Below are 62,207 nucleotides of genomic sequence, written 5' to 3' on the forward strand. Positions count from 1 at the left end.
TTGGCTGATCACAAATGACTGAGAGTACTGTATTATCATCAATATACACCATGCACCTATGGCCCCAAAGGAACTCCCTAAATTTCTTGGTCATAGCCCACTTACCCACTACCTTAATTTAATTAAGTCTGAACTAAAACTCATTCAAAGAATGAAAAAAATCCAAAAATCCTTTGAGTTTTGAAAGTGGACTTTTTCACTACATGTTCTATACACCGATCAGCCATAACATTATACCACCTCCTTTCTACACACACTGTCCATTTTATCAGCTTCACTTACCATAAAGAAGCACTTTGTAGTTCTACAATTAATGACTGTAGTCCATTTATTTCTCTACATACTTTTTTAGCCTGCTTTCACGCTGTTCTTCAATGGTCAGAACCGCCACAGGACCACTACAGAGCAGGTATTATTTAGGTGGTGGATGATTCTCAGCACTGCAGTGACACTGACATGGTGGTGGTGTGTTAGTGTGTGTTGTGCTGGTATGAGTGGATTAGACACAGCAGTGCTGATGGAGTTTTTAAACACCTCACTGTCACTGCTGGACTGAGAATAATCCACCAACCAAAAATATCCAGTAAACAGTGCCCCATGGGCAGCGTCCTGTGACCACTGATGAAGGTCTAGAAGATGACCAACTCAAACAGCAGCAATAGATGAGCGATCGTTTCTGACATCTACAAGGTGGACCAACTAGGTAGGAGTCTCTAATAGAGTGGACAGTGAGTGGACACGATATTTAATAACTCCAGCACCATGTTGGTGTCACTGCAGAGCTGAGATTAATCCACCACCTAAATAATACCTGCTCAGTGGGGGTCCTGACCATTGAAGAACAGGGTGAAAGCAGGCTTAAAAAAGTATGTACAGAAACATATGGACTACAGTCAGTAATTGTAGAACTACAAAGTGCTCCTATATGGTAAGTGGAGCTGATAAAATAAACAGTGAGTGTAGAAACAAGGAGTTGGCTGATCAGTGTATGTGTGTTTTTAATAATAATTCAGCTTTTCTTCTTTATCTTGTTTATGAGCGTTATTATTATTGTTAGCATTATTATTATTAGCTGCTGAAAGGAAACATTCGGCTAAAGGTGGGCGGGGTTGTTGCAGTATAGGAAGAGTGGGTCGGTAAATACTGCGCTGAAGAAAGTTGCAGTGGAGACTCTCTGACAGGGCTACACGCACGCGCACACACACACACACACGTGCACGCGCGCTTGGAGCGGAGACTTGCGGGTCGTACAGGACCTTGTACAGTGTGTGATAGTATGATGATTCTCTTCACGCAACTGCTTAGCAGAGTACTTGCAGAGTAATGTCGGCACCATGTAATCTACCACCAGATGTTCTATTCGAAACAGTGTTTGAGTTCGCCTTCAAAAATGCATTTGTTTCGGAGTTACAATTATCAAGTCTTTCCTGACCGCTATTCCGTGGAGAAATCGGCAATACGGGGTATCAGCTGGGTAAGTTCATGCGTTGTAATACAGTATGTTAGTAGTTCAAGTAAAAGAGTCATATATTTATTCCTGCCTGCAAAAAAACAACAACAACATGTTAGTGTTTAACTAATGTTTTAGTTAAATTTGGACTGACTTTAAGAAACTCTGGACTAAGTTTTAAAGATAAGACACAGGTGTTCTACTAGGGTTGCCAACCGTCCCGTAAAATACGGAATCGTTCCTTATTGGAAACTAAACGTCGCGTTCAGTATTGAACTGATACTTTGTTCTGTATTTTTATTAATGGGAGAGAAATGCTGCAGATTAGACTGAGACAGGCCAATATGTATGAAACAGAAGGAAACTGCTGCTACTGTGGGAATTAGAAAGCGTTTGGTTACGGTATTAAGTAGGGATGCACCGATCCAACTTTTTCAGTTCCGATACCGATCCGATACATTTGTTGAATTAATAAACCGTATACTTTATCATGTGGGAAAGACTTAAGGCATCAGGATTGACTTAAACATTACTAAGTTTGCAAAACAAAATATAATTAACACAGATATAAATGTACTGAACTGCTATTTATTTGTCAATAAAATAATAAACAATTGTGCAGGACCTTGGCACAGCATTCAAATTCAAAATAAAAAAAGTTAAAATATTTTCTTAAATATTTCTTCTTAAAATATTTTAAAATAAATTACATTTATCAGCTGAATCTGAAGTACAGTAATCCCTCCTCGATCGCGGGGGTTGCGCCCCCCGAAAGGTGAAAATCCGCGAAGTAAAAACCATGTGTTTATATGGTTATTTTTATATGTTTTAAGCCCTTATAAACCCTCCCACACTGTTATAAACATTTCCCATACAGTTATAAAGCATAAAGCGGAATCTAATGCTTCTCGAACAATTTAATTCAGTCTTCATCAGATAGCATTTTATTTTAGGTGCAGCAGATCCAGAATAAAGATTGGCATCGGGGTTGATGTGCAATGAATAAAGAAGTACAATTAAACAATTGGGGAGATACAACAAGTGCAATCACAATTCACAATTTAAAAATGACATTACCTACTTGTAATTTACTTGTAACTTATATGATTTCCCCCCCTTTGTACTGTAGATACTTGCTTGATGTTTAAATTTGGTCTGGGTGGCCCTAATTCTTTAGTTGTTAATTTATCCTGATTACACGATGGAGTTGCTCCGAACTGAGGTAATGGTAGTCATGGTGACGAGATCGCGACACCAGGTTATGTGTGACGCAAGCACGTAAGTGTGAGCCCTCCCGGAACCCATTCAGATTGTATTGCAGCGCCTGCAGTTCAAAAAAAAAAAGCCTTAATATGAGAGTCTATGAGAGCAATCCGAGGCGATTTTCAATCAGACTGAAATCGCCCCAAAGGGGCGGTACTGTGCAGAACACAACTCGACGCTGATTGGACTACGATATTCAGAGGCAAGACAGACTGTCCAGAACAGTCACAGCTGTGATAGAAACATTTCTTCCCTTTCGCCCTTTGGTGGTGCATCGCCCGATCGCCCTAAGGAACGAGCCGTCCCTGTCCAAATATCACTTGTCTCTCTCTTGGCATCTCACACTTCTCTTGTCAGTGACAAGTTGGCACTTTTTTCTAAGTGGAATCTTGATCATGCGGGAGATGGGGGTGGACTCACCTACCAATCAGATGGGTATATTAATTGGTCAAGGGTTTAAAATGACCATGGGGCTATGATACTCCTTAAGTGGAACAGTACTAAAGTAGCCTGTAAGCATTTGCATTTTAATAATAATAGAACTATATTTTGTTGTTGTTTTGCTTACAAGAAAATATGCTGCATTACTAATCTATACCTTGACTACTGATAATAATAATAATAATAGCATGTGCATAAAATCAGCCACATAACAAACACCAGTGTGTTTAACCCTTCGTTTATTGGAATATTTAACTTATTACTTAGATTCACGGACTGGAGTAAAGTCGGTTCAGCCAAATCATCCTGAGTCCAGTCAGCCAGTCAGCCAGTCAGAGGACTCATAAGATCCGGGTTAATTGAGATATCGGACTCGTGATTTCTGATTCAGTACAAAGATTCGAATCATTAACCCGGGTGATTCAGGAATGGCCCAGCTCTAGAAAGCGTAGTGTTTTTCATTGTCCTTGCAGGGTGTGTGTACTCTGGCCAAGAAGACGCGCCTATTAATAGCTTATTGTGTATTGTCTTCCTCGAGGTTTTGTCCCAGGCAATTTGGAAAGGAATGCACTAAAGGTTTTGCAAAGGAAGACAACACACTGTTAGTATTTCTGAAGGTTTGCATCTGTTTTAAAGCTTAACAATTCTCAAGGCACACTGACAGTTTGCAAACATTATTTAATCCAAACTAATATAAAGTATGTAAACATTTGTTTTATTATTATTGTTATTATAAAGCTCTGAAATTTATTGACACAATACACCGACCAGCCATAACATTAAAACCACCTCCTTGTTTCTACACTCACTGTCCATTTTGTCAGCTCCACTTACCTTTGTAACTTTGTACAACTTTGTAGTTCTACAATTACTGACTGTTGTCCATCTGTTTCTCTGCATGCTTTGTTAGCCCCCTTTCATGCTGTTCTTCAATGGTCAGGACTAGGGATGCATCAATACCATTTTTTCCCAACCGAGTACAAGTACAAGTACATGTATTTTTGTACTTGCTGATACCGATACCGATAACAATACCTATTGGATCAGATATCTGACATGCTAGAAAACTCGATCCGGTCGCCGAGCGCTCGGCGAGCCGGTCAGATCGAGTTGTTGGATAGTTCACACTTAGCGATCGAGAGCCGAGTTTTGATCGCCGAGCGAACGCCGAGTTGCTCCCTAGCCGGCAAATCTAGCACCGACCAGTCGCAGAGCGAAAATCAGGGCAAAAATCATGTAGTGTGAACTAGGCATAACGCAGCAACGTGCACTAGGCACACGGTATCGGATGTTTAGTATCGGAGCCTCGTTTGCGAGTACGTACAAGTTAATGAGCGCGGTATTGGGCAAATACCCGATACCAGTATCGGTACTCATGCATCTCTACTCAGGACTCTCCCAGGACCACTATAGAGTAGGTTTTATTCAGGTGGTGGATCATTCTCAGCACTGCAGTGACAACGACATGATGGTGATGCGTTGTGTGTGTTGTGCTGGTATTAGTGGATCAGACAGAGCACTGTCACTGTCACTGCTGGACTGAGAATAGTCCACCAACCAAAAATATCCAGCCAACAGCTCCCTGTGGGCAGCATCCTATGACCACTGATGAAGGTCTAGAAGATGACCAACTCAAACAGCAGCAATAGATGAGCGATCGTCTCTGACTTTACATCTACAAGGTGGACCAACTAGGTAGGAGTGTCTAATAGAGTGGACGGTGAATGGACCTGACCATTGAAGAACAGCATGAAAGGGGGCTAACAAAGCATGCAGAGTAACAGATGGACTACAGTCAGTAATTGTAGAACTACAAAGTGCTTCTATATGGTAAGTGGAGCTGATAACATGGACAGTGTGTGTAGAAACAGGAGGTGGTTTTAATGTTATGGCTGATCGGTGTATATATGAATAATACTGTATATATTAACATCATAATAAAATAACTTTGCCTATTTCGTCTAGAGTAATGATATATAGAGTCCAGACCTTACTGAAGTGGGCACGCAACATACAGGGTGAAGGCCCTCTCATACAGCCATGAACTGGAACTTAAAGTGTGCATCGTCAGGTTTTCACTGTGGAAGGACGTAACACAGAAACTGAGCAAAAATGAAATTGATGCAGTGTTTGAGCATGATGCCTAAACGGAGAACACCAGTGATGCCAACGTGTGATTGTAATCATGATTTGGAACTAAAGCAGTGTTGACAAAAGGCTGAGTCTTTGAGGAGGAAAGATAGGCAGAGGATAACATGTTTATCGACCAATGTGTGAGGACATTATTGAAATGTTTAAAAACATATTCCTCAAACAAAGATTGAAAGGGTTCTCATATTTCTCCCTCTTCAGTGCATAATATAAATAAACGATTCAAGGAGCACCTGTGATCCCTCAGACGCCAGAGCATCAAGAACTATTATTTATCAACAGCTGATAAAACTACAGGCAAGGGATTACTTTGGCAAACTACTATCAAGCACCACGATACACAGAACTGGAAAATTCTGATTACTTACAATGGAGGAATCTGTGTATGCATATTGAAAGCCAACAGGGGTAAAATGAATGCTTACTGTATCATGACTAATGCCAAGTTCACACTACACGACTTTCCAAGTCGTCAGGTCACTGTACAGTTCACACTACACGACTGGATCTCTTGTAATCGGGAGTCTTTCAAGTCGGTGTGGCTTTTACACTACACGACTGATCGGTGATAGGGGGCTTCACACTACACGATCTATCACCAACTGGAATCACAGGCGAGCTTCTCTGGTCTCCCAAACTCAAACTACGTTTTTGTCACGAAAACAAATGTGAGAAGTGACGAAGGTTTAATGATACCACGTTCAAAAATGCACGTCAACAAGTAGCGAGCGATCAAAGTTGTTTGTGCGCTGATGTGCAGCGTAAAATCAAAGAGAAAAATAAATGAATCTGAGTGGATTTGGCAACGCGAACAGCAGGGGTTGTTTTGTTCTGTAGCGAGTTGGAGGTTAATAATTTTGGTATTATGGTTTGGCATGGACAATAAGTTCACAAATATTGTAAAGCTTGTGTGTGTGCTGATGTATTCTGATAGAAACTATATTATCCCCCTCACCGCACTCATTGCCAGTCGCAACCGACTGATCCAGATATTCAACATGCTAGATATCTCTCCTCAGACCTGCTTGGATCGAGTTGTTGAGTAGTTCACACATAGCGATTGAGAGCCGAGTTTAGATCGTCGAACGAACGCCGAGTTACTCCCGAGCTGCCACATCTAGCGGTGACCAGTCGGCAAGTGAAAATCAGGGCAAAAATCATGTAGTGTGAACTGGGCATTAGATTTCTACCAGTCACTCTGATACTTATAACAGTCATCTGCAAACCTGTATATCAGAGTGCTGGTTTCTTCTATCTATGTATGAAGCTGTTGGCTCAGACTGTGGACCTAAGGACGTGAGGTTTGAATTGTGCCTGTGGCTCTGTACACAGAACTGTACCACTGCTTACCTCTATTCAGTCCAGCGTCAACTGAGACACCAGTTGTGTTAGGGCTAATTACAGTCATAGTAGACATGGTACAGTTTTTTAGAAACTGAGTAGGTGTTGTTATCATTTCTGCTTGAAGACTCAAGTTCTTAATCAGGTGTTTCAGGTATCTTCCGCCAAAAAGAGGTGAACCAAAAATCTTCTGTTGTGAAATAAATGTACAATTAACTTACCACTATTTACCTTGACAGGAGTGATATCTGATCAGTAGGGTAGACTAGCATGACAGCAAACAGGTTGGTGTGGTCCATATCAAGTACAATCACCAGATAATGTAGTAAAGACCTGAAAAATAAAAGTAGGTAAACAAGACAGCAATACATACACCGATCAGCCTTTTTAAACCACTCACTGTCCATTTTATCAGCTCCATTTACCATATAGAAGCACTTTGTAGTTCTACAATTACTGACTGTAGTCCATCTATTTCTCTGCATGCTTTGTTAGCCCCCATTCATGCTGGTCAGGACTCTCCCAGGACCACCACAGAGCAGGTATTATTTAGGTGGTGGATCATTCTCAGCACTGCAGTAACAACGACATGATGGTGGTGCGTAGTGTGTGTTGTGCTGGTATGAGTGGATCAGACACAGCAGTGCTGCTGGAGTTTTTAAACACCTCACTGTCACTGCTGGACTGAGAATAGTCCACCAACCAAAAATATCCAGTCAACAGTGCCCCATGGGCAGCGTATTGTGACCACTGATGAAGGTCTAGAAGATGACCAACTCAAACAGCAGCGATAGATGAGCGATGGTCTCTGACTTTACATCTTCAAGGTGGACCAACTAGGTAGGAGTGTCTAATAGAGTGGACAGTGAGTGGACACGGTATTTAAAAACTCCAGCAGCGCTGCTGTGTCTGATCCACTCATACCAGCACAACACACACTAACACACCACCACCATGTCATTGTCACTACAGTGCTGAGAATGATCCACCACCTAAATAATACCTGCTCTGTGGTGGTCCTGTAAGGGTCTTGACCATTGAAGAACAGGGTAAAAGCAGGCTAAAAAAGTATGTAGATAAACAGATGGACTACAGAACTACAAAGTGCTTCTACATGGTAAGTGGAGCTGATAAAATGGAGAGTGAGTGTAGAAACAAGGAGGTGGTTTTAATGTTATGGCTGATCGGTGTATATCCTCATAGGTGAATGATAGAAAATTTATGAAATAAATAAAAGTCATTGTTATCTTCAAATTATTTTACCTTACTGGAAGAAGTTGTTTCCTAGTCCATATTGTTTATCATGACGCATTAGACATTTGATCAAATATACATTTTCACAGTACAATTATGCATTTTCTACAAATGACTTTTCTGTTACTTAAGTATTTAGTACCTTATACAAGGTATGTATAATGGTGATAGACTTGGCTTTCAAGTTGTTTTACTGCTGCTTTTTTGACAAATTTTTAACATACTTTTTAACAAAGACTTTTAAAGTGCAGGTTAAAAAATCTGAATAATGCAAACCTCTGTGCTGACTTCTTTAAATGTCACGTTTTCACTTAAGTCCCCTCTTTGTTTGAACCATTCCCAGAACAAAGTTTGAGTATATGATAATAGCAACCAAGCATTTCTGAAGACATTGGTGATCATCTTTAAAGAATTTTAGGACTGTTTCTAATCTACATAGCATTGGGCATCCTGCAAATATCACACCAAGTTCAAAGCTTGGCTATAACACCTGCTCGGGATAGCAAAAAATCTCACAGAAAGTAGGTAGCATTTGCCATAGCAGGCCAACAATCTTCATTAAGGCATTTGTATGAACGTTTTGTGAATAGATGAGATAAAAGTAGAACATTGAAATCCCAACACTGTTAAAAAGCACTAAACTAACATCAAAACCTGTTCCCTGTTCCCAGTTCCCAGTTCCCAGTAGGCAGTTGTAGCCTAGTGGTTAAGGTACTGGACCAGTAATCAGAAAGGAAATGTTGTTGCTGCTAAAAATAATCTACAGGTTTAAAAAAACAAAGATGGTTTGTTTATTTTGAGCTAAAACAGTATATGTTTGTATATTATTATTAGGTGGATTAAGATTAGACCACATTTTATGAGCAGCTAATGCAGACAGTACTTTTTATCAGCATTTTCAACTGTATATAAATGCCAATTCTGTAGTGTATTACAATAACAATCATTGATACTGATCTCAGAAATATTACACACAGACTCACTATTAAAATCTCTATATAAAGTACAATACATACATTAAGTACAGTATATCTCCTCAATTTTATTTATTTTGGTCACTCCTGCACTTTAATTGTAATATACACCGATCAGTCGTAACATTAAAACCACCTCCTTGTTTCTACACTCACTGTCCATTTTATCAGCTCCACTTACCATATAGAAGCACTTTGTAGTTCTACAATTACTGACTGTACTCCATCTGGACCTGCACTGAGGGCCTACTCACAAGAGCACCTTTCAGTGGCTAGGCTGTTCAGCCACTCCCCTTCAGACATAGCAGTCATGTCAAACTCAGTTACCCGAATAGTGGTTTCAGCTGCTTTTCACTTCGACATCTTGGACATTTAAACTAACTGATTGCTAACTTAATTGCCGTAGGATTGCTAGGACTGCCTCATAGTGCAAAATCAGTAAACGTGAGACACTTGAATGCTATGTGAATTTTGAATTTCACATCAAACTGCATGTTACTAGGGATGCACCGATCCGATATTAAGATCGGATATCGGTCCCGATATTACCAAAATGAGATGGATCGGATATCGGATAATTAAACCGATCCATGGGGCCGATATACGTTCACTTTAATTCGTTTGCGACGCATGCTAAGCCCATACAGGACGTGCTGCTGACGTATGGCGTATAACACAGACAAAAACAGCAACATGGAGTGAGCCAAAGAGTCAGCTGCATGGAGGTATTTCACTTGCTTGCTATGCTAACAAGTTCGATGGCAACATGTTTATTACTCAGGTTTAGCTGCTATATTTTATTTTGAATTACTGTTTGCACTAAATATTTACGGATAAGTTTATTTGAAAAAGTTATTTAAGCTACTACTGTTTTTCTCATTGTCAGCAGCTACATTATGGGTGTGTTCGAAAACCTAAGGAGCTGCCTTGCTGTCTTACTGTCTACATAAGCGGCCGCCTCAGTAGAGAGGATTCTAATAAGTCAACTCATAAATCAGGTTATTCGAACGCGTTACATAGCGATTCCATCGGGTTTAGGATTTAGCATCTTGCCATTAAAAACAATGAACTGAGGTAGCACAGCGCTAACGCTAACGTCAATATAACATTTCGCTTCATGTACCGATAACGGTTACATTTCCTGACAAGCTCGAACTTGCAAATAAAAACACTCGGTACAAGTTTATACAAGTTAAAAATCTGTAATATTTTATTTACGTTTGATAATAACTCCATTCGTTTCTCTGCCCCGTCAAGCTATGTTTATTTTTCTGTAAGAAAAGCGCATCCGACCCGCAATGAATGCTGGGATTGCTTTGGTCACCAAGGCAGCGTCGGATGCTTACTCGTTGAGTGAAAATAACACTGAAATATTAAGATGCCTGTTTATTATTTTATTGACAAATAAATAGCAGTTCAGTACATTTATATCTGTGTTAATTATATTTTGTTTTGCAAACTTAGTAATGTTTAAGTCGATCCTGATGCCTTTCCCACATAATAAAGTATACGGTTTATTAATTCAACAATGGTATCGGATCGGTATCGGGTATCGGCCGATATGCAAAGTATATGTATCGGATCGGTATCGGAACTGAAAAAGTTGGATCGGTGCATCCCTACATGTTACACAGGAAAAGGCTCATTTCATGGGCCGTGAATTAGATAGGGTCTTATTTATAATATTTTGTGAAGAGCAATATTACACAAATAAGAAATTCTTTTACAGATTAGATGGTGCTTTAGAAAAACTCATAAAATTACAACTATATTAGTGCAAATTTAAACAAAGGATAGAGTAATGTACACAATAAGCATGGTATTACTGTATTATTAATCAATAATTAACAGGCAACTTTCCTACAGCAGTAGCAATAAATGACAAACAAAGAACTCGAGCACTATAACAGTTTGCTAATGTTACTAATTACTGGTATTCAGCACATACACTGATCAGCCATAACATTAAAACCACCTTCTTGTTTCTACACTCACTGTCCATTTTATCAGCTCCACTTACCATATAGGAGCACTTTGTAGTTCTACAATGACTGACTGTAATCCATCTATTTCTCCACATACTTTGTTAGCCCCCTTTCATGCTGTTCTTGCCATTGTCACTGCAGTGCTGAGAATGACCCACCACCTATATAATAACTACTCTGTGGTGGTCCTGGGAGAGTCCTGACCATTGAAGAACAGCATGAAAAGGGGCTAACAAAGCATGCAGAGAAACAGATGGACTACCGTGAGTAATTGTGGAACTACAAAGTGCTTCTATATGGTCAGTGGAGCTAATGAAGTGGACAGTGAGTGTAGAAACAAAGAGGTGGTTTTAATGTTATGGCTGTTCAGTGTATATACACACTTATAATAATGAATTAAACACATTTTACACAAAGGACATTTATCATACAAAGCTTGGTAGTTTACTTCATAATTATGGCCATAGTTACAGATACAGCGGAATAGTTGATGCAGAAACACACTGATGTGGGATTAAGTCAGACACTGTGACAACATGTAACACCTTATCTAATTCCTCATAAAATATCAGATATAAACACATCCTGCCAACAAAAGCGGAAGTGTGAATTGCCGGTACTTAAGTAATTAGACAAGGTTTAGGTCAAGTGTAAGGACATTTTTGTCTATTTGCCTTATCTCTTGTGTGGCCTTGAGTAAGTTTAGCAAAGCCTTGCCACTTTTGGGCTGTTAGGACATTTCAGCCCTTATTGAAAAGCACAAAGAACCTAAAGTGCTGTCAGTCTTTTGCACTGGAAAGGCTCTACTGCATGGCCAGAAGTATGTGTACACCTGGTTTAGCAGGTGGGTTCACTATTTCAGCAACACTCATTGCTAACAGGTTGACAAAACTAACAGCCATGCATTCTCAGTAGACATATTTTTGCCTTATTAGAGCTGCCTCAATCAAGTGCTATTATTGTGAGGTGGAAACGTTACTGAAGCAATATACACAGACCAGGCATAACATTATGACCACTGACAGGTGAAGTGAATAACACTGATTATCTCTTCATCACGGCACCTGTTAGTGGGTGGGATATATTACGCGGCAAGTGAACATTTTATCCTCAAAGTTGATGTTTTAGAAGCAGGAAAAATGGGCAAGCGTAAAGATTTGAGCGAGTTTGACAAGAGCCAAATTGTGATGACTAGACGACTGGGTCAGAGCATCTCCAAAACTGCAGCTCTTGTGGGGTGTTCCCGGTCTACAGTGGTCAGTATGTATCAAAAGTGGTCCAAGGAAGGAACAGTGGTAAACCGACGACAAGGCTCATTGATGCACGTGGGGAGTGAAGGCTGGCCCGTGTGGTCCGATCCAACAGACGAGCTACTGTAGCTCAAATTGCTGAAGAAGTTAATGCTGGTTCTGATAGAAAGGTGTCACAATACACAGTGCATCACAGTTTGTTGCGTATGGTTCTGCATAGCCACAGACCAGTCAGGGTGTCCATGCTGACCCCTGTCCACCGCCAAAAGTGCCAACAATGGGCACGTGAGCATCGGAACTGGACCACGGAGCAATAGAAGAAGGTGGCCTGGTCTGGTAAATCACATTTTCTTTTACATCACGTGTATGTGCGTCGCTCACCTGGGGAACACATGGCACCAGGATGCACTATGGATGCTTTGGGCAATGTTCTGCTGGGAAACCTTGGGTCCTGCCATCCATGTGGATGTTACTTTGACACGTACCACCTACCTAAGCATTGTTGTAGACCATGTACTCCCTTTCATGGAAACGGTATTCCCTGATGGCTGTGGCCTCTTTCAGCAGGATAATGCGCCCTGCCACACAGCACTTTGAGGTGTTGACTTGGCCTCCAAATTCCCCAGATCTCAATCCAATCGAGCATCTGTAAGATGTGCTGGACAAACAAGTCCGATCCATGGAGGCCCCACCTCACAACTTACAGGAGTTAAATTATCTGCTGCTAACATCTTGGTACCAGATACCACAGCACACTTTCAGGGGTCTAGTGAAGTCCATGCCTCAACGGGTCAGGGCTGACCAACACAATATTAGGAAGGTGGTCATAATGTTATGCCTAATTGGTGTACCACACAAGCAAACACTGGATGTTGCTGGTAAAGGTTTACTTCCATTAGTAGAGTAGCCACAGGACCACTACAGAGTTGGTATTATTTGGGTGGTGGATCATTCTCAGCACTGCAGTGACACTGACATTGTGGTGGTGTGTTAGTGTGTGTTGTGCTGGTATGAGTGGATCAGACACAGCAGCACTGATGGAGTTTTCAAACACCTCTCTGTCCTGTCACTGCTGGACTGAGAATAGTCCACCAACTAAAAATATCCAGCCAACAGTTTTTAAAATGCTAAAAGTTTAAGTAGATCAGTGTGTTTTAATTTCTAAATGGCCGTATTTACATTAAGTGTTATTTACATTAAGTGTTATTTACATTAAGCAACAGTATCAGGATTACACATTTTTTTTCTACCAATATCCGATCCAGTGATTTCGGCCAATATCGGACCTATACCGATACAGAGTATCGCATCGGTCCCAGCACTAGTACAGATTGAAAATGTTAGGACAGATGTACAGTTGTTTAAACGCTTGATAATCGTATTTATTGATTTATCGAATTACATGTGTTTAGTGCTGACATTTTTTCTTTTTTTCTTATTCGCCCTCGCCATACTGCATTAAACCGGGAGCATTCATTTGACCTAAAATTAGTCTGATTGCATGAAAATTTCAAATAAAGACAAGTACAATTTGTATTCACCAGAAGCTTAAAGTACTGCTTGAGTGCAGATCACTTCATAAGTGCATGTGTTCTGAGGCTTAGTACATTTTCAAGTGTGTAAGAATTTATAGCCACTCCAAATACTCAGTGCTTTTGACTTTGAAATATGATTTTTGGGACTGGAATAGGTTTGCATTTACAACCCCAAATCAGAAAAAGTTGGGACAGCATGAAAAATGCAAATAAAAAAAAAATGCAGTGTTCCTTACATTGACTTTGACTTTTATTTGATTGCAGAGAGAATGAACCTGAAATATTTCATGTTTTATCTGCTCAACTTCATTTCATTTATTAATAAACATCCATTCATGCATTCATGCAAAGTTGGGACGGGGGCAATTTAGGGCTAGTAATGAGGTGAAAAAACTAAATGATGTGATTCCAAACAGGTGATGTCAACAGAACAAAACAATGTACCTCAAAGAAAGATTGAAAGGGATTTGCATATTTCTCCCTCTACAGTGCATAATATCATTAAACGATTCAAGGAATCGGGAGGAATTTCAGTGCGTAAGGGCCAAGGGTACAAGCTTAAGCTAAACGCCCGTGATCTTCGATCCCTCAGACGGCACTGCATCAAGAACCACCACTCAACAATAGCTGATATAACCACATGGGTGAGGGATTACTTTGGCAAACCTTTGTTAAGCACTACAATACAGAGTTACATGCACAAATGCCACTTAAAACTTTACTGTGCAAAAAAGAAGCCTTATGTTAACCATGTCCAGAAGCGGCGTCGACTCCTCTGGGCTCTGAGGCATCTAGGATGGACCATCACACAGTTGAAACGTGTATTGTGGTCAGATGAATCAACATTTCAGGTCTTTTTTGAAAAGAATGGACGCCGTGTGCTCCGGACCAAAGACGAAAAGGACCATCCAGACTGTTATCAGCAACAAGTTCAAAAGCCAGGGTCTGTCATGGTGTGGGGCTGTGTCAGTGCCCTTGGCGAAGGTCATTTACACTTCTGTGATGGCAGCATTAATGCAGAAAAGTACATTGAGATCTTAGAGCAACATGTGCTGCCTTCAAGACATCATCTTTTCTAGGGACGTCCATGTATTTTTCAACAAGACAATGCAAAACCACATTACAAAGGCATGGCTGCAGATAAAACATGAAATGTCTCATCGTGGTGCATCCTGTCTGCAGGGAAATAAAAGTCATGATTTGGGGTTGTACATGTGTTTCAGATTTCTTTTTACATGTGTGTACAGATGAATCATTAGTAAATGTTGGACGTGCTGTAAATTTATCAGGACACCCTGATTTGAAAACACTAACTGGTCATCTGTAATCCTGAAGCAGCTCATAGATAAGTTGTTATCTAATGATTTGCATGTCACACATTTGTAACAACTTGTTGGACCTGTTCTATTGGTATTTGACTAGACAAAAGCAAACATTCTCTGGTCTGTCTTTCTTTCTCTTTTCGATGCAAGCTGATAAGACACTTGCAATAGCCGAAATTCCTTTTAGATTGCTGTATGAAGCATGTGGCATGTGGCAGGAGTAATGAACCACACCTGCACAACAGGTTGACACTACTTCACTGACTGTTAATTTATCTCAAGCTTACTTGAAATGTAGAGCCAATACCATTCTTGTAGTGAACATTGGCTTTCATGTGCTGTCTGAGCAATGTCTCGATTGCACCACAGGTGAAACCAAAGTAACAGTTAAAATTCAGAGTATGTTACTTTGTCATTTAAAAATGAATAATTAATTATTTACATTTACATTTTCAGCATTTAGCAGACGTCTTTATCCAAAGCGACTTACAGTACAGTTACAGTATACAATCTGAGCAATTGAGGGTTAAGGGCCTTGTTCAAGGGCCCAACAGCAGCATCCTGGCAGTGGTGGGGATTAAACCAGCGATCTTCTGATTACTAGTCTAGTACCCTAACCACTAGGCTATGGCTTGAATTATTAAGAAAATATAGGACATTTTTCAGTGAATTACTTACCTGAAGCCTTTAGAAAGGCACACACCTGTTTATATAAGGTCCCATAATAGACAGTGCATGTCAGAGCACAAACCAAGCCATGAAGTCCAAGGAATTGTCTGTAGACTTCAGAGACAGGATTGTATCGAGGCACAGATCTGGGGAAGGGTACAAAAACATTTCTGCAGAATTGAAGGTCTCAATGAGCACAGTGGCCTCCATCATCTGTAAATGGAAGAAGTTTGGAACCACTTGGCCGCCTGAGCGGTCGGGGAAGACGGGCCTTGGCCAGGGAGGTGAGCAGGAACCCGAGGGTCACTCTGACAGAGCTCCAGCGTATCCTTGTGGAGATGGGAGAACCTATCAGAAGATCGACCATCCAGGCAGCACTCCACAAATCACGCCTTAGTAAAAGGCACATGACAGCCCACTTGGAGTTTGCCGAAAAGGCACCTAGAGGACTCTCAAACCGGGAGAAACAAGATTCTCTGGTCTGATGAAACCAAACTTAAACTTACTGGCCTGAATACCAAGCCTCACGTCTGGAGGAAACCAGGCACCGCTCATCACCTGGCTAATTCCATCACTACAGTGAAGCATGGCAGTGGTAGCATCATGATGTGGGGATGTTTTTCAGCAGCGGAACCGGGGCGACTAGTCCTGATAGAGGGAAAGATGAATACAGCTAAGTACACCGAGATCCTTGAAGAAAACCTGATCCAGAGCGCTCTGGACCTCAGACTGGGGCGAAGGTTTACCTTCCAACATGACAACGACCCGAAGCACACAGCCAAGAGAACAAAGGAGTGGCTTCGGGACAACTCTGTGAATGTCCTTGAGTGACCCAGCCAGAGCCCAGACTTGAATCCAATCCAACAGCTGAAAATGGCTGTGTACCGACGCGCCCCATCCAACCTGATAGTGCTTGCAAGGATATGCCAAGAGGAACGGGCAAAAATGTGTAGAAACAAGTGTGCCAAGCTCGTAGCTTCTTTCCCAAGACGCCTTGAAGCTGTAATTGCTGCCAAAGGTGCATCAACCAAGTGTTAGGCTAAGGGTGTGTACAGATATGTAACCCCTAAATAAACCATTTTTTACAGTAAAATAAAACTGTATATTTTCTAAACCCTGTTTTCACTTCGTAATTATTGGTGATTGTGTGTAAATGTTTGAGGCAAAAAAGAACTCAGTCTATTATAGAATGAGTCTGTAACGTAATAAAACATGGAGTCAAGGGGTGTGCAGACTTTCTGGCTTGACTGTTTTTCAGTGAATTACTTACCTGTAGCCAGTCCTGTAAAAAATATTTTACAATTATGCTATTTTATGTTGGTCTAGTATTCTGCCTGTTTAGTACACGGTGGTCCTGATTTGCCATGGACCGTCTTGTGCAAAAACACATGCAAATAACAACAAAAGCAGTCCCCTTAGCTCAGAACTGCACTCGTCACATGGTCGAAATAACTTTGCATGTTTGTGTGATTGCCTTAATAAATATGCAGAGCTACAAATCAGGCCGTATGCACTCCAGGATGGAACTGGCTGGGATTATTTTAGAATCAGCATTGTCGTTCATTAGGCATAAAAAGATCATACAGGCCTACATTAATACCAGTGTAAGCACAATATTGCAATATTGCCTTGCCTTGCCTAGTGTTTTACCCCGAGGTTAAAGACTGCACGTCGAGACTGCTGTGCAAACAATGCTGCTCCTGCTAGATGTGACAGACACCTGGCTTGTTTGCACCAAAAATGTCAAGAACTCACTACGGACTTTATCACAGACTCCAATATTTTTTTACTAGTTATAACTTTTAGTTCAATTTAATTTAGTGTATGTATGATTTGTGTAATTCCTATTTATTTAAATTATCCTCCAGCCCACCCAAGGAGGATGGGGTCCCTGCTGAGTCTGGTTCCTCTCAAGGTTTCTTCCTATTTTTTTAAGGGAGTTTTTCCTTGCCACTGTCGCCCTCGGCTTGCTTAACAGGGGTTTTTGGTCTGTTGGTCCTGCATTCTGTAAAGTTACTTTGAGACAATGTTCATTATGAAAAGCGCTATACAAATAAAGTTGACTTGACTTGACTCTAATGGCATGCACACTGTTTTATTTTACATTTTATTGCATTTTAAAGTAACCAATAATGTTAAAGTTTATGTGGTAAAAGTTTATGTAGTAGGCTAACAACATACTGTACAGTATAATCAAAAATACAGTTTTGTTTGATGTATCTAGAAAGTCTCTCTTTTTTTTTTTTTTTTTTTTTTCCCCACTTTTTTCCCCCCAATTTTCTCCCCTAATCTAGTCGTGTCCAATTACCTTGATTGCGTCCTCTATACTGATTCGATCCTTCACCGCTGACTGAGGCGCCTCTCAACTGACATACGCCCCTTCCGGCACGTACAGTCAGTACAGACTGCATTTTTCACCTGCACGAGTCGAGTTCATACACTGACGGGCACTGTGTACGGAGGGCCACACCCCATCAGCATTATTCCTCAGCCCTGTGCAGGCGCCAGCAGGGGCCGCAGTTGCACCAGTTATGAGGACCTATGGTCCGACTTTTTACCCCTGTGAACAACAGCCAATCGTTGTTCATGTAGCCACCCAGTCGGGAAGGCAGAGCTGAGATTCGATACGATGTATTCGAAACCCCAAATCTGGTGTGCTAGCATACTTCTTTACCGCTGCGTCACCTGAGCAGCAGAAAGTCTCATTTTTAAATTAAAATATATGAATTTTGCTTTGAATAAAGAATCATTATAATTACAATTACCAATACAAAATATGTTGAAAATTATTTGTTTAAGTATATGGGTATTCAAATTAACTATACAATTGTGATTGCTTGTATGTTCTTTACTCTATATCATTTTTTACTTTTTTTGCTTACAGACTCCACTGCCTGATGCCTTGGACACACATGACACAATGAAGCAGGTATGTATATATGTATAAAAGATTTTTATACATATATACAGGTCCTTCTCAAAAAATTAGCATATTGTGATAAAGTTCATTATTTTCCATAATGTAATGATAAAAATTAAACTTTCATATATTTTAGATTCATTGCACACCAACTGAAATATTTCAGGTCTTTTATTGTTTTAATACTGATGATTTTGGCATACAGCTCATGAAAACCCAAAATTCCTCAAAAAATTAGCATATCATGAAAAGGTTCTCTAAACGAGCTATTAACCTAATCATCTGAATCAACGAATTAACTCTAAACACCTGCAAAAGATTCCTGAGGCTTTTAAAAACTCCCAGCCTGGTTCATTACTCAAAACTGCAATCATGGGTAAGACTGCCGACCTGACTGCTGTCCAGAAGGCCATCATTGACACCCTCAAGCAAAAGGGTAAGACACATAAATAAATTTCTGAACGAATAGGCTGTTCCCAGAGTGCTGTATCAAGGCACCTCAGTGGGAAGTCTGTGGGAAGGAAAAAGTGTGGCAGAAAACGCTGCACAACGAGAAGAGGTGACCGGACCCTGAGGAAGATTGTGGAGAAGGGCCGATTCCAGACCTTGGGGGACCTGCGGAAGCAGTGGACTGAGTCTGGAGTAGAAACATCCAGAGCCACCGTGCACAGGCGTGTGCAGGAAATGGGCTACAGGTGCCGCATTCCCCAGGTCAAGCCACTTTTGAACCAGAAACAGCGGCAGAAGCACCTGACCTGGGCTACAGAGAAGCAGCACTGGACTGTTGCTCAGTGGTCCAAAGTACTGTTTTCGGATGAAAGCAAATTTTGCATGTCATTCGGAAATCAAGGTGCCAGAGTCTGGAGGAAGACTGGGGAGAAGGAAATGCCAAAATGCCTGAAGTCCAGTGTCAAGTACCCACAGTCAGTGATGGTCTGGGGTGCCATGTCAGCTGCTGGTGTTGGTCCACTGTGTTTTATCAAGGGCAGGGTCAATGCAGCTAGCTATCAGGAGATTTTGGAGCACTTCATGCTTCCATCTGCTGAAAAGCTTTATGGAGATGAAGATTTCATTTTTCAGCACGACCTGGCACCTGCTCACAGTGCCAAAACCACTGGTGAATGGTTTACTGACCATGGTATTACTGTGCTCAATTGGCCTGCCAACTCTTCTGACCTGAACCCCATAGAGAATCTGTGGGATATTGTGAAGAGAAAGTTGAGAGACACAAGACCCAACACTCTGGATGAGCTTAAGGCAGCTATCGAAGCATCCTGGGCCTCCATAACACCTCAGCAGTGCCACAGGCTGATTGCCTCCATGCCACGCCGCATTGAAGCAGTCATTTCTGCAAAAGGATTCCCGACCAAGTATTGAGTGCATAACTGAACATAATTATTTGAAGGTTGACTTTTTTTGTATTAAAAACACTTTTCTTTTATTGGTCGGATGAAATATGCTAATTTTTTGAGATAGGAATTTTGGGTTTTCATGAGCTGTATGCCAAAAGCATCAGTATTAAAACAATAAAAGACCTGAAATATTTCAGTTGGTGTGCAATGAATCTAAAATATATGAAAGTTTAATTTTTATCATTACATTATGGAAAATAATGAACTTTATCACAATATGCTAATTTTTTGAGAAGGACCTGTATTTTTTTGGAATATTGTGAAATCATGCTGGGATGACATGGATCATCAGTTTACTAAATGCTAAGACATTCTGACATGTACATTGACTAATGTACATTTCTCATAAAAACTTTTTAATTAACTTATATTGAATATACAGTATAATTTGTAGTGTAAACATTGTATTAAATGTATATGGGTGACAGAATAATGGCTAATAATGTTAATTTAAATCACATAATCTATGCTTCATTTTCTTTCATTTGCTCCACTGTGGTTGTGACTGTATACACTGATCAGGCATAACATTAAAACCACCTCCTTGTTTCTATACTCAATGTCCATTTTATCAGCTCCACTTACCATATAGAAGCACTTTGTAGTTTTACAATTACTGACCATCTGTTTCTCTACATACTTTTTTAGCCTGCTTTCACCCAGGTCTTCAATGGTCAGGACCCCCACAGGACCACGACAGAGCAGGTATTATTTAGGTGGTGGATGATTCTCAGTACTGCAGTGATGGTGGTGGTGTGTTAGTGTGTGTTGTGCTGGTATGAGTGGATAAGACACAGCACCGCTGCTGGAGTTTTTTAATACCGTGTCCATTCACTGTCCACTCTATTAGACACTCCTACCTAGTTAGTCCACATTGTAGATGTCATTGTAGAAGTCAGAGACGATCGCTCAGCTGTTGCTGCTGTTTGAGTTGGTCATCTTCTAGACCTTCATCAGTGGTCACAGGATGCTGCCCACGGGGTGCTGTTGGCTGGATATATTTTTGGTTGGTGGACTATTTTCAGTGACAGTGAGGTGTTTAAAAACTTCATCAGCGCTGCTGTGTCTGATCCACTCATACCAGCACAATACACACTAACACACCACCACCATGTCAGTGTCACTGCAGTGCTGAGAATGATCCACCACCCAAATAATTCCTACTCTGTAGTGCTCCTGTGGGGGTCCTGACCATTAAAGAACAGCATGAAAGGGGGCTAACAAAGCATGCAGATAAACAGATGGACTGCAGTCAGTAATTGTAGAACTACAAAGTGCTTCTATATGGTAGGTGGAGCTGATAAAATGGACAGTTTTAATGTTATGACTGATTGGTGTATATTGGTCTGTCTTCTAAATATGTTAGTTCTTTATTTTGAATAATGGTTACTGCAAATGCTGTGTATATGTATACAGTTTTTATTATCAGTAGTAGTAGTAGCAGCAGTAGCAATAGTAACAGTTGTTGTCGTATTACTAATAGTTGTAGTAGTAGTTGTAATAGTCACAGTACCTAGTATGACTCTATCAGGATTATTGTACAAAATAGTCTTTGCAGTATTTATGAGTGCATGTCAGAACAGTAACTATAAATCCTGGTTAATTTTTAACTGCTGTGTGTCCCCTGAGAATCTTAACCACTAACGTTATATCATCTCCTATGGAACCACACCTCCTCACCTGTGAAAAACATATGCAGTGCAGGGAGTGGGAGTCACTCTTAAAATGTTGCTCCACTTGCTCTGAAACAAGTTGTTAATCAACATGTTTTTTTCATTGCTATATCACCTTTATGATACCTTTTAGAAATTTGTTATAAATCTAATTGTCAATCATGTTATTAGTTTAATACAAGAAATTTGAAAAATAAATTTTACTATTCAATCAGTGAAAATCCTCTAAATCTCTTCCAAATTACCTTTTAAACAGATTTAGTTCTAAATTTCAAATGATATTTGTTCTGTTTAAATAGGCATTATATACACCGATCAGCCATAACATTAAAACCACCTCCTTGTTTCTACACTCACTGTCCATTTTATCAGCTCCACTTACCATATAGAAGTACTTTGTAGTTCTGCAGTTACTGACTGTAGTCCATCTGTTTCTTTACATACCTTTGTAGCCTGCTTTCATCCTGTTCTTCAATGGTCAGGACCCCCACAGAACCACCACAGAGCAGGTATTATTTAGGTGGTGGGTCATTCTCAGCACTGCAGTGACACTGACATGGTGGTGTTGTGTTAGTGTGTGTTGTGCTGGTATGAGTGGATCAGACACATCAGCGCTGCTGGAGTTTTTAAATACCGTGTCCACTCACTGTCCACTCTATTAGACACTCCTACCTAGTTGGTCCACCTTGTAGATGTAAAGTCAGAGACGATCGCTCATCTGTTGCTGCTGTTTGAGGTGTTCATCTTCTAGACCTTCATCAGTGGTCACAGGACGCTGCCCACTGGGCGCTGTTGGCTGGATATTTTTGGTTGGTGGACTATTCTCAGTCCAGCAGTGACAGTGAGGTGTTAAAAAACTCCATTAGCGCTGCCGTGTCTAATACCAGCACAACACACACTAACACACCACCTGAGAATGACCACCACCCAAATAATACCTACTCTGTAGTGGTCCTGGGAGTGTCCCTGCATGAAAGGGGGCTATCAAAGCATGCAGAGAAACAGATGGACTACAGTCAGTAATTGTAGAACCACAAAGTGCTTCTATATGGTAAGTGAAGCCGATAAAAAGGACAATGTGTGCAGAAACAAGGAGGTGGTTTTAATGTTATGTCTGATCGGTGTATGTGTTTTCTTCGTAATCATCTATGTTAGAGTTGTTGTAGATTTGTGAGTGTGCGTAGGGTGTGGGATGATAGCACATCCCTGAGAGAGGTAAAACACAACACAGCTGAGGCAGTAAGGGTGTTACCAGTGAAGTACATAAGATCAGAAGAATTTTAAGAACTCTTAGAGTTTTGTTTTCTTGAGCTAATCTCCATGGAGTGCTTTTCTTGTGTAGAATGTGGGCAGAGCCAATGTGCTCTAATGAAAGAATAACAGAGGTTGGTAGAGGGTTGTTTTCCTGTTCCTGTGAAAAGAAATCCCAGTGGGTCACTGCTTTTCTGTTCACACCCTAGGCCACTTTATTACATATTATAGTTCAAGGTTCCTGTTTACGAACCACAATCGATCCTGGTCGGGTTTCGTTCTGAGGTTCAGCGCTGTAGATGTAGTGAGCTCCAAGTCTCTCATTAGTATCTGGTCACTACTGCATTTTTTACTGTATTATATGTAAATAATCTCTATCTTGCTCTTCTGGTTCGATGCTACTGCATTTCATTGGCTCTGTACTTGTACTCTGCACAATGACAATAAAGTTGAATCTAATCTAACTCCTCCACAAAAGCTATCATTGATGTGGAGCTTTTTTCTGCTCCTTTTACTCCGTGTATTCTGACATTGTCGCGTCGTGAACGTCCCTCCAAATCAGTCCGTTTAGCCTCCATTTGCCCCTGCAGCTTCACCAACTCCGACAACACATCCTCCGATAACTGGATTCGATTCTCGGCAGTATTAATTGTGTTCAAGTTGGCTTCACGTGTTGGCTCCATGTCAGTGTCTGACTGTTCGTCCTGCATGTTGCTATTAGTTTGTAGCAGCTGGCGTTCCTCTTCTCCGTCGTGTTTTTTACTTTGTACAACACTTTTCTTCCTAATTTTGGGCATTATTGTTCACCCGCTGTTTCTATAAGTGCATTATCAGCTCTCAAGCAATATTCGAGTTATATTGGGCGATATTTTAACTATTATTGCCGGGAGCCTACCGTTCTATGCTATTCTATGCCAATACCTCACCAGTTAGACCAGGAGTCCTAAGGTTCCTGTTTAATACTTGGCCAACAGTATGTACATTTTTTGCAAATCTGGCAAATCAAGAACACAACCATAAAAACTGGCAGCAAAATGGGTCATACTGACTATGTGTGTTTAATAAAATAATATAAGAATACTTCATTTTTTCCATCTGAAGAACATCTGATTATAATCTAATTAGAAACACCTTTTCTCGAACAAATTCCTTGTACGGTATAGATGTTTCATATCTATACCGTATACAGTTAATTAAGCCTTGGTGTTGTCCTGGATAACCAGCTGACCTTCTCTTCTCATGTAGCCAACATGACAAGATCGTGCCGGTTCCTCCTCTACAACGTCAAGAAGATTCGGCCAGTTCTGTTCATGGAAGCCACTCAGATTCTTGTCCATTCACTTGTAATCTCACGGTTGGACTACTGCAACTCCCTCCTGGCAGGTGCTCCTATGTCCACTATTAAAACCTTGCTGCTCATTCAAAATGCAGCTGCTCTTCTGGTTTTTAACCAAACTTAAACACTGCCACATCACCCACTGCTGCGTTCTCTTCACTGGCTTCCTGTAGCTGCACGCATTCAGTTTAAAACACTGATGCTCGCCTACAAAGCCAAAAATGGACCAGCCCCAAGCTACCTTCAAGGTCTAATCAAACCTCGCTCTGTACCACACAACCTCCGAGCCGCCTTTCATGCTGTTCTTCAATGGTCAGGACCCCCACAGGACCAGGACAGAGCAGGTATTATTTAGGTGGTGGATCATTCTCAGCACTGCAGTGACACTGACATGGTGGTGGTGTGTTAGTGTGTGTTGTGCTGGTATGAGTGGATCAGACACAGCAGTTCTGCTGGAGTTTTTAAATACCGTGTCCATTCACTGTCCACTCTATTAGACATGCTATGCTGTTTGAGGTGTTCATCTTCTAGACCTTCATCAGTGGTCACAGGACGCCCACAGGGTGCTGTTGGCTGGATATATTTTTGGTTGGTGGACTATTCTCAGTCCAGCAGTGACAGTGAGGTGTTAAAAAACTCCATCAGCACTGCTGTGTCTGATCCACTCATACCAGCACAACACACACTAACACACCACCACCATGTCAGTGTCACTGCAGTGCTGAGAGTGATCCACCACCTAAATAATACCTGCTTTGTAGTGGTCCTGGGAGAGTCCTGACCATTGAAGAACAGCATGAAAGAGGGCTAACAAAGCATGCAGAGAAACAGGTGGACTACAGTCAGTAATAGTAGAACTACAAAGTGCTTCTATATGGTAAGTGGAGCTGATAAAAGGGACAGTGAGTGTAGAAACAAGGAGGTGGTTTTAATGTTATGGCTGATCAGTGTATAGTCAAATTAAAACTCAACACTCCTCACCAGAGTCACTCCTCTCCCAATGCTAGTGAGTTAAAGCGGAGGTGTGTTGCATCAGTATTTGCATTTTGCAACAGTTAACCATCAGCTAGTGATGATTGGTAAATGGCTAAAAATCCTTACCTGAATCCCTGCTTAAAACGTCTAAGTTTCACACTATAATGTTTTTGTTGTTTCACCCACCCCAATTTTATATTTGCTTACTTTCCCAGGACCCCTATCCATACTTACTGTTTTTAAGACTATGATGTACGGTAGTGGAGTGTTCCTTCCCACACAACCTACAAGGTCACATCACTGCTAGTGCTTCAACCCACCAAGGTCACATTACTGCTAGTGCTAAAATGAATAACATAGCCAGCTCTTAGTTTCCACTCTTCTATGCATAGGTAGAAAAGAAACATCTTTATACTACATACCTGCATACATAGTCTTCTACACACAACTAAACTTAATGAAATACTTATTGTAAAAAATAATTGTATGATGATCACACTTGCATAGCAGCAAGAAATTCATTTTTCTGGTCAGACTGCAGCATCTCGTAAGGTTAAGGTTTGTTGTTGTCTGCTTTTGTTTATTTTTCTAATAACTGCAAGCCACCCAGCCTCATAATCATAAAATAACCCCCAAACCATTTTGAAGAGTCTTGTGGTTTTGTTCTTTGTGTTTTGTAAACCTTATAGATTTTTATAAAAATGTCTTTGTAGCCTTCTCCAGCATTAAGTTGCCACTGTTCCATCCACTGAACTAGATCTAGTGTTGGTATTTTAGTGAGATTAGTCAGTGAGCTGATGATATCTGAGTAATTTGACACAAACCTCCAATAGTACTCCACCAGCCCCAGGAAATGTCTCACCAACTTTTTGGACTTTCTATATTGGGGTGTGGACAGGGTGAAATAGCTTTTCTGAACTCTCAGGGATTTAAGGACTGCCATGTTGCATATGCTGCATATACCTCTCCCAGTCATTGCTGTAAATGACAATCATCAATATATGGGCTAGGCTCTATGCGCTGTCCCAGTGGACCCCCTCATAATTAACTCTGACTCAACGGGTTCTCACCAGTTGCAGAGTAATTCTGAAATGTGCGTCAGGAGAAATACAAGGCATCTTTCTGATGCCTAAGTGGCAAAGTTATATTGCTTTTGCTGCTGTTTCTGGGCCCTGAGCTAAACCATACCCTACATGTCACAAGTACCATGAAAAATCAATTAACTGAACAATAACAACATTCAGAACTAAGGTTGGAAAATTAATGCACAATTTAAGTAATTTTGTTTTAAATTCAAGCTCAATACAGAACTCATAAGTGTAATTACTTAACTTTACTTTAAAGCATCAATTCAATTGGAGTCATGTAGTCCAATACACTTAGCCTGGTGTAAAAGAGGGAAAGGCTTTCTCCTTAATAATGCTGCAAAAATGTGATCTCTGCTGTCTTTTGCTGGTTGATGAATTAACATAAATGGTAGACGATTCATATCTGGCATAGTTTGGAAGTTCCCGGAGTCTCCCTCATATACATAGCGGCTCCCTGATGCCGGCAAGTCAGATAAAATCTCCCGGAATCTAGAACGAGCGGCCAAGAGCGACACATACGCGCACACAGTCGACACAGACTTTTTTCCCCCGATCATGTATTAAATCCGTAATCTAGCGCACTGTGTAGGGAACATAAATCAATTGTCTAATATACTGCCTAGTGCACTATGTGGGGAACATAAATTCAATTTAGTGCATTATGTAGGAAACATAATTAATTATGTAATACACTATCTAGTGCACTATGTAAGGAACACAAATCATCATCTAGTTATATTTTCTAGTGCACTATGTAGGGAACATAAATCCGTTATCTGATATACAATTTAGTGCACTATGTAGGGAACCTAAATCCATTAACTAATACACTACCTAAAGCATTATGTAAGAAACATAAGTCTATTATCTAGTACACTATCTAGTGCACTAAGTAAGGCACATAAATTATTTTCTAATATACAATCTAGTGCACTATGTAGGGAACATAAATCTATTACCTTGCACACTCTCTAGTGCACTATGTAGTACACATTATGTGTTTGTGACGTGAACAGTTAGCTTAGTAGCTCAGTTAGCAGCTCCTAAAAGTTCTGTTATCACCCATATCCTTTGGTGTGTGCGAGAGGTTTTTTAGCTTTTTTTTTTTTTTTTTTTTTGGGCTTGGGGGGTCGGGGTCGAGGTCCGGGTCTGGGGGTACCTCCCTGAAATACGTTTTTGCAACTTGGGATGTCTGTTAATATATCCCCAACCATGGCATGCACAGTTGTTACAAAATAGTCATTGCCATGTACATTTTTGTGGGCACAATAATGCAGAGAGAAGGGATCTGGCATGACCTGTAACTTATTCTCTTAACATCCCTATACCAAACTCAAAGCTGTGGCAACGGCCATATATGACGTAATAAGGAGACCCAAGCAGTCATTGGAAAGTGGGTGAAACTTGACTGATGACCTTTTGTGTAACTTTTCTAATTCATGTGCGTTCTCATGGGGGCTGAGTACAGATGACAAGAAGGATTTACACACATCTGTAGACACAGTGTGGGCACTGGGAATATTTGCTAGCTCAAGATCAGAACAGTCTGATGATGATTCATGGGTAAAAATGGGAAAGCAAAATAAACATATCAGATTGTTCAACCCCAAATCAGAAAAAATTGGGACAGCATGGAAAATGCAACTTAATTTCATTTATTAATAAACATCCATTCCTGCATTTCAAGCCTGCAACACATTCCAAAAAAAGTTGGGACAGTAAAGCATTTACCACTTTGTAATGTTGCTATTAATTTTTACCACACTTAAAAAACGTTTTGGCACCGAGGATACCAAGTGATTTAGTGTTTCAGGTTTTATTTTGTCCCATTCTTCCTGCAAACACAGTATGGGGTCGTCGTTGTCACATTTTTAATTTCAAAATTCCCCACACATTCTATATTGGGGACAGGTCAGGACTGCAGGCAGATCAGTTCAGTACCCGTACCCTCTTCTTCCGCAGCCATGACTTTGTAATGTGTGCAGCATGTGGTTTTGCATCGTCTTGTTGAAAAATGCATGGACGTCCCTGGAAAAGATGACGTCTTGAAGGCAGCATATGTTGCTCTAAGATCTCACTGTACTTTTCTGCATTAATGCTGCCATTACAGAAGTGTAAATGACCTTTGTCAAGGGCACTGATGCAGCCCCATACCATGACAGACCCTGGCTCTTGGACTTGTTGCTGATAACAGTCTGGATGGTCCTTTTTCGTCTTTGGTCTGGAGCACACGGTGTCCATTTTTTTCAAAAAAGACCTGGAATGCTAATTCATCGGACCACAATACACATTTCCACTGTGTGATGGTCCATCCTAGATGCCTCTGAGCCCAGAGGAGTCGACGCCGCTTTTGGAGATTGTTAACATAAGGCTTCTTTTTTGCACAGTAAAGTTTTAAGTAGCATTTGTGCATGTAACTCTGTATTGTAGTGCTTGACAAAGGTTTGCCAAAGTAATCCCTCACCCATGTGGTTATATCAGCTATTGTTGAGTGGCGGTTCTTGATGCAGTGCCGTCTGAGGGATGGAAGGTCATGGGCATTCAGCTTAAGCTTGCGCTCTTGGCCTTTCCGCACTGAAATTCCTCTCGATTCCTAGAATGGTTTAATGATATTATGCACTGTAGAGGGAGAAATATGCAAATCACTTACTATCTTTCTTTGAGATACATTGTTTGTAAACATTTTAATCATTTTCTCACACATTTGTTGACAAACTGGAGATCCTCTGATCATCTTTGCTCATCAAAGACTCAGCCCTTCCTGGATGCTGATTTTGTACCAAACCATGACTACAATCACCTGTTGACATCACCTGTTTGGAATCACATCATTATTTAGTTTTTCACCTCATTACTAGCCCTAAATTGCCCCCGTCTCAACTTTTTTTGGAATGTGTTGCAGGCCTGAAATGCAGGAATGGATTTTTATTAATAAATGAAATGAAGTTGAGCAGATAAAACATCTCAGGTTCATCCTGTCTGCAATCAAATAAAAGTCAAAGTAAATGTAAGACACTCACTTTTTTAATTTTATTTGCATTTTTCATACTGTCCCAACTTTTCTGATTTGGGGTTGTAGAAAATGTTTTTGTTGTTGCAGGAGGAGTACCCTTTTTTACAAGGTAGTAAAATAATGTTGTACTCTTAATGACTTTTATGTATACAGTGAGTGAATATATTATGACTTCCCACCTCTGACCCTTTAACTCTTGAACTCCACAAGACATCTGAATAAAATCTTATATGGTATTGGTCAGAGAGGCAAAACATGCAATAACTGATTCTATGACAGTTCTCAGTGCATTATGGGAACTTATGTTTTTTTTCTTTAATAACAGAAAGATGCTTACAGTGATGTAGGAGTTCTGTTATAATTATTAAGTGTAATAGTAAGATATCTTTAGTTTACCACCTGTAATTTTACCTTTATGTACAGTATGTGTTATACTGGGTTATGTTTATGTTACTAAGGCTTGTGAACTAATCTCACTAGAAGCAGTTTTCTGTCCCGATTAGACGGGTCAGTCAGTCCCTTCGAGGTCAAAGGCCAATTACATCATGAGTGGCTGACTAGGCCTAAGGGGCATTTTATGAGAGACAAATCTTTTCTCATGATTTAAAAATTATAGTAAACATTATTTAAGAGAAAGAGATGAAAGGGTCATGAAGAAACATTTACTGGAAGGACGTTGGACTATCAGTCATCAGCCCACCTCCTTTGGTAAACTTTGCCTTATGGAACTAACAAGCAGACTGTGTTAAAGACAAGTTAATAGAGCAGGACCAATCAGAAAGCTCAATGATATATTTGCAAAATGTTAGCTGTTGTTGGCACCTAGGTACATTTAGTACATTTAGTAGTGGTGTGGTAATCTTATAATAATGATATGTAAAAATATACTAAATAATTTACATGGTTAAAAATTAGGCCTTAAACTTTGTATTTTTTCATATTTACATATTTACATATTTATATATTTTCCTCACCTACATTGTCTTTGATTTCATTGTAATTTATTTTAATCTCAAGTTATTACAAACATTAATAACACATATTTAAACATATACACAAAAAAATAAAATACTGTACACCTCTTGGCCACTTGACAATCTGTCAGTGGTTCATGGCTTGTCCCAGTACATAGAGATTACTTATAATGTATCAATCAATCAGATTTTTTGTGTATATACTGTATGATGATTCTAAATTTGATGGCTGTGATAAATTCAGAAATAAGGCACAGTGGTCAATTATGCAAGCCCACCACTGTATCTCAGCTCTCAGAGGATGTTTCTGAATGATTTTTGCACTACACCGTAGAATTTGTAGATGCGTATTCCTGACCCCATTTTGTTATATTTTTGAGGCTATGAAAATGTAATGTTCAGGCATTGGCCTTTATGTACAGCAATGGTGTCTCTGTATGTATGTGTAGTGTCTGTGTTTGTTTAGTGTCTTTTTTGTGTTTGTGCAGTGTTTGTGTGTGTTTGTTTAATGTATATGTGTGTTTGTGTTGTATGTGTAGTGTTTATGTCTGTTTATGTAGGGTCTCTGTATGTCTGTGTAGTGTCTGTGTGTGTTTGTGTAGTGTCCGTGTGTGTAGTGAGGTTCATTACCAGCTTAATAAGAGGTCTCTTCTCTGTGTTCCTCTCTTGGAATTGCAGGGCTTTGCTGTGGTACATGTGGGGGTCTTTAAATGGTGTTTGTGCACTGTGTGGTTGTGTGGTGTTTCTGTGTATTCATATAGTGTTCGTTTTGGTTTGTGCAGTGTCTGTGTGTGTTTGTGTGGTGTCTGTGTGTGTTTGTGTGGGTTCTCTGTGTGTTTGTGTGGTGTCTCTGTATGTCTGGGTAGTGTCTTTGTATGTTTGTGTAGTGTCTGTGCAGTGTCTCTGTATGTCTGTGTAGTGTCTGTATGTTTGTGTAGTGTTCGTTTTTGTTTGTGCAGTGTCTGTGTGTGTTTGTGTGGTGTCTCTGTATGTCTGGGTAGTGTCTCTGTATGTTTGTGTAGTGTTCGGGGACAGTTAGTGAGAGAGAAGAAGGAATTCGGCTCAGTAAAGTATTCTTTCTTTCATGCAATTACACCTACAAAATACAACACTATTGAAATAAAGAAGGAAGTAATAGAGAAATATGAGAGTTGTTTCTGGTAGATACATTTTATTAAAAAAAAGAAGGAAATGTATTATGCTGTATGGTACAGCACACATACTGTACTGAAATGTGATGTGTGTTGTTTTATGTACAGTGTAGTACTACTGTGTATTGTTGTTTATTATTGTTTATTACAGGAATGTCTGTTCTATAATTTAAGATGTAAGGGAAAATATACTTGTATTTATAACAAAAAAGAGCATTTAAGACATTAGAAAGGTTAGGTAAGGGGGTGGTTTGGGTGGTCTTGCACAGATTAATTCTATTTACGTGATTTCTTATGGGAAAAATAGGTTTAACTAACAAACATTTTGACTTAAGAACAACCCTTCGGAACCAATTAAATTCGTAAATCAAGGGTTTACTGTACTTTTATTGATACTATTGGTATGTAATCAGCCTATTGTGTTAAACAGGGACGAAGGCAAAAAGGACAGAAATAGAAAAAAGAAACAATTTTCAAATTATTGTAAACCACAGAAAGCTGGGTCATGCAGTAAGAAGTTAGTATCAACAGGGGCATTTAAAGGGTGGGCTAACAGAAGGATAAATAAATCAACTGAAGTGGGAAAAAACTGTTGGAAAGAAACAGCAGGACATGAAAAGAAAACACACTGGTACACAAGCAGGGGGCCAAGCTGTGAGGTAGACGAGCAGTGTTCTCTTCACTAAACTTCCATCAGCCTTTGCAGAAAAGGTGTAGGAGGGTTGAGTCTGTAACACGTTCAAAAATCAACAGATCACCCACACATGAAAAAACGAAACTTCTGACACAGTGGCAGACTGTAAGATGGGGAGGATCTGCATCTCAAATCAGGATTTGTTACTTTGTTGTTAACTTACTTCTCTGATTATTTTGGTTCTAGTTTAACTGCTATGTGAATTTTAAATGGTTTTTATTTCTCCTACACTGTCTGTAGTTTTTGTCTGATCGGATACTAAAGTCAGCTCGGGTGGTGTACAGTGTGTTGATGGAAAGAAATCCAGTTCTTATCAGAGACAGAAAACATCATCTTAAAACTTACAGGTATGATACAAATAAACATAATTGTAAAATATCATTACATTGGTACCAACGTGTTCAAATTAACAATGAACAGCCGCTTTGTTAAGTGCTCGGCTTGAGCGGTGCAGCAATACACTGATCAGCCATAACATTAAAACCACCTCCTTGATTCTACACTCACTGTCCATTTTATCAGCTCCACTTACCATATAGGAGCACTTTGTAGTTCTACAATTACTGACTGTAGTCCATCTGTTTCTCTGCATGCTTTGTTAGCCCCCTTTCATGCTGTTCTTCAATGTTCAGGACCACTACAGAGCAGGTATTATTTAGGTGGTGGATCATTCTCAGCACTGCAGTGACAATGACATGGTGGTGGTGTGTTAGTATGTGGATAAGACACACACAATGCTAATGGAGTTTTTAAACACCTTACTGTCACTGCTGGACTGAGAATAGTCCACCAACCAAAAATATCCAGCCAACAGCACCCTGTGGGCAGCGTCCTGTGACCACTGATGAAGGTCTAGAAGCCAACCGACTCAAACAGCAGCAATAGATGAGAGATCGTCTCTGACTTTACACCTACAAGGTGGATCAACTAGGTAGGAGTGTTACATAGAGTGGACAGTGAGTGGACACGGTATTGAAAAACTCCAGCAGCGCTGCTGTGTCTGATCCACTCATACCAGCACAACACACACTAACACACCACCATGTCATTGTCACTGCAGTGCTGAGAATGATCCACCACCTAAATAATACCTGCTCTGTGGGGGTCCTGACCATTAAAGAACAGGGTAAAAGCAGGCTTAAAAAGTATGTAGAGAAACAGATGGACTACAGTCAGTAATTGTAGAACTACAAAGTGCTCTTATGTGGTAAGTGGAGCTGATAACATGGATAGTGAGTGTAGAAACAAGGAGGTGGATGTTAGACATGCATATGCCTTTGGCCATTAAGAGAATCATTTTCCTGTTGATTTCGTGCTTATATGTTTATTGTTTATGTAATGCAGACAGTGTTGCAGTGGGAAGGAGCTTGTTGATTGGTTGATGAAGCTGAGTGACTGTTCTTACTCCCGGCCTCAGGCAGTTGGTATGTGGCAGGTGTTGGTGGATGAAGGCATACTTGTTCATGGTAAATATCAAACAAATTGTTTCATTTTCACTTTAAGGTAAATATGCTGCTTAAATAATGTAATAATGCTTCTTTACTCTATTTAGTAAAGCAAGAGTTGAACTTCCATGACAAAGACACACATTTTTACCGATTTATGGAGACAGAGTTCAACTTAAATAGCACAAACAACGACAAGGACTCCAAAGAGGATGAGCTTCAAGAAGGTCTGTCATTCCTGGTCCAGATGGGTCCTGATGCTCTTCTGAATATGATACTGCGCAAATGGTAAGAGTCAGAAATGACACTGACACATGACTAAAACATAAATCTGGTGAATCACAAATAATTAAGTCAAAGAAACTTACAGGCAAAACATGCACCAACAATGTTGCTGTAAATTGCATTTTTCTGGAATCTATTATGTTTTTGATTACAAAACTAAAATTTTAAAGCTTTAAAACAACTACTTGGTGACCGAAGAAGATCAAGGACTTTTCTCCACAGTCACCCGATCTAAACTCCACCAAACATTTATGGTGGCACTTAACAAAAAAACAAGCATTTAGGGATATCACAAGATGCTGTTTGGGAAATTGTCCTGCTGGGATAACATGGATTACCATATTTATCCAAAAAGCTCGAGTACATGCTTTTCATTACAGCAAAAGGGGGAAACTAAGAATTATGACATATGAAATCCTTTTATATTTCATATGTCATCCTTTAATTTTAGTATTTCATACACTTTATATACTTTATATTTCATTTGTCATCCTTTAATTTTAGTATTTCATACACTTCATATACTTTATATTTCATTTGTCATCCTTTAATTTTAGTATTTCATACACTTCATATACTTTATATTTCATATGAAATCCTTTTATTTTAGTGGGTATATTTTTTCAAATAGTTTTGCTAATTATATGCTTTGTAATCATAAACATTTTATTAAAATTATTAAAGTTTCCATCCGGCTGGGCTGGGCGGCTATATGAACAACGATTGGCTTGTTGTTTATACAGGGCGGGAAGCCGGATAGGGACCTCATAACTGCTGGCTAGCTGAGGGATAATGTGGACAGGTGTGGCTCTCCGTACACAAAGCTGAATCTCATATAAACTCACCTCGTGCAGGTGAAAAGATGCAGTGTGCTACTGCACACGTGTCGGAGGGGGCGTGTGTTAGTTTTCTCACTTCATTCAGCAGTAGGGATCAGCATCAGTAGAGAGGAAGCGCAATATAATCCGGTAAATGGATACAACTACATTGGGAGGAAAATTGGGAAAAATGCAAAAAAACAGACACAGCAGCACTGCTGGAGTTTTTTAAATAGCGTGTCCACTCACTGTCCACTTTATTAGACACTTCTACCCCTAGTTGGTCCACCTTGTAGATGTAAAGTCAGAGACGATCGCTCATCTATTGCTGCTGTTTGAGTTGGTCATGTTCTAGACCTTCATCAGTGGTTACAGGATGCTGCCCATGGGGCGCTGTTGGCTAGATACTTTTGGTTGGTGGACTATTCTCAGTCCAGCGGTGACAGTTGTTTAAAAACTCTATCAGTATTGCTGTGTCTTATCCACTCATACCAGCACAACACACACTAACACACCACCACCATGTCAGTGGTCACTGCAGTGCTGAGAATGATCCACCAACCAAATTATAACTACTCTGTAGTGGTCCTGGGAGAGTCCTGACCATTGAAGAACAGCATGAAAGGGGGATAACAAAGCATGCATAGTAACAGATGGACTACAGTCAGTAATTGTAGAACTATAAAGTGCTTCTATATGGTAAGTGGAGCTGATAAAATGGACAGTGAGTGTAGAAACAAGGAGGTGGTTTTAATGTTATGGCTGATCAATGTATGTATAGTATTTTATCTATGGGACATTATGTATAGAATCCTCAGTTATACGTTGTGTAACCTGAGTTGAGATTAGACTGCAGTAATACTAATCACAGCACTTAAGCAATGACATAGTACCAAGAGTTATATAATAGCAAATACATGTGGATTGTCTAAATTGCTAACAGATCCTGTGATAGATCCAACCTTGCCTACTTTTAAATGTATCATTTTGCTTATTGAGTACAGGGTGGGCCATTTATATGGATACACCTAAATAAAATGGGAATGGTTGGTGATATTAACTTCACCAGTTTGTGGCACATTAGTATATGGGAGGGGGGAAACTTTTCAAGATGGGTGGTGACCATGGCGGCCATTTTGAAGTCGGCCATTTTGGATCCAACTTTAGTTTTTTCAATGGGAAGAGGGTCATGTGACACATCAAACTTATTGAGAATTTCACAAGAAAAACAATGGTGTGCTTGGTTTTAACGTAACTTTATTCTTTCATGAGTTATTTACAACCTTCTCTTTGTTTACAGCCATTGACATGTCGCAGAGGTTAACACATGAGGAGCGGATAGAAATTGTGTTGATGTCTGGTGAACGCAGTACCCGGGTCATTGCAGCAGATTTCAATGCAAGACACCCTACGAGACCACCCATCTCCCATGCTACAGGTAGCAAACTGCTTGCCAGGTTTCGTGAAACTGGTTTAGTGTTGGATTTGCCAAAATGTGGACGCATGAAAACTGTCACTAATGAAGAAACATCAGTGGCTGTCCTAGCTTCATTTAGCAAGAGCCCACAGCGTAGCACTCGCCGCATGTCACTGGAGAGTGGCATCAGTCGAACATCCCTTCGGCGGATATTAGCTACTCACAAATGGCACCCTTACAAACTCCAGCTGCTGCAGCATCTCAACGAGGATGACCCAGATCGGCGCACTGAATTTGCAGAATGGGCAAAACAAAAATTGGAACAGGACCCTCAGTTTACACAGAACATTTTGTTCAGTGATGAGGCAAACTTTTATGTGAATGGTGAAGTTAACAAACAAAACCACCGCTATTGGTCTGACACTAACCCACATTGGATAGATCCCTCCAAGACTGTTGGAACACAAAAATTGATGGTATGGTGTGGTATATGGGGTACAAAGATAGTGGGGCCATTCTTCATCAATGGAAACCTCAAGGCCACTGGATATTTGAAATTGCTACATGATGATGTGTTTCCCTCTTTATGCACTGAAGCTGGCACGTTCCCTGAGTTTTTCCAGCAAGATGGTGCACCACCACATTATGGGTGTCAGGTCCGAGCATTCCTAGATGAACAGTTTCCTGGAAAGTGGATTGGTCGTCGTGGGCCAGTTGAATGGCCCCCAAGGTCTCCCGATCTGACCCCCTTAGACTTTTATCTTTGGGGTCATCTGAAGGCAATTGTCTATGCTGTGAAGATACGAGATGTGCAGCACCTGAAACTACGGATACTGGAAGCCTGTGCTAGCATTTCTTCTGCGGTGTTGCTATCAGTGTGTGAAGAGTGGGAGAAGAGGGTTGCATTGACAATCCAACACAATGGGCAGCACTTTGAACACATTTTATAAGTGGTCAGAAACTTGTAAATAACTCATGAAAGAATAAAGTTACGTTAAAACCAAGCACACCATTGTTTTTCTTGTGAAATTCTCAATAAGTTTGATGTGTCACATGACCCTCTTCCCATTGAAAAAACTAAAGTTGGATCCAAAATGGCCGACTTCAAAATGGCCGCCATGGTCACCACCCATCTTGAAAAGTTTCCCCCCTCCCATATACTAATGTGCCACAAACTGGTGAAGTTAATATCACCAACCATTCCCATTTTATTTAGGTGTATCCATATAAATGGCCCACCCTGTACAATGTTTTTTTTTTTTTATGTCAGTCCAAGTCAAAGGTCAGTTGAGGATGTAGAAGTCATCTATGAAGAGCTGCAGTATGTCAAGGCAGTGGCACATCTGTCTACCTCTGTAAGTGAACACTGAAATGCATAAAAGTGCTGCTGCAACAATAGACACATTTTGGCTAAAAATCTTAGTGTGTTAGCTACTATAAGGCACTGACAAGACACACTGGAACATTGTCATGGTATGGGGCTGTGTCAGTGCCCTTGACAAGGGTATTTTACACTTCTGTGATGGCAGCATTAATGCAGAAAAATACATTTATGCAACATATGCTGCCTTCAAGACGTCATCTTTTCCAGGGACGACCATGCATTTTTCAACAGGACAATGCAAAACCACATGCTGCACACATTACAAAGGCATGGCTGTGAAAGAAGAGTGTAGTAGACTGTTTTGCCTGCAGTCCTGACCTGTCCCCAATAGGGATATTAATGAGCCCAAACATAGGACACTCCCCAAAAATGTGCTTATTTCCAAACATTTGTGCATGTCACATTTAGGGATATATTTAATGTTGAGTTGGTGGTAGTCTTAAAAGTTCACAAGTCAAATGTAGCAGATATGGTCATAAAGACATGAGCGACTTGGATAAGGACCAGATCGTTTTGCCAGACGACTGGACATCTGACATTTAATTTTTTTTCTCCTTTTACTTAGCCACTAGGGCTCTAAACGTTAATGTTTTGACTTTTACATTGGTTTTTTTTATGCATAATCACCCTATTGCTAGTCTTAAATTGACAATATATATATATATATATATATATATATATATATATATATATATATATATACATATATATATACAGTATATACTGTATATACTGTATATATATATATATATATATATTTTTTTTTTTTTTTTTTTTTTTTATAATTTTTTTTTTTTTATTATAACATATTTTCTGAAAATTAATGATTTTACAATCCCAAATCAGAAAAAGCTGGGACACTATGGAAAATGGAAATAACAAACACAATGTGTTTTTCATTTACATGTACTTTTATTTCACTGCAGACAGTATGAACCCAATAAAATTGTATGTGTTGTCTGTTCAACCTCATTTGTTAATATATTTGGGGATGTATAGGACCACAGAAAAACTTGGCTCAATAAATGAATTCCTCTCTTTTTCTTACAGGTTCGGAGAGAGCTGGCTGCACTGCTGGTGTTCGAATCTCATGCTAAGGCAGGCACAGTGTGTGAGTGTGAAATAAAGTTGACATTTGTACAGCAGTAGGTGAGAGCAGAATGACATAGCTAATGAACATGTTATATAAACAGCAAAGTAACATTAAAGGCTGGGCATAAATATAAGAAAACACACAACCACATCACACAAGAAAAAGCATAGACCAGCTGGTGAGGGTTAAGCAATCAAAGTTGTTAATTCTATTATCAAACTCTCCCTTTAGATACATGATTCTAAATACTATTTAAGTAAGGTCAATAAAGTTCTGTTACAGGAAGGGTTTGACCTCGTAACTCGAAAATAGATATTAAATGCTCTATTTTTATATTTTACAACCCCAAATCAAAAGAAGTTGGGACAGTATGGAAAATGCAAATAAAATAAAAATGCAGTGTTCCTTACATTTACTTTGACTTTTATTTGATTGCAGACAGGATGAACCTGAGATATTTCATCTGCTCAACTTCATTTCATTTGTTAATATTCCTCCATTCCTGCATTTCAAGACTGCAGCACATTCCAAAAGTTTGGACGGGGGCAATTTAGGGCTAGTAATGAGGTAAAAAAAACTAAATAATGATGTGATTCCAAACAGGTGATGTCAACAGGTGATTGTAATCATGGTTTGGTACAAAAGCAGCATCCAGGAAAGGCTGAGTCTTTGATGAGCAAAGATGATCAGAGGATCTCCAGTTTGTCAACAAATGTGTGAGAAAATTATTGAAATGTTTAAAAACAATGTACCTCAAAGAAAGATTGGAAGGGATTTGCATATTTCTCCCTCTACAGTGCATAATATCATTAAACCATTCAAGGAATCGAGAGGAATTTCAGTGCGTAAAGGCCAAGGGTGCAAGCTTAAGCTGAATGCCCGTGATCTTCGATCCCTCAGACGGCACTGCATCAAGAACCGCCACTCAACAACAGCTGATATAACCACATGGGTGAGGGATTACTTTGACAAACCTTTGTCAAGCAGTACAATACAGAGTTACATGCACAAATGCCACTTAAAACTTTACTGTGCAAAAAAGAAACCTTATGTTAACCATGTCCAAAAGTGGTGTCGACTTCTCTGGGCTCAGAGGCATCTAGGATGGACCATCACACAGTGGAAATGTGTATTGTGGTTCAATGAATCAGCATTCCAGGTCTTTTTTGGAAAAAAATGGACGCTGTGTGCTCCGGACCAGAGACGAAAAGGACAATCCAGACTGTTATCAGCAACAAGTCCAAGAGCCAGGGTCTGTCATGGTATGGGGCTGTGTCAGTACCCTTGGTAAAGGTCATTTAAACTTCTGTGATGGCAGCATTAATGCAGAAAAGTACATTGAGATCTTAGAGCAACATATGCTGCCATCAAGACGTCATCTTTTCCAGGGACGTCCATGCATTACAAAGGCATGGCTGTGGAAGAAGAGGGTACGGGTACTGGACTGGCCTGCCTGCAGTCCTGACCTGTCCCCAATATAGAATGTGTGTAGAATTTTAAAACGAAATGACGACCCCGTACTGTTGCACATCTTAAGACGTGTTTGCAGGAAGAATGGGACAAAATAAAAGCTGAAACACTAAATCACTTGGTCTCCTCTGTGCCAAAACGTCTTTTAAGTGTGGTGAAAAGGAATGGCAACATTACAAAGTGGTAAATGCTTTACTGTCCCAACATTTATTGGAATGTGTTGCAGGCCTGAAATTCAGGAATGGGTGTTTATTAACAAATGAAATGAAGTTGAGCAGATAAAACATGAAAAATTTCAGGTTCATCCTGTCTGCAATGAATTAAAAGTCAAAGTAAATGTAAGGAACACTGTGTTTTTTTATTATTTGCAATTTTTTATGCTGTCCCAACATGTTCTGTTACAAATGCAAATCTGGTCATTGAAGGTGAAAAAGTCTTTGCAATATCTCAGGAGTTTCTTTTGTTAACTATAACTATCTACTGAGTCACCGTGCCACCAGCTCTTAAATTTGTTACTATTAGTTACTCAAATTGTGGGACAGTTGAAACTTTATATTGACTGCATTCCAAATACCCAGTTGTGTGCCATATCAATATTTACAGTACTCCTTGTGAAAGCAGATAGTTAACATTTCTTTTACTTGTGTTATTTTTCAGTGTTCAGCCAGGGAGACAAAGGCATATCCTGGTACATCATTTGGAAGGGGTCTGTTAATGTTATCACACAGGGCAAGGTAAATGCAGCAGGATAACCTTTTGTCACAGTGACCTTTTTCCACTGTTCTGTGCATGGTGGTCATTTAATTATAGACGTTCACATTGTTCTAGACTTTCCAAATGTGTGTTATCTTGAAAATGAAGGTCACCCCTATTGTTCTGTGTGTGTGTATGTGTGTGTGTGTGTGTGTTAATGACAGGGCTTGGTAACCACTTTGCATGAAGGAGACGATTTTGGCCAACTTGCCCTAGTGAACGATGCCCCTCGTGCTGCTACCATCATACTTAGAGAGGACAACTGTCAGTTTCTCAGAGTGGACAAGCAGGACTTCATTCGTATTCTGAAGGTAAACTGCAAACGTGTGTGTGTGTCATTAGTAGAGTCGCAAGTAGGTTTTCTTGCACTGGCTCATGCAAACATATAATGCCTAAACATATAATTGCAGGATGTGGAGGCGAATACAGTGCGTTTAGAGGAGCATGGAAAAGTTGTGCTGGTCCTCGAGAACAGCTCAGGCAATGAGACACCTAATCCCGGAGGATCAGGAAGTAGCAGCAAGTAAACAAACCTAAGCGTTTATTCAAATAATGTTTGTTCCTGGTACAATTGTAAAAGGCAAGCAGAGAAGAACATTAGTCATAGTTGCTGCTATTATTCCTATTTAAATTTGTTTAAATATTTCTAAACAGAGAAAATGTAACAATTCACCCTTCAGTAGATTTAACAATTGTGCATTGCTGACTAATTTACTTTGACTGTCCTTATCAGGTACACAGTGATGTCAGGAACACCAGAGAAAATACTGGAACATCTTCTCGAGACAATTAAGCTGGACACTAATGGCATTGATCTCATAGGTGAGACTAGCACACACTCTGGGGGCCAAATTGTGATGGCTAGATGACTGGGTCAGAGCATCTCCAAAACTGCAGCTCTTGTGGGGTGTTCCCGGTCTTCAGTGGTCATTATCTATCAAAAGTGGTCCAAGGAAGGAACAGTGGTAAACCAGTGACAGGGTCATGGGCAGCCAAGGCTTATTGATGCACGTGGGGAGCGAAACCTGGCCCGTGTGGTCCGATTCAACAGACGAGCTACTGTAGCTCAAATTGCTGGTTTTGATAGAAAGGTGTCAGAATACACAGTGCATCACAGTTTGTTGCGTATGGGGCTTCCAGTCAGGGTGCGCATGCTGACCCCGTCCACCGCCGAAAGCACCAACAATGGGCATGTTAGCATCGGAACTGGACCATGGAGCAATGGCAGAAGGTGGCCTGGTCTGATGAATCACGTTTTCTTTTACATTACGTGGATGGCCGGGTGCATGTGCGTCGCTTACCTGGGGAGCACATGGCACCAGGATGCACTATGGGAATAAGGCAAGCCGGCAGAGTCAGTGTGATGCTTTGGGCAATGTTCTGCTGGGAAATCTTGGGTCATGCCATCCAAGTGGATGTTACTTTGACGTACGAAATTCCCCAGATTTTAATCCAATCGAGCATCTGTGGGATGTGCTGGAGAAACAAATCCTACCCATGGATGCCCCACCTTGGAACTTACAGGAGTTAAAGGATCTGCTGCTAACATCTTGGTGCCAGATACCACAGCTCACCTTCAGTCATTTATACTAGTCCCTTTAATAATACATAACAATATAATAACAATAATATTTTTTACACAATTGTCCTTTAAAAGAAAAACATACCTGGTAAATCACACATTGGGTGCTCGATAAATTAAGATGTCTTGTGGTATGACATTACCACATTACCAACATAATGGCTGCAAAACATTTAAGTTGTTGCTTATTTTACTTAAAAAACACAATTCTTTGTAAAACTGGTATTGTATAATTTATCTTGGTGTTACCAGGCTTGCATGTAATCCATCCTTTAGTAAATTATGGTTTTGTTGTACAAAAGTATACAATAATAGCTGCTGTTTCATGCATTAAAAATATTGTAGTAAGAATTTAATAAGAAACATTGTCTGTCAAACTGTGTTCACTAAAAGTTCAGTTTAAATCTGAATTATATGTCATATAATATGCATTTATTATTTACTTCTGTTTGTTTTTTCTTGGCTTTGCAGATTCCTGTGTTAGTGACTTTTTACTCACCCACCAAGTATTCATGCCCTCAGCACAGCTCTGCCCTGCCCTGCAACATCAATATCCACTTATTGCAGCTGCTGTACCCATACCTGATATGCCCTTGTCTGTTTTAAGATGATGTGTGACCCACCCAGTCTAATGTGGTTTCCTAACAGAGCCAAATGAAATTAGTAATGTTTTTTTTTCTAATAACAGTGTGACTTTAAATTTTAGGATAGTGAGTCAGGTGTTACATTGATCAGCCATAACATTAAAACCACCTCCTTGTTTCTGCACTCACTGTCCATTTTATCAGCTCCACTTACCATATAGAAGCACTTTGTAGTTATACAATTACTGACTGTAGTCCATCTGTTTCTCTGCATGCTTTTTTTTAACCCTCTTTTTACTCTGTACTTCAATGGTCAGGACCCCACAGGACCACTACAGAGCAGGTATTATTTAGGTGGTGGATCATTCTCAGCACTGCACTGACATGGTGGTGGTGTGTTAGTGTGTGTTGTGCTGGTATGAGTGGATCAGACACAGCAGCGCTGCTGGAGTTTTTAAATGCCTATTAGACACTCCTACCTAGTTTGTCCACCTTGTAGATGTAAAGTCAGAGATGATCGCTCATTGCTGCTGTTTGAGTTGGTCATCTTATAGACCTTCAGAGAGAGATTGTTTACTCAGCTCATCAGTTCTAATCCTAATCCCTGTACTAGTGTGTTTTATTTGGGTGACTAGTAAATAGACTAACAATTCAGACACAGCATACAGTAGTTCCTATACAGAGCAGGTATTGTCTATTTATCATTTGTCCTAGTCAGGGTTTCACTGGGAAATGCTAGAGACAAGGCAAAAATACCCTGGACAGGGTGCCAGTCCATTGCATAGCTTCGGCCATTTGCCCCAGACATTACGACTTCATCTAGTTTTTAGTGAGTTAATGTGTGAGTGAAAGAGTAAGTATGTGATGCACATCATGTTTTTCTGGGATGGACTAATCTACACCTACGATCAGGCTTACATAGTTACTGAAGTATCACTGAATAATAGTGGTGCTTTTGCTGTAACTTTGCCCCGGCTTCACTGCGATAGTTCTGCTTGTTAAGTGTGATTTTTTTAGCTGTATTTTTAGTATTTCAGAAGTGTGCAAGTCTACATTTCCCTTAACTTTTGATTTACCTACCATGCTGAGCCCTCGGAAGGCTCAGAGCTGGAGAAGGCTGCGTATTCTCTCAACACCAAGCAGAAGATTGTAAAACTAGTGAGCCAGTGGGTGGCATTCTATGGTGCACTACTAAAGGAAGACCCAGCTGCCTTTCAGTTTTTAGAGGTTTGTTTTAATTAGTTACTGTATTTACGTTTAAATGCATTAAAAGGCATGTACACCGATTAGGCATAACATTATGACCACTGACAGGTGGAGTAAATAACACTGATTATATTGTCAAGGCACCTGTTAGTGGGTGGAATATATTAGGCAGCAAGTGAACATTTTATCCTCAGAGTTGATGTGTTAGAAGCTGGAAAAATTGGCAAGCGTAAGGAATTGAGCAAGTTTGACAAGGGCCAAATTGTGATGGCTTGACGACTGGGTCAGAGCATCTCCAAAGCTGCAGCTCTTGTGGGGTGTTCCCGGTCTGCAGTGGTCATTATCTATCAAAAGTGGTCCAAGGAAGGAACTGTGGTAAACCGGCGACAGGGTCATGGGCAGCCAAGGCTCGTGCACGAGCGGAGCGAACGCTGGCCTGTGTGGTCCGATCCAACAGATGAGCTACTGTAGCTGAAATTGCTGTTCTGATAGAAAGGTATTAGAATACACAGTGCATTACAGTTTGTTGTGTATGGGGCTGCATAGCCGCAGACTAGTCGGGGTACCCATGCTGACCCCTGTCCAATGGAAGAAGGAGGCCTGGTCTGATGAATCATGTTTTCTTTTACATCACATGTATGGTCGAGTGCGTGTGCGTTGCTTACCTGGGGAACACATGGCACCAGGATGCACTATGGGAAGAAGGCAAGCCGGCGGAGGCAGTGTGATGCTTTGGGCAATGTTCTGCTGGGAAATCTTGGGTCCTGCCATCCATGTGGATGTTACTTTGACACGTACCACCTACCTAAGCATTGTTGCAGACCATGTACACCCTTTCATGGAAACGCTATTCCCTGATGGCTGTGGCCTCTTTCAGCAGGATAATGCACCCTGCCACAAAGCGAAAATTGTTCAGGAATGGTTTGAGGAGCACAACGAGTTTGAGGTGTTGACTTGGCCTCCAAATTCCCCAGATCTCAATCCAATCGAGCATCTGTGGGATGTGCTGGACAAACAAGTTCGGTCCATGGAGGCCCCACCTCACAACTTACAGGAGTTAAAGGATCTGCTGCTGACATCTTGGTGCCAGATACCACAGCGCACCTTCAGGGGTCTAGTGGAGTCCATGCCTTGACGGGTCAGGGGTGTTTAGGCAGCAAAAGGGGGACCAACACAATATTAGGAAGGTGGTCATAATGTTATCTCTAATCGGTGTATCTATTTTTCTTTTTTTCCCATCAAAATAAATCAGAGAGTGACTATGTTACTACAATATTTTAAAGACTTGCGTCTGGTCCATGTCATATCATTACAAGATCACATTCTCAGGTTGAGATTTCTTGTTTAGGATACACTAAATAATTCTTTTTCTGGGCAGACACTAAAAAAAGAGATGATGGAGGACTCAAGACTTTCAGCCATTCTCAAAGAACAGTTGAAAGACAGGAGAAAAACTAGAGTGTAAGACATCCTCCGACTAATAAAATAAAACTAATAACAATTTATAAACCATTTTATTGTTCACCTGGCATTTATTTGTTAATTTATACCACTTCATATATATAATACTTAAAAAACTCTTGTTTTCTTTTTAGTGTGGAGAATGGGTGCCAAACACTGACAAAGGTGAGTTCCATTATAGCTTAAGAAAAGCTGTAGAGTTAACATTCCGAACAGTAAGACCTTTGTAAGGGGTTATATGAAATGGAAAAATCAACAGTGTTAACAGGTGTAGATAAACAGAGTAAAACCAACACTGTGTACTTGAACTAAAATGATAATGCTCTGAATGGCATTTTGGCGGCAATTGAGAGGTCAGCCATCTTACACCTCACTTTACAGCAACAAATATTAATTATTATATTAGTATTATAAACAATATTATAATATAATATAGTATAATAACACAAATAAGTTTTGTCTGAGCTAAGTACACAAACAATTGAGTTTTCCTAACCACAATCTGGGATAACAGAAATTATGTGAACACCTCTAACTAATAGAAATTTGTAGCAGGTGGGGCGTTCTATATAACCCCTGTGTTTTCTCACCTACAACCTTTTAACCACATGGTTAATCAGAATCAACCAAATTATAACGTACACTGATCAGCCACTGTCCATTTTATCAGCTCCACTTACCATATAGAAGCACTTTGTAGTTCTACAATTACTGACTGTAGTCCATCAGTTTCTCTACGAACTATTTTAGCCTGCATTCACCCTGTTCTTCAATGGTCAGGACCCCCACAGGACCACTACAGAGCAGGTATTATTTGGGAGGTGGATCATTCTCAGCACTGCAGTGACACTGACATGGTGGTGGTGTGTTAGTGTGTGTTGTGCTGGTATGAGTGGATCAGACACAGCAGCGCTGCTGGAGTTTTTCAATACCGTGTCCACTCACTGTCCACTCTATTAGACAGTCCTACCTAGTTGGTCCACCTTGTAGATGTAAAGTCAGAGACGATCGCTCATTTATTGCTGCTGTTTGAGTTGGTCATCTTCTAGACCTTCATCAGTGGTCACAGGACGCTGCCCACGGGGCGCTGTTGGCTGGATATTTTTGGTTGGTGGACTATTCTCAGTCTAGCAGTGACAGTGAGGTGTTTAAAAACTCTGTCAGCATTGCTGTATCTGATCCACTCATACCAGCACAACACACACTAACACACCACCACCATATCAGTGTCACTGCAGTGCTGAGAATGATCCACCACCCAAATAATACCTGCTCTGTAGTGGTCCTGGGAGAGTCCTGACCATTGAAGAACAGCATGAAAGGGGGCTAACAAAGCATGCAGAGAAACAGATGGACTACAGTCATAGCCTGCTTTCACCCTGTTCTTTAATGGTCAGGACCCCCACAAAGTAGGTATTATTTGGGTGGTGGGTCATTCTCAGCACTGCAGTGACACTGACATGAGTGGATAAGACACAGCAGCGCTGTTGGAGTTTTTAAACACCTCACTGTCCCTGCTAGACTGAGAATAGTCCACCAACAAAAAATATTCAGCCAACAGCGCCCCATGGGCAGCGTCCTGTGACCACTGATGAAGATTTCAAAGATTACCAAATCAAACAGCAGCAATAGATGAGCGATCGTGTCTGACATCTACAAGGTGGACCAACTAGGTAGGAGTGTCTAATAGAGTGGACAGTGAGTGGACATGGTATTTAAAAACTCCAGCAGCACTCTGTGGTGGCCCTGTAGGGGTCCTGACCATTAAAGAACAGGGTGAAAGCAGGCTAAAAAAGTATGTAGAGAAACAGATGGACTACAGTCAGTAATTGTAGAACTACAAAGTGCTTCTATATGGTAAGTGGAGCTGATAAAATGGACAGTGAGTGTAGAAACAAGAAGGTGGTTTTAATGTTATGGCTGATCGGTGTATACACATATACTGTCGTTGTTAAACACATCTGAAAAAACAGTTGCAATGCCTTATCCATCCCTGGCAGACCTCTGCCCTGGCATCCAGCAGTCACTGAGTTTGTGGATGGTGGTCATACACCTTTCACCTCCATGTGGAAAACAATTCCTCCACGAGGTTCAAGACTAAAAGTATGGTGGGGGAGGGAAAAGACAGTCTGTCTGCTATTGTCTGCAAACTACTCCTATACTACTAACTGCTATGGAGTGATGGAATGTCACATTGTCCCAAATATTTAAGCTCACATGACCTCTGCATTCTGCTTACACAAGTTCATATATACATAATAAGTATATATAATAAGTATCTGTATTAAACAGCCCAATAATAGGATTGTGCAGCAACAGTCTATTGGTGGATATTGAAGCACACATTGTTTAGTCGGCAGCCCTTTTCCTTGGAACATTCACTGTTGCTGTTTTCCCAGCCTTTGTTGCTGGGTTGTTTTGACCAGGTTGAAACCAACTTTATTAACAGGCATGAAAATGTGAGGTGTCTGTGAAACATGTATGAATATGTATCATACATGAAAGAATGCAATACTGAGTAAGAATACTGAGTACTGAGTATTTCTAATTAACAATACGTTTGAAAAACATGGCACCTATTAACATCTGGTTCACATTTTTTGTGTTGTTTACATTTTTCAGATCAGTCAAAAATGTGATTGGTTCGCAACTTGTGAGGAACCCCTAGGGAAATGTATACCAATCAAAGCTCAGGACAAAGGTCTGTCTTCTCAATTCATTTTTATGTTGTTGCTTGTTTTCTCTGATGATTGTCTTCTAAAACATATAATGTGACCACTGTTATCTGCTGTTAAACTGTTGGGAATTCAGCATCACAGAAGTTTCTATAACCATTTGAACATCTCAGTGAATATCCTAGTTTATCTTATTTGCAGTCTTGTATGAGATCTTCAAACCTGACTACCATGCTGTGACTCTGTTGTTGCCTGTGAACTGCTCAGTCCAGGACATCATGTGTGTACTGGGAAACTCAGGAGACCATGTTTTGATCAAAATGAACTCTTCAGGAGGTATGTGAACACTATCTGAATGGCAGGCAAAGCTTATGAAATAATCAATGAATGTATTTACCACATAACTGAACCCAATAAAGTCAAAACCCCCACCTTATTTTGTGTGAAATCCTTTGTCTCTTTTTGTTTTAGAGAAAGTTCAGCTAAAGCTGGATGCTACAGCTGTCTTCACATCTCTGGGACTGAACGAAAAGCTCTTTCTGTGCACTTCTTCACAGGTGAAGGAGCTGGTGAGTGCCTTTTACCTAAATAAGAGTGCAAGTATACAACGAAATATGACTGTGGCTAAGTTAATCACAGTTACAGATGTTATGTTTTCCTAATATTTATTTGTATTTAAAAGTTGCTTAGACTCAGATTTCATCCCACCTTCTTAAAACCAGAGGTTGCAATTCCAGTACTGCTGACAGCTCCACCTTTTGATGGAAAAGCACCTCACATCGTTCTATCTGAAATAAATCCAAATGAGTAACCCAGTGGTTCTCAAACTTTTTAGACCAATTGCCAGACCAACACTTTTAAGTAAGTAAGTAAGTAAATTTTATTTATAAAGCACTCTTAAAACAACTTACGTTGACCAAAGTGCTGTACATCGAATAAGCATACATAACACAACATTATATTAAAAAAGTAAGAACCAAATAAAAATACAGAGTAAGAGACAAAATAAAACAAATACAAATAGACAATTTGACAAACTTGACAAACAATTAAAAACAATTAAAATTGACAAACAATTAAAATTAACACAGCTCCTCACTGTTCAAATGCCAGCTTATAAAGGTATGTTTTTAGGAGTGATTTAAAAACAGCGGCCGAAGGTGCTTGTCGAATATTAGGAGGTAGAGTGTTCCATAGCCTCGGAGCATAAACTGCAAATGCACGATCACCTTTTAGCTTCAAACGAGCCCTAGGAACGGTCAACAAATTCTGAGTGGCTGATCTTAAAGATCGCTGTGCGGTTGCGGGAGAAAGCATACCACTGAGATAAGCCGGGGCTTGACCATTAAGCGCTTTAAAAACAAATAAAAGCACTTTAAAATGAATCCTGTGCTGAACAGGCAGCCAATGTAGTGAGGCAAGGACTGGTGTAATATGGTTTCTTTTCTTGGTATTAGTCAGTAACCTTGCTGCTGCGTTCTGGACTACCTGCAAGCGCCGCAACAGAGACTGACTAATCCCAATATACAGAGAATTACAGTAGTCAATTCTTGCAGAAATGAATGCATGAATAACTTTTTTTTTTTAAGTACCTCTTTGCTGTTTCTCCTGTTTCCTCCTCCATGCCAGTCTAAGTAAATCTCAGTTTTAGATTAATTGTCTTCTACCATGTATCTATCTTCACACTTGATCACAATAGCAGTGCTGTGCTTAATTTTAGATACTGCTGACTAGCCATCCTCTTCATTATGTGTGTCTGAGTTGGCGGTATTATTACCGTCATCTGTTTCCTTCAGCCATGACATAATGTCTGTAAGGGGTTTTTTTTTGCAAAAGAAAAAAATATAGATGGATCTTACAAACCCCATTTCCAGAAAAGTGAAGGCATATTTACCACTGTTACATCACCTTTCATCACCTGTGGTTGCCATTTTCTAATTCTCCTCTTCATTATGTGCCTTACATTTTCAAGAAGAGACAGATCTCTGGAGTGCAGCCAGGCCAGTCGAGCACATACACTTTGTCTCTACGAAGCCATGCTGTAGTAGCTTGTGCAAAATGAGGCATGGCATTGTCATGCTGAAATAACCAAGAACCAGGACTTCCTTTTACTTACTACCAAAAAAAAAATGCCTTGGCAGCACATGTCTCTCTAAAATCCACATACCAGGACTTGTGCAACTTTGCCTTTTGTACTGCTGGTTTGGTCTGGATGATCCTTTTTATCTATGGCACAGAGAACTTGACATCTGTTTTCCCAATTACAACCTGAAAAATTTACTTATCGTACCAAAGCACACATTTGAACTGTATGTTGGTCCATCTGAGATGAGCTCAGGTCAAGAGAATTGTCTTTCTCTTTGTCTAACAGTTTTACAAGGGATTACTGGTTTTCTAAAGAACTCCTGAGCCAATGTGGACATATTTATCACAGCAGCAAGATGGTTTCTTATGCAATGCCACCTGAGGGCTTGGAGGTCAACAGTATTTTCCTGCCTTGCCCTACACAGGAAGAAATGTTTTCTGGATTTCCCGAATCTTTACAGTGAACTTCTATGAACTTTTTGCTTATTTTACCCATGCCCCCTTTTTGTGTTGCATGCATCACATTCAGAATTTGTTTATATATACCAAAACAATTAATTTGGTCAGGCAAAATAGTATGAATCATTTTTGTACTTTAAATAAAGGTTTAAGAGAATTAATAAATCACATGTTGTTTTAATTGCATTATTCAAAATGTCCTAACTTTTTTGGAAATATGGTATGTAATTTTATTTTAGCAGCACATTTTTCCATTTTATCTAGTGTACCACCTGGGTGAATGATTTTTTTACCACAGTTTGAGAATTAAAATCTGACTGAAATGCTTCGAGGCCAAGAAGGCAGCAGTGCCTCAGCCTTGGGAAAAATAAAAAGACTAGCACACACCCATTTGAAAACATGTAAAGCCATTGTGTTTAGTGGAATAATATTTGCTATCTAATATTAATAATATAAAGATTATTGTAGATTTAAAAACAGAGTCTATACAATGTTGCCAATAGGAATCATTTCAATTCTGTGTATGTTGCATTGTAAAGTTGTCTGTTTCTTTAGTTTCTTTCTTTAGTAACATTTTTCTTGCTCATGAAGCCTCACACTAAGAGAGCCTGTCTGCCATATTTGTGTTTTGAAAGACCCCTCTGAAGGAGCAGCTTGGTCCAGATCTGAGCACCATGGACTCACTGGAGCAGATAGGCCCGAAAGACATTGCCAGCCAGCTCACCAGCTATGACTGGGAACTTTTTACGGCCATGCATGAGGTAACAGCCCAAGCTTTCTAGCATTTTCATTGTCTTATGCCAGTGAATCATAAGCATGCAACACATCTCTGTACAGCTAGACCTGGTGTCTAAGCATTTAAAATGTAATCAAAGTTTGAGCTAAGGGAAATATGTTTTGTGGTTGTTTGTTTGGCCCCCACTACTGTCAGTAAAACTGTCATCACCTGTAAACTAACAGCCTTATCTGATCTGAGATAAGTCTTTTGTCTATGATTGTAATGTGCAGGTTCTTTTACTACATAAAAGACAAACATAAGTGTTTTGCTTTTCTAAAGGTGTAACATTGCAAAAGTAAACTTAGCCCTAATGTACAGTATTTATCTTTAATGCTTATAAATGCTAATATTAAGGTTTATTTTTTAATTAGTGTAAAAGTTTAAGATTTATGTCAATTTATTACTCAAACCTGCCCAACTGCTGTGGAGATCAGCTTGCATGGTCAAAGAATCATGCCCTTATGCCTGCATGTAGGATTAGCAGATGGGGCATGGAGGCACAGATGATTGATGTGTTAATTCCTCTTAACTGTGAGGTCACCTGTGCCTTGTTTACTCCAGGTGGAAATGTTTAGCATTTAAAAAGCCTACTCGTCTGTTGGTAACCTTCTTTATCTTGAAACCGTGATGCCAGGCTCCAGTTTTCCACTGTCATAGATGCCGGCGCTTTGTTTTTTACTGGGAAATTTTCAGAAAAACTGCCTTTGGATGAGCGAGACCTCACATTTTAGGGTGGGGTACTGCTCATTCATTGCTGTCCCAGGCTTGTTCTGGGTGTTCTGTCTTTACTCTTTTTCAGAGAATTTGGTTGTTGTAGTTGGCTGCCGCAGCTTACCTTTTTCGCCACCTTTATTTTTTCCTTACCCTTTTGGTTTGTGGTTTTTAGCCACTGCATTGTTTCACCTTGGTTAAGCATTCTGCAAATTGGGCTTATTTTAAATTACATTAACATTTTCGGCTTTTAGCAGACATTTTTTTTATCCAAAGCAACACTGCTGCGAATGGTCCAGCACCCAAATAACTGATTAGTGGGGGTGGTAGAGTGATTAAGTGTACAGCACATTAGTCCTGGATATGAGGTGTGTTATTTTGACTTTTTATGCCATGTAAAAGCATTAAAAGAAATAAAGCATTTTAAATATTGCCTCTGATATAGCTTATAAAAACCCTGTATTATTACTTTGCCACAGACGGAGCTTGTCTCCTACGTTTTTGGTCGACACAAATTCCCAGGATCCACCACAGCGAATCTGGAGAGGTTTGTGCGGCACTTCAACGAGGTACAGTACTGGGTGGTGACTGAACTCTGCCTGTGTGAGGACCTGACGAAGAGAGCGATGTTGCTTAAGAAGTTCATCAAGATATCAATTGTGTAAGTTGTGTAAGCAGTGCTGAATCTTCAGATATGCACAGAAGCTGGTGAATGTGATGCAGTGATTTATGGTTTTAATAAGAAATTATTTTATTCATGACATTTGATTCATGTGCAGCAGAGTAAATAACACATTTGCCTGGGAGATTTTCTTACAAAACTAGGTAAAGTAACTTGTGCAAGTGTCAAAGGTGAATAGTGTGTTTCATCATGGGCCTTCTATTAGAAACGAAACACAACAGGCCATGGTATAAACCAGGGGTGCCAAACTCACTTCCATCGAGGGCCACATCTGCATTATGGTGGCCCTCAAAGGGCCGTTTGTAACGTATCCTGCTGCGGTTGGAGTCTGCCTTTTAATTCTTGGACAATTTGCTGTTTTTCTTAGAGGCTAAATTTAGCACACTTAGTTCCGTGTTTATATTGCATATCTATATTTATATTGTACTCCTTTACAATAGTAAAAAATAGTAGCCGGGCCTCATAACATAAAAGACTTACCGGTCAAGCACAAACTTATATTCGCTTTCCAATCTTTCATTAAATTACCTTCCTTCAGCTTCAGTTTTCTCTAATTGGACATTTTGGGATTATTTGTAGATATTCCTCAACATCAGTTGTTTGAAACCCGCCTTAGTTAGAAGCTGAAGTGGAAACACCACCATCTAGTGGCAGGATGCGGACAATCATACGTCTTTTAGTCTTTCTAGGGCCACATAAAATGACCTGGCGGGCCGGACAGTCAAGCACACACTCTGTGCCCGCTAAAAATCATGCTGTTGTAGTGTATGCAGAAGGAAACTTGGCACTGGCTTGCTGAAATAACCATGGCCTTCCCAAAAAAAGACGCTGGCTTTTACACCTTTCAATGATAACAGTTCAGCTATAACATTAAAACCACCTCCTTGTTTCTACACTCACTGTCCACTTTATCAGCTCCACTTACCATATAGAAGCACTTTATAGCTCTACAATTACTGACTGTAGTCCATCTGTTTCTCTACATACCTTTTTTAGCCTGCTTTCACCCTATTCTTAAATGGTCAGGACCCCCACAGAGCAGGTATTATTTAGGTAGTGAATCACTCTCAGCACTGCAGTGACACTGACATGGTGGTGTGTTAGTGTGTATTGTGCTGGTATGAGTGGATCAGACACAGCAGCGCTGCTGGAGTTTTTAAATACCGTGTCCACTCACTGTCCACTCTATTAGACACTCCTACCTAATTGGTCCACCTTGTAGATGTAAAATCAGAGACGATCGCTGATCTATTGCTGCTGTTTGAGTTGGTCATCTTCTTGAACTTCATCAGTGGTCACAGGATGCTGCCCACAGGGCACTGTTGGCTGGATATTTTTGATTGGTGGACTATTCTCAGTCCAGCAGTGACCGTGAGGTGTTCAGAAATTCCATCAGCGCTGCTGTGTCTTATCCACTCATACCAGCACAACACACACTAACACACCACCACCATGTCAGTGTCACTGCAGTACTGAGAATGATCCACCACCCAAATAATACCTGCTCTGTGTTGGTCCTGGTAGAGTCCTGACCATTGAAGAACAGGGAGAGTAGCAGAGTAACAGATGGACTACAGTCAGTCATTGTAGAACTACAAAGTTTTTCTATATGGTGCTTAAAGTACTATCCCTCTCAGACTATCCCAGCATGACAGTTTCTCATGCAAGCTTTGCAATCATGCAATGTTCATTTTTAATTGACAGTTCTCTTATAAATTTGTAAGCCATGACCCATCCTTGCTTTTAGGACTAATCTCTTTTTTTATTACCCAGTCATGAAACTCTTACCTGTTGGAATTTATCTACTTGTTGTGAATTTTGTCAAAATGGTGTAACTTCAATATTCTATCAACTTTTTACTCAGTCAAAACATTGTGAATCCTTTCTTTGTCCTAAATAAGTTAAATAAAAGAATGAACAAATTGCATGATTGTGTTTACCTACAATGACTTCAAATATGCAATAACAGAGGCGAAGAGGTTTAAATTATCAATGAAGTACCAGGTTAAAATGTATTTTTTTCTGATTGACGTAATGTTTATTGTAGGTTGAAGGAGCAGAAAAACTATAACTCATTTTTTGCAGTGATGTTTGGCCTGAGTAATAGTGCAGTGCAAAGGCTCTATAAGACGTGGGAGGTGAGCGTTAGTTACTTCACCATTCATCCAATTGCTTTGATTCACTCTGATTTTCATGATGTAAATTTTTTACCCTTCACTAGAGGTTGCCAAGCAAAACCAAAAGGGTCTACTGTTCAAACGAGAGATTACTGGTGAGTGTAGCACTAAGGAAATATCCTACTCAGTAAACATGCATTGTGGTTTTCTGACTGCCATCATTCATTTTACAGGATCCATCCCGCAATCACAGAGCTTATAGGCTAGCAGTGGCAAAACTCAACCCACCCTACATCCCCTTCATGCCTCTGATAATTAAAGGTACAGCTCACTTGTCACACAATTAAAAATTACAAACATAAATTATTTACTTGACTATATTTGATGCTTTATGATATATAACCTCAAATCAATAATAAAAACACAGAGTTTTTTACATTTACTTTGACTTTTATTTGATTGCAGACAGGATGAACCTGAGATATTTCATGTTTTGTCTGCTCAACTTCATTTCATTTATTAATAAACATCCATTCCTGCATTTCTGGTCTGCAACACGTTCCAAAACAAGTTGGGACAGTAAAGCATTTACCACTTTGTAATGTTGCTATTCCTTTTCACCACACTTAAAAGACGTTTTGGCACCGAGGATACCAAGTGATTTAGTGTTTCAGCTTTTATTTTGTCTCATTCTTCCTGCAAACACGTCTTAAGATGTGCAACAGTACGGTGTCGTCGTTGTCGCATTTTTCCTTTCAAAATTCTCCACACATTCTCTATTGGGGACAGGTCAGGACTGCAGGCAGGCCAGTCCAGTACCCGTACCCTCTTCTTTCGCAGCCATGCCTTTGTAATGTGTGCAGCATGTGGTTTTGCATTGTCTTGTTGAAAAATTTATGGACGTCCCTGGAAAAGATGACGTCTTGAAGGCAGCATATGTTGTTCTAAGATCTCAATGTACTTTTCTGCATTAATGCTGCATCACAGAAGTATAAATGACCTTTACCAAGCGCACTGACACAGCCCCATACCATGACAGACCCTGGCTTTTGGACTTGTTGCTGATAACAGTCTGGATGGTCCTTTTTCGTCTTTGGTCCGGAGCACACGGTGTCCATTTTTTCCAAAAAAGACCTGGAATGCTGATTCATCTGACCACAATACATGTTTCCACTGTGTGATGGTCCATCCTAGATGCCTCCGAGCCCAGAGAAGTCGACGCTGCTTCTGGACATGGTTAACATAAGGCTTCTTTTTTGCACATTAAAGTTTTAAGTGGTATTTGTGCATGTAACTCTGTATTGTAGTGCTTGACAAAGGTTTGCCAAAGTAATCCCTCACCCATGTGGTTATATCAGCTATTGTTGAGTGGCGGTTCTTGATGCAGTGCCGTCTGAGGGATCGAAGATCATCAATAAAATGAAGTTGAGCAGACAAAACATGAAATATCTTGGGTTCATCCTGTCTGCAATCAAATAAAAGTCAAAGTAAATGTAAGCAACACTGCATATTTATTTTATATGCATTTTCCATGCCCAACCTTCTCTGATTTGGGGTTGTAATTGGGCAATCATTATGCTTTTAATTCAGCTGAGTTTATTTTCCAGACATGACCTTTATCCATGAGGGAAACAAGAATTACACTGATCGTCTGGTTAACTTTGAGAAAATGGTGAGACTGCGGATAAGGATTATTTACATTTGTGAAATCATACAGTTTTTTTTAAGTATTAAAATATATTAAAGTATAACAGTTTTATGTTAAAATATTTACAGCGACTGATTGCCAAGACAGTGAAGATGGTCCGAAAATGTAGAAGCCAAGCTTATGGTAAAACTCTCCCTTGTGGTGTTCTATAGTACTGTTTCACATCTTTACTTGTATGAATATTAATTCTTTTTTGTACTAAAAACAAATAAATCACAGGAATTAACATAGAGTGTAGCTAAGCACTTAAAATACTGGATTGTATTATTATTAATATTATTATTATTCATAGTAATATTATTCACAAGGTGGCTAAATGGGTAGCACTGTTGCCTCACAGCAAGAAGGTCCTGGGTTCGATCCCTAGGTGGGGCAGTCCGGGTCCTTTCTGTGCAGATGTTCTCCCCGTGTTTGCGTGGGTTTCCTCCGGGAGCTCCGGTTTCCTCCCACAATCCAAAAACATGCAGTCAGGTTAATTGGAGACACTGACTTGCCCTACAGGTGAATGGGTGTGTGTATGTGTGTCTGCCCTGTGATGGACTGGTGCCCCGTTCAGGGTGTTACTGTGTGCCTTGCTCCCATTGAAAAGCTGGGATAGGCTCCAGCAAAAACCCACTACCCTGATTGGATAAGTGGTTAAGAAAGTGAGTGAATGAGTAATATTATTCATTTATTATTGGAATGTGGCGCTTAGGTGGTACAGCGGTCTGTTAGGCTTGTTTAGATCAGGGTTCGAATCTCAGCGGTGACCTTACTGAACGGTTTGGGCACCCCAGGTCAAATGATTTGTTTTGTTAATTTTCTTAATGATAGTAAGTTAACACATGCTCTAAACAGGAGGAACTAAATTATTAATAAAACACTAAAAGTGACATAAAAAGTTTAGTATTTAATATTATATGAAAACATGATGTTATAATTTTTTAAGTCAAGGGTGTTATTACTTTTTATATGCACTGTATATATTTCATTCTTCATATTCATTTTTCTCATTTAGATTCAGACCAGTCCCTGACTATACGTAAGGCCACCAGTGTAAGACACTACATCCAGAACCTCAACGTCATTGACAATCAGAAGAAACTGACCCAGCTCTCCAGAGACCTAGAGCGCTAGTGTTCAGCTCGCACCTGCCTCTTCTTTCATTAGTTCAGCTCCATACTGGAGGATGATGTCAATATCAGTTTTAAGTCTTCAGATAAATCCATGATGACCCTCAGTGTTGATGACTGGAGAAGACGCTTTGAAAAGCCATTTAAAGAAATGTTACAGCAATGCTTTTTGTTCTTTGTTGAAAGCCTTACGAGAAGTGTTGTGTTTAAACAGCTAAACTATTTGGCCAAAAATATATGGACACCCCTTTTAGTTATTACATTTAGTTGTTTTTTGGCCAGCATGCCTGTACCCCCTAGTACACAAAGTGGGATCCATATAGACATTAATTGATATAGTGGAATTCCAGTGGCCTGAACCGAGCTCTGGACCTCACCCCTCTTGGACAACTTAAGGATGAACTCATAGTTGCAGTAAATTGCCAGCCAGGCCCTCTCATCCAACATCAGTGTGCTCACAAAAGCTCTTTTGACTGAAAGGGCACAATTTTCTACAGACACAATTCAATTCATTTACTATCAATAAATACCCATGGTTTTGGATTGGATGTTCAACTAGCTAGTCATAGTTTTAATAAGGTGTCCACATACTTTTGGTATGTTTTGTGTGTATCAGTAAGTAACTGCAGCAACTGAGCTTTTGAGATAATGCTATTAGCTGCTGTTCAAATGATTGTGTATTATACTGACACAGATAACCTCAATAACTGGATATAAGGCATTAGAGGTTTAATTACTATATTGTTTATATTACTATAAACACATCTAATTTTCATATTTTCATATACATTTGTAAATTATATTTTGGTAAATAAATTATTGAACCATTGTTTAAACTAATTGTCCTTTATGATATATGAACACTGAGTTATAATGTCCCCAGGGGGTACTGTGTGGCAGTTAACATCACTAGTAGGAGGAAGGGTAACCTTCCTGTGGGCACTGGGAGGAGAGCAGCCTTTTTAGGGAGCACTGGGTGAAAGGAGCTGACAGATAATGATTGCCAAAATATGTGCAACAATGATATTCCTTCCTGAATAATGATAGGCATGGGTAACACATACAGTGTATCACAAAAGTGAGTACACCCCTCACATTTCTGCAAATATTTCATTATATCTTTTCATGGGACAACACTATAGACATGAAACTTGGATATAACTTAGAGTAGTCAGTGTACAGCTTGTATAGTAGTGTAGATTTACTGTCTTCTGAAAATAACTCAACACACAGCCATTAATGTCTAAATAGCTGGCAACATAAGTGAGTACACCCCACAGTGAACATGTCCAAATTGTGCCCAAATGTGTCGTTGTCCCTCCCTGGTGTCATGTGTCAAGGTCCCAGGTGTAAATGGGGAGCAGGGCTGTTAAATTTGGTGTTTTGGGTACAATTCTCTCATACTGGCCACTGGATATTCAACATGGCACCTCATGGCAAAGAACTCTCTGAGGATGTGAGAAATAGAATTGTTGCTCTCCACAAAGATGGCCTGGGCTATAAGAAGATTGCTAACACCCTGAAACTGAGCTACAGCATGGTGGCCAAGGTCATACAGCGGTTTTCCAGGACAGGTTCCACTCGGAACAGGCTTCGCCAGGGTCGACCAAAGAAGTTGAGTCCACGTGTTCGGCGTCATATCCAGAGGTTGGCTTTAAAAAATAGACACGAGTGCTGCCAGCATTGCTGCAGAGGTTGAAGACGTGGGAGGTCAGCCTGTCAGTGCTCAGACCATACGCCGCACACTGCATCAACTCGGTCTGCATGGTCGTCATCCCAGAAGGAAGCTGACGCACAAGAAAGCCCGCAAACAGTTTGCTGAAGACAAGCAATCCAAGAACATGGATTACTGGAATGCCCTGTGGTCTGACGAGACCAAGATAAACTTGTTTGGCTCAGATGGTGTCCAGCATGTGTGGCGGCGCCCTGGTGAGAAGTACCAAGACAACTGTATCTTGCCTACAGTCAAGCATGGTGGTGGTAGCATCATGGTCTTGGGCTGCATGAGTGTTGCTGGCACTGGGGAGCTGCAGTTCATTGAGGGAAACATGAATTCCAACATGTACTGTGACATTCTGAAACAGAGCATGATCCCCTCCCTTCGAAAACTGGGCCTCATGGCAGTTTTCCAACAGGATAACGACCCCAAACACAACCTCCAAGATGACAACTGCCTTGCTGAGGAAGCTGAAGGTAAAGGTGATGGACTAAACCCAATTGAGCACCTGTGGCGCATCCTCAAGTGGAAGGTGGAGGAGTTCAAGGTGTCTAACATCCACCAGCTCCGTGATGTCATCATGGAGGAGTGGAAGAGGATTCCAGTAGCAACTTGTGCAGCTCTGGTGAATTCCATGCCCAGGAGGGTTAAGGCAGTGCTGGATAATAATGGTGGTCACACAAAATATTGACACTTTGGGCACAATTTGGACATGTTCACTGTGGGGTGTACTCACTTATGTTGCCAGCTATTTAGACATTAATGGCTGTGTGTTGAGTTATTTTCAGAAGACAGTAAATCTACACTGCTATACAAGTTGTACACTGACTACTCTAAGTTATATCCAAGTTTTATTTCTATAGTGTTGTCCCATGAAAAGATATAATGAAATATTTGCAGAAATGTGAGGGGTGTACTCACTTTTGTGATACACTGTACAACCTACTCAATCGCTGTCTACGTGGCACAATAACTTCGTATTCTCTAAATGCCACTGGTCTAAACTGCCTAAAAACTCTTATTTGGAGTTATGCCCTGCTCGTATGGAGTCACGTCCCTCTCATTTGGAGCAATTCCAGCCTGCAGAAATACATAATTGCAACTACAGGGGTACATTGTAACTCGACGTCCCCTAAACTGGAAATCTTTGAAACTCAACACCCTTCATCGAGAAATTTCTACCTCTAAACTCTGCGTTTACATTAAACTCGACATTTGTGCGGCTGCCATTTTGTTTAGCGCTTGGCTTGAGTGGTGCGTTAAAATGTCATCAAAGTGCGAATATGAAGAGAATCTGCATTTGTGTGGAACAAGCGTCCTCATGTATCTATGTTTAGCTCCTGTTTCACTCTTAAACTTGTGTTATAGCTCAGGGTGCTGAGAAATTGTGAGAATCAGCTTTTCCGTTCTAAAACGCTTATCTTTTTAAAAAAAAGCTTAATTATTACTGCTCATAAGTTCTCTCCACTAATGAAATTCCTCGCTTGTTGTTTTAGTACAATAATTCACGTTAAGCTTTGTGTTTTTACATTATATTTGTGTTATTTTCAGTGTATTCGTGTCAAAAACAACCCCATTATTTTACATTAGCCAAAAATATATGCAGTTTCACAGGACCATGGAACAGGTTTCCCATCCTTATGGGAATAAATATCTTGAAATTCAGCCTCTTTTAAACTCAACGCCACTCCCAGAACAAATTGAAGTCGAGTTTCAAGGTACCACTGTATTCACAAACACACTTGTAAAGAGCCTTTCCAAAACAGAGAATAGCCACAAGGGGGAGCCAACTTCATATGAATGGCCATTGTACAGTGTAACACTGTACAGTAATTCTGCCGTACACCCATAGATGTGTTTGTTTATTAGGATTTTAACATCATGTTTTACACTTTGGTTACATGACAGGAACGGTAGTTACTCATTACACAAGAGTCATCAGTTTACAAGGTTATATCGAACACAATCTTGGACAATTTAGTGTCTTATTTGCATGTCTTTGGACTGTGGGAGGAAACCGGAGCAGCCGGAGGAAACCCACGCGGACACGGGGAGAACATGCAAACCTCACACAGAAAGGATCTGGACCGCCCCGCCTGGGGATCGAACCCAGGACCTTCTTGCTGTGAGGTGACGTTGCTACCCACTTAGCCCACCCATAGATGTGAATCAATGCGTTATGCATCCTACTGACATATTTACAATGACATTTTAAATTTTTGCCATTTAGCTGACACTTTTATCCAAAGCGACTTTGTACTGTGACAGTATATTGTCTAAGCAATTGAGGGTTAAGGGCTTTGCTCAAAGGCCCAACAGTGGCAACCTGGCAGTGGTGAGGCTTAAACCAGCGACCTTTGGATTGCTGGTCCAGTACCTTAACCACTAGGTTATAACTGCCCTATTTTGGGTGAAAACTGGAGTAAATGGAGAAACCGAAGACTGTAGTAGCGTGCCACTGACACATTTGTTTTTGTAGTAAAGCAGCGTAAACTAATAACTTTTTTACAACAAAATTTACACAGAAAAAATGAAACGGTTTA

The 62,207-nt window shown here is 40.2% G+C and overlaps 1 protein-coding gene across 1 annotated transcript; it reads left to right on the forward strand.

Annotated features, from left to right (window-relative positions):
• The first annotated feature begins 1,390 nt into the window (after positions 1–1,390).
• Positions 1,391–58,670, forward strand: rapgef3 (Rap guanine nucleotide exchange factor (GEF) 3). The gene is made up of 26 exons (XM_063014957.1): positions 1,391–1,474; positions 18,520–18,564; positions 32,363–32,469; positions 33,467–33,588; positions 33,675–33,855; positions 37,358–37,442; positions 38,522–38,582; positions 40,692–40,768; positions 40,952–41,098; positions 41,198–41,310; positions 41,521–41,609; positions 42,841–42,919; positions 44,030–44,180; positions 45,538–45,620; positions 45,755–45,785; positions 48,243–48,321; positions 48,497–48,631; positions 48,767–48,864; positions 51,475–51,600; positions 52,808–52,989; positions 55,058–55,148; positions 55,232–55,282; positions 55,361–55,448; positions 56,735–56,799; positions 56,904–56,958; positions 57,833–58,670. The coding sequence occupies exons 1-26, from the start codon at positions 1,391–1,393 to the stop codon at positions 57,949–57,951; spliced, it is 2,544 nt and encodes an 847-aa protein (XP_062871027.1). The 3' UTR covers positions 57,952–58,670.
• Positions 58,671–62,207: the final 3,537 nt, after the last annotated feature.

Source organism: Trichomycterus rosablanca, chromosome 19, assembly GCF_030014385.1.
Source record: "Trichomycterus rosablanca isolate fTriRos1 chromosome 19, fTriRos1.hap1, whole genome shotgun sequence".
Classification (NCBI taxonomy): Eukaryota; Metazoa; Chordata; class Actinopteri; order Siluriformes; family Trichomycteridae; genus Trichomycterus; species Trichomycterus rosablanca.

Excerpts from the sequence above, each read along its gene's own strand:
- rapgef3 (XM_063014957.1), top strand. The coding sequence starts at position 1,391 with ATGCATTTGTTTCGGAGTTACAATTATCAAGTCTTTCCTGACCGCTAT. Across the intron at positions 41,311-41,520 it reads GGATCAGGAAGTAGCAGCAA|GTACACAGTGATGTCAGGAA; the intron begins GTAAACAAACCT and ends TGTCCTTATCAG. Across the intron at positions 48,632-48,766 it reads CAAAATGAACTCTTCAGGAG|AGAAAGTTCAGCTAAAGCTG; the intron begins GTATGTGAACAC and ends TTTTTGTTTTAG.